Source organism: Triturus cristatus, chromosome 1_2 (assembly GCF_964204655.1).
Source record: "Triturus cristatus chromosome 1_2, aTriCri1.1, whole genome shotgun sequence".
Taxonomy (NCBI): Eukaryota; Metazoa; Chordata; class Amphibia; order Caudata; family Salamandridae; genus Triturus; species Triturus cristatus.
The window spans coordinates 975273456-975345544 of record NC_140580.1 but is presented as its reverse complement, the minus strand read 5'-3'; positions in this window follow the sequence as shown (position 1 = coordinate 975345544).

Sequence of the window (72089 nt, the reverse complement as noted above, 5' to 3'; positions counted from 1 at the left end):
GGCATTAATGCAGTTTAGAACTTTAGGGGTGGGACTGGGAGCCTAGGAGGGGCGCTCGGAGGGCGGCAGCCGCGATCGGTAGTAGGAGTAACTGCAGGGCGGTGACGTGGGGGAGGGGCAGGGTGGGGGGTAGTAAACTATGGATTATGGAGGTTTTCAGGTAACTTAACATATAAATTAATAAAACGAATTTCCTTGTGTGCACTGCATCGCATTTGGGGATGCAGTGCACGCAACGAAATTCGTTTTATTAAGTTATATGTTAACTTACCAGGCAAACCACAACGAACCCATAGACTATAATTGAGTTTCACAGCATGATATGGGGTTAAGGTGTTAAGGTGTTAAATGCCATCTTTTAATGTAATATCAATCAATCCATTTAAACTTTATTCGGTTTCAGAAATATAAAACCATAAAAGTTATCATCACATAAAAAAAAAAAAAATTCCATCACAATTAAAACACGCTCCGCGGCAAACCATAAAAGTCGGTGATTTAAAATACAAATTTCATATAACAATAAGCATAGGCCATAAATTATAAGCCTGTCAACAAGATTGCACCATCCCAGGCCTTTGACTGAGTTTAAAAGCAAACTTAAACCCTGGCGCATATTAGTATTTAATCGAGACAGGCGCTAGATTATACCACAGATTTCAGGTAACCAAGAACAAAAAAGATACACTCTTCCTTCAACAATTGTAAATACAGGAGAGCTGGACGAGCCTGTTTAAAATCCATTCTCTTCAAGATCGGCACAATAAAAAACTTCCGGCGGACCTCATAGAATCGACAAAATAATACAAAGTGTAGCAAATCCTGTGGAGACTCACCGTCGCAGCCACAGGGTGCTAAAACTTGTCCTCTACTGCTTCACCTTGGTATGGCGAGCAGGAGGTGAAAAAGATCCAGTCGAAACCTGGTCAATAAAAAGCGTTCATAAACTCCAGGAGGTAATGCTCAGTTAATAATGTTGTCTTTAACATTATAAATTTACGTACACTAAGTTTACGCATTTCCAGCTCTTCCCTCTCCAGTTTCCTGAGATTGCCAAAGGACTCCCTTATTATCCCCACATCCTGTTTAGTTGTTAGAGTACAGTTTGCCTCGGCCTAACCTATCGAATCTGCCATTTTCCACACGCATCCAAGACGACCCCCAGATATGAGAAAACGTCTGTGCGCGGTACCGTGGCCAAACCAACCCTAAATCGAAACAATTTTTTGGGGCGTGTCCCCACTTGCATGACATAAGATTTTGAGTCATTGATGGATAAGTCCCGATCCGGCATAAAGGCGGAAAAGGCATCAAGTAGGATTTGTAGCCCCCTCGCAGTCCTGGATATAAGGACTGCGTCATCCGCATAAAGTAATACAGGGAGGCCGCGTCGGCCTACGTGCGGATAGTCAACCCCTGTAGACAAAAGGGCTTCATCTAGGTCGTTAATATATAAATTTAACAAAAAGGGGGCCAAGATACACCCTTGACGAATGCCTCTTTTAATATCAAAAGGTCTTGCGAAAATCTAACGTTGGCCTTGTTTCCGCGATGGAGGTCTTCTAGAAAGTGAACTATATTACTATCTACCCCTATGTCTTTCATGGACTGCCATAGTTTGGTCCTATTCACACAATCGAACGTGGAAGATAAGTCCATGAAAGCTAAGTAGATGGTACCAGGGCGTGCAACCGTATACTTGCTAAGGATCATAGTGAGGTTGAGGCACTGGGCCACAGTGGACCGGCCTAGGCGGAACCGTATTGGACATTTGAAAGGATATCATGATCTTCTGCCCAACCGGTCAATCTGTCTAAAAGCACACGGCCCACCACCTTGCCCACCAAATCCAGCAGCGATATCGGTCTGTAACAATGTGCATCATCACAATCCCCCTTCTTGAAGACTGGCACAATGGTCGAGGTGGCCCAAGACTCAGGACAACCTGTCCTTGCCGCCGCATTAATTATGGCGGTAAGTACCGTGGCCCAGAACAAGGGCTCAGATTTAAAAAGATCCGGGGGATACTATCAGGACCCGGGGTTTTGTTACTTGTCAGCCCAGCGATTCCTCCCTCAATTTCCCCCAACTCAAAGTCAATGTGGTGGAAACTACTTCTCGACCTGACTCTCAAATCAGCTCTGGGGGGCTCTAAAATATTGCTTTAAAGTGTGAGACCCATTCATCCGCCGTAATGTGTGCGCATATGGCGCTATCTTCAGCATGCTCAAGGAAGGGGCTGTTTATTATGCTCCAAAATCTAGAGCTATTCCTCAAAGTACTAGCCTTGGTCAGCTCCCTCCAAGCCTCATCCTTCAGAGTTGATTTGCGCTTAGCCAATTTAATCTTGTAATCTTTACGGCAAGCTTTGACTTGGGTCTGATTTCTTGGGCTCCTGTTAAGAGCCTCCCGCAATGTTCTTGCCGCCTTCTTGCAAGAAGAATCAAACCACCTGGGGGTGAGGGAGACTGTTTTACGGGCCGGGGCACTTAAACGGTCACTTACTCTAGCAGAGATGGTATTGAAGGCACTGATGATCACCTCTGAAGATGTATGCTGCGAGGTACATTTAGACAGTTCACTAGCGCATTGTTCTGTGACTGATTTATAAAAGGCGTCTGGAGAAATCTGTGTCCATTTAATCCTTATTTTACCATCAGTTGGTCTTGTTGACCCCTTTTCCACAGCTCCCCTTTTACATGTCATTAATGATCCTCGCAGTTAAACACACGGGGTTATGATCACTGTAAGCGCTTTCTTGTATTAAAAAAAACACGGAATGAAGAATGTAAGAGTGATGGGATTAGCATAAAATCAATAATTGTACCATACCCTCTTCCTTTAAAGGAAGGAACGGCTGCCTTACTGCGAGGGTCACCTAATGACAGAAGGGGTATTAAATCAAATTCATGTAGGAGGTTATTCAGAGCATCCTCCTTGGTAGAATGCTCAAAATGCAACCCCTTCACACAAGGGCAACCTAGATCACCCAACTTCGTAGCCATGGGGTCTCCACAGAGATGTATATTAAAGTCCCCTGTAATCATGAGGTTTTGGAGTTCAGTTATACATTGGTGCCTTATAAAAGAACCCAGTAGGCTGATGTTACACCCACCATTCATACTTGATGCAGAGTTAAATAAAAGTTGATACGGCACATTTTTCTGGAACCCTTTCTTAAAACCAGATGTTGTATACAAGGGCTTGATGAAAGAGAAACCTGTATCTGACAATCCACAGCGACAGAGATCAAAATAACTAGACCACTCTTTGATCTGCCAGCCGTTGAGGGGGAGGCCGGGACAAAAAAAAGACTTGTAACCCTCCAAAAATAAAGTGCAATCTACCAGCCATGTTTCCTGTAAACAAATCACTTTAAATTGTTTCACAAATGCTATCCACAGTGAGTCGGAGAACTTGTTGGCCAGGCCTGCGACATTCCAAGATATAACACTGGTGTCATGTCCACACAAACTCTCCTGGTTTTGCCCTAAAAAGTCCCAAAGTCCCGCCGAACTATAGGGTTCACCTTGTCCGTTAATAGGGAGCCTTAAAGTCAATCACATGTATCCAATTTAGACAGGGGAGTGAATCTATTTGACAGCTCCAAAGACGATGGACCAAATCCCTGCCGGCATGAAGGCATCTCGACGGGGTGTGCTATTGTTGCAAACAGATTCGGGTGAACATTCCTAGAGGGTAAAGTTCTCTGCGGCAGGACATCAAATGGGGCCGTGTCAACAAGATTCATATGTATACTCCCTGCATGGACCGGTTTATAAAAAAACCTGAGTGGCAGGGCTACGATGGCCGACTCGGAGCATGAGGGGTCAGGATATAACCTTGAAAATAGAATCCTTTCTGCTAGATGTGGCCTCTTGAAATTTATGGTAACACAGTCTCCCGATAGTGATTTGTGAGAGCTAACAATCCACCTCACTCTTCGCACCATGATAATGTTTTTTTTCCACCCTTGTTCCCAGATGTGTATTATAAGATAGCCAATGTAAGACTTTATTCTTGAGCTGGGAGAAGTCTTCTTTCCTACCCCCTGCGAGAGTTGGCATGTTCCCCAGTACCACAATATATGGGGTGGATTCCGCTGACAGGTGTATTACTGGTAGATCTTGGGATTGTCCTTCCACTCCCCTCTGTGGCCGTGCCCCTGTTGGGTGAATCTCTACCTGGGACTGGAACTGTGACTGCAGAGACAGACTACTACTGGGGTGATGGAATCCACTCTGCGTCAGCAATGGGTAACTTTAATTATCTTGTCTGCCCTGTCGCTGTGACTGACCCCTGTTGATTTTTTGCTGGAAGTCCAGATTAGGGGGGTCTGGTAGAGAGCTTTGTACAGGTTGGACAACTGTGCCTCCAGTCGGTACTGATGGGGCAGGGAATTTAAGGTCCAATAAACTCTTTTCAATTGCTGCCAAAAGTTGGAATATCGGAACCAGCTTAGAGTCCAACATGGTCTGCATCGTGACCTGGAGGGATTCCAGTGCACCCATCAGGTCTACAGGGATGTGGAATTCCTATAGCCCGACGCCCAGGACATATTGTTTGGGGTCAAGGGCAATAGATTTTCATGTGTGTTTTGTCCTTGAGACAAGTAGGCCAAACTCCCTGCAGCACAAACCCTTTGGCTGCCAATTTTCAGTACCACATCATGGATCAGGGAAGGACACTATCTGTAGTCAAGGTAATATTTGTGTCTATATGTTAATGCTGTTCAAACTTGTATTTATGGTTCAATAATGCAAAGCCTTTATTATTAGGGTGAGCGATCTAAGTAAATGTTGTAAGCTCGGACTGTACTACTGACAGTGGTTCCAGGATAAAATGTGTACACACGTTTTCAGAGTTTAGCAATATGAGGCTATGTATAATGCTCCCAGAATGCTCTGTGATTAGATGCAAATATTTGCAAAGGCTTGAAAGCAAGATTGACGAGTCTTTGCTTTCAAAATGAAATGTTCACAAAAAAAAAGCAAGTAGGGAAAAAAAACATTTGGCTAAACTACTATAACATTTTTTAAGTACCATTTCTTTGCAACATCATTTAGTAAAAAGTGTTGATGTATGCTAGTATTTCCCAAAAGTATTCATAACGGAAAATCAGTGTAACCAGTTTTAATAAGATTTTGGGAAACATAAAAATAAACATGCATTGGCAAAGCCAGCAGGGCTGAAATCGATGGTCAGCGATTTGGTTTTGTCAATGTCTGACTTGGTTTGGCATGGTTTTGTAAAGCCAAATTGGTGTGGCAGCTACCGGGCCCTCACCATTGGCCTCAAAGCCCACATTAGTTCCTGGCACTAAACAAAACTACTTTGTGTGCCGGTATGCTCCTTGTGAAAGAGCAGAATGCTGTCACTCGCAGTGAAGCCAGCTGATAGACAGAGAGAGAGAGAGAGACAGAATTTTATTAAACGCAAAAGGCCATGGTTAACACCAGGCCTAATTAGTGGCCAAATAATAAAGAAAGTCTCTAAAGTGCACCCATGGTATATGTCCTTGTATTAAGTGCAGATATAAAACTGTGAAGTAATGAGCCAGAAACAGGAAAGGGAATAGTCCCCAACCATGACAGACACACTGATCGCAGATATGCTCTTAAACCAGCTCTGGCCAGTAGAGGTAAAGATGTCATATAACTCTATAGCCTTCAGTGAAGATAACCTCTTCAAATATCAGTGGGAGTAACAGCCCCTTAAACAGGAAATGAGGTGCAAGTGGCAATTTGGTGGCTTATGGACAAATTTGGTACAGTGTCAGTGGGGAGAGGACATTTACTGAGGAATTGTTGGTTCTAGTGACATTTTAAGGTTTAAATGGACAACAGCCCGGGTTACAAAATACCAGCCCCTTCATGATAACCCCTTTCTTCTATGTTTTGCATGTCAACATACAATATAGGAGGAGCAGAAACAGTAAAAAAAGGGAGAGAAAGGTAAAAGGGACAAATATAAATGGAGCATCCATCGTAATTGTAAATGGTGTAGTTATCATGCACTTATAAATGGTTTTCAAAGTACTTCTTTGTTTATTTTTATTAATTTCATTGAAATTATCTTCATTTCAATTCATTTCAAAAAGCTTTTCGTCTGTAACATCATTCATGACAGCTCCTATGCATTTCGGGCTACTCACCCTTCTTCAGGAAGCATCTCTGCAAAAAACATAGCACAGATATCGTTCAAGATATTCTATCAATTAGTCTATATTCCTATTTCATATTCCATCTAATAATTAACCAAAAGGTACCTCATTATACAACATGCACTCTTATTATAGTTCTAAACTCATTCCCGGATGAATACGTAATACAGCAGCTAGGAAATAGTTTATCCTATGAATCATTCTTCTGGTCACCATAAAGAAAAGTCCTGCCCTAACAGTCACCTGTGGGGCATGATGGGATACAGGAGGTCCTGGAAGTCTTAAAGGCACAGTGCCAGTTTTTTCTCTGTTATGCTTTCCCAAAGCAGCCTATGGGCTAACAATGCCTTTCATTTCCTTGCCTTCTCCCTTTCAGATAAAGGCTTTGTTTACACTTGGAGGTGTGCATGTTCTCTGTGTTAGACATGTTAAAGGTAAGTGGTTTATTTGTTAGCCTATATTTATGTAGGCTGCATGTATATATGTATATATATATAGATATCGCCAGTAGATAGTTATAGTTAGGAAACCTGCAACATTCTATTTGGAATAACTTTGGCGCCGATTGACGAATCATGTAATATCTGACGTCATCAGCAGAGGATTGCGGTCGCGTGAGTTATAGTTGCCTGCACTAACTATAACGGGGGAATTTCAATGGTTTTTCACGAGTGAAATGTCCAGCTAACTAGAACATGTGTGAAACCTATGGTTTTTTAAGTGAATTTGCAAGGTTTTTTAAATGCTAATTCCTAACTATACCGTGTGTGAAACCTATGGTTTTTTCAGTGAATATATATATATATATATATATATATATATATAAATCGCAAAAGATCCTTTGTCTGCTCGCACCATTGTTAGCGCTCGCTTCCGCCACAAAGGAACCACCAACCACCAAACTGCAGGCATATCAGCTTTTTATTGTTGTTTCCTCCTGATTACGCGTTTCGGGCACCACTTGCCCTTGTTCACACAAACAGAGCGAAAACGCAATTTTTTTAAATGCTTCAACCACGTGATAGAACACCACCAATAAACATAGAAAAAATACACGTCTGTCAGGACACCCAGTCTTTCTTTTTTTCCCTCTCTCTTTTTTCTTTTTTTTCCTTCTCTTCTTCTTTCTTTATCAATGTTGTGTCCATAAGATATATATAATATAATCCTCGTTTTTTCTTTGTCCATAAAAAGGTGATAGGTCCCAATGATTTCTTTGGCCGTTTCAATACACCCTTTCAATAAATATTTCCATTTTCATCTATAATGTCGGAGAATATAAATATAATATAAATATATTAAAATATATTGACCAATTCATTACATCATAGTTTGTGCAAAATATCACCACTACATCACATAATATACCCAGAACTATGTGTATATACATTCTCCAAGAAATGAATATTAATTTGAACTCTCCACTTAATTAAAAGTGACTTGTATTGATCACCTAGAACTGCCTCCAATTCCTGCTTAAATGCAAGGTTAATCACAACCACTTCTAGAACCTACTCCATCCATCGTCTTGAAAATTTAAGGACACAACAGTACCTTCCATCGGACTGGACCTAAAGTGCAACCAATGTGTAAAGTGCATATTAAATGTGCAAATCAATGATGATAATAAAGTGCAAATTCCATAAGTGTTCTAACCATAAAACATACTTAAACATTCTAAAAACGTTCTCAAAATGTAGGCCACTAGTAATTGAGTGCAAACAAAGCTGAATAAAATCCAATCTTGATTGCACCCAAGTACAAAAGGCCGCTGCTCAGATTAATGCCTATTTACAAACGGATACAGGAATTACATTATGGGTACATAGGGGCCACTTCTATAACATAGTATCGGTTGATCCCAGTCAGATATCTATAAAAAGTTATACAGATCTTCCGTGTTGTTCGAGCCATATTGAAATTTGGTGTCTAGCTCTAAAATCATTTTAGACTCAAACTGTCTAAGGGCTTTTTCACGATCCCCTCCACGACGGAATTTGGGAATAGCAGCTGCCACAAAATAACTCAAACAACTAAGATCATTGTTGTGTGTTTGTTTGAAGTGGCGAACTACAGGGTAGGTGGGGTCATTGTTCACTATGGCATGTAAGTGTTGCAATATCCTGGCATGCACCTGCAACTTAGTGCTACCCAAATATCAGGTGCACGTCAGGATATATACTGCAAACTCAGTTCTACATGAAAAATTGCCCCTGATGGCTATTTTGTTTGGGCTAAAAGGTGAAGAATAGTGTGTAGTATTCTTCCCAAACTTACAAGCTCTACAAGTAGAGCATTTAGTAAAGCCATTCTTGGGTTGTAGCCAAGTTTTAGCGGCTGCCAATTCCTGGCAGGATTTCCCAATCTGTGTGCGCATAGCGATGCCCTTCCTATAGGTGACAATGGGTTGGGATGGTAATCTAGCAGACAACACGCCATCTGTCAAGACAATCGGCCAATGGCGTTTGACAATTGCACGTCCTTTTCTCTCTTGTTTGCTAAAGGCAGTGATCAACCTTGGGACAGAATCGTCCTTAACTGTTGCCTCTACAGTGTTCGTGAGCAAGGATTCCCTAGATCGGTCCTTGGTTTTATTGTTGGCCGCCCTAAGAATCCTCTCACTGTAGCCCCTTTGCTTGTAGTTGTTGCTGACACATCAGTGTCTGTATCGCTGATCCGGTCGTGATCTTGTACAGTTGTTGGAACTTCCTCAGTGATGATTTTATCTGCACGAACTCCATCCTGACTATATAGATGGTCGTATTTGGGGCTGTATGTCAAAATACGGCCGCTCTCGTAGTCACCACAGTCTCTGTGAAGTTTCCTTTGTTTACGGAACTTTATATCATCCTCATATTTCTTCAGTTTGTCTTTCAATTAGTCTTTGAATTTGTTGATGTTCTCTTGTTCAGTGCTGTTGTTAAATTCTTCATCCAGCTGTTGAAGTTCCTTCATGATGGCTTCCCGGTCTTCCCATGCATACTTCACCAGTATGCCTAGCATATTTTTCGAACCAGTTCAGTTCAGTATGTATCTCAAATGTACCTATTGTAACTCTAAATGTAACTAATAAAGCTAAAACACCCCATAGTAGCATTATTAATCCAGTACAGCAGCAGCACATTCTACACCATCTTTTCAAAAAGGCACATCTACTTTGATTATTTTCTATGTTAGCCATTTTACTACTTTGACCGTGTCTTTTGACTTAGCCTCTACTACTCCACTACTGCAATTCTTTATTTCTGGATTACTTCAGACAGCTAAATTTCAGACTTTCTCCTTTTCACTTTTCACCAAGTGATTTCTTCAGTTCACTCAATTTGGATATTCATCACTCTTCACTCCTTCTTCAGCAATATCAAATTGTATCAGATCATCAACAACATCCTGTGCATCCGACTCTTCTCCAATGTCAGTCAGGATAACTTTTAAGATTCCAACAGACTTTTCCTTTTCCTCAACCACTTTTCTCAAGATCCCCTCCGGATTGTCTCGATTCACTGTTTCTTCTTCTTCTCCTCCTTCAGACAGTGCCACATAAGACCATTCCAGTGATCTGTACTTTTGGTTGGGTCTTCTAATTCTCTTTATCTCCTCGGGTTCCTTTGATTTCTTTTGCTCCTTTTTCTTCACTTCATTTTGACTCGACACCTCATTCACTTGTTCAGCTTTCGATGTATTTGCTCTTATCAGTCTGTATCTCAGCTTCTTTACTCTGTTGTTAGGCCAAAGATCTCCTCTTACAACCTTTTTTGGTCTTGTTTCTTTATTATTTCTTTCTCCAATCCAAGTTCTCTTTCTCAGAACTCGACCCTCTGATTTTCCATTCTCACTTTTATCCGATTCTGTTTCAAATGCCTCTTGTTCTTCAGCAGTTTTCTTTTGCTCCACACTCTTTATCACCACTGTTTGAGACTTCCCTATTTCTTTCCCTCCTCGGGTCTCCGACACGCAATCTTCTTGCTGTCTACTTGTCCCTTCACCTAGCTTATCAGGAATGTTCCCTACACCTCCTCGGGGGTCTTCCGCAATCTGTCCCTCTCTATCTTCTTCTGACCCTACTTCTTCAAGTGTAATCTCAAGTGGAATTTCAACCTCCTCATCTGATTCAGGAGTAGTTTCTGTGGAACTGCTCTTTTCTCTTCTTTCTTTTCCACTGCTTGTTGGAACTTCAGGCTCTCTTACAGAATCTGATCTCCCTTTTGAAACTCTCAATGTTTCTCTTGAAGCTTCTCCTGGAAAGAAAGAATCACCTAACTCTCTTTCTCCTTCAGCTCTTCCAGAATTTTGATTTCTCCTTACTGGTTCTGTTTCTTCATCATCACTGGAATCTGACTCTTCAAAATACTCTTTACCAGTCCCATCCTTTGGATTTGGAACTCTCAGAGTATGACTTGCATGAACCCAGTTCTTCACACCAGCACACTTTACTGCAGTAGTCGTAGTTAGAATAACTTGTCTTGGCCTTCCCCACCTTGGAACCAAGCAATTTCTTCTTCTGTGCACTTTTATCCTCACCCAGTCTCCTGGACTCAGATCATGAGCTTGCTTCTTTTCAAGTGTAGTAGCGTCTTCTCCAACCTGGTGAAATACAGAATGAACTGCGTCAGCCAGGCCTTTACAGTAATCCAAAATCATGTCATCAGTTATTGTCATCAACTTGTTGACAGGCACAAAAGCATGTATCATCGCATGTCCCATCAATATTTCATGTGGACTCAACCCTGTTGTTCTATCTGGAGTAGACCTAATAGTCATTAGCACTAGAGGCAAGACATCAGGCCATTTCATTCCAGTGGCTAAACACATCTTACCAATTCTGTTTTTGATTGTGCCGTTCATCTGTTCAGCAACACCAGAAGCCTCTGGTCTGTATGCACAATGTAGCTTCTGCTGTATGCTCAATGCTTCACAAATTAAACCCATGAGCTCATTGTAGAAGTGTCCACCTCTGTCTGACTCAATTGTCACTGGGAACCCGTACCTAGGAATCAACTCTCTTAACAGTAACTTTGCCACTGTTATTCCATCATTTCTCCTAGTCGGATAGGCCTCCACCCATCTTGAGAACAAACAGACCACCACTAGAACATACCTCAATCTGTTCACTTGGGGCATTTCAATGAAATCTATTTGCATTCTAGTAAAATGACCTCCTTCTCTACCTATTGTTCCTAGACTCACCACTGTCTTCTTTCCAGTATTGAACTGCTGACAAATCAAACATCTTTGACAGATGCTCTCTGCAATCAGCCTGAACTTTGCATTGTACCAGGTTTGTTTAAAGGACCTAATCATTGCGTCCCTCTCCAGATGTCCCTGGCCATGATACATTCTTGCCATTGTTGATAGCATCGAATTAGGCATGACTGGTCTTCCATCTCTATAGATCCAAACATGATCTGTCTCTCTAGGGGCACAACCCGCCTTAATCCAATCTCTCATTTCCTCATCTCCTGCTTCATCCTGTAACTGTTTCACTTCATCCCACGTTTCTAGGACATTAGTAAACATCACAAAACAAAAAGACATCTCCCTTTCTCGTCCCCGGTTAATCGAATGATTGTTCTTTGCACAATACTGTGCTATGTCATTTGCAAAACGATTACCAAGAGTAACAAAATCATCTCCTTGTCCATGAGCAGCACATTTTACAACCGCTAGTTCTTTAGGCAGCTGTATCGCCTCAAGCAACTTCCCAATCACTTCAGCATTCTTTATTGGAGTTCCACTCGACGTCAAGAAACCTCTCTGTAGCCAAAGCTGGCCAAAATCATGAACCACTCCAAATCCATACTGACTATCAGTCATCACAGTCACTCTCAAATCCTTCCCAATCTTGCAAGCTTTCGTCAATGCCACCAATTCAGCCACTTGAGCAGATCTCACTCCTTTCAAAGATGAAGCTTCCATAACTTCTGAAACCTTGCACACTGCATATGCTGCACTCAGCACACCATCATCAGTTCTCAGACATGATCCATCCACAAACAGCACATGATCACTCTCAGGTAATGGCAAATCTCTTATGTCTGGTCTGGGTTTTGTGCAGTAGTCAAGCACATCCAAACAATCATGATCAACATCATCTCCCACATTCACATTTTCAGCATCTGTCGACTATGTGACATATATTGAGTCCTACTTCTTGTCAAAAGAATTGCCACATCATGAGGTACGAATACCCTTACAGGATATCCCATTATTATACCCTCACTCTGTTCCAAGCTTCTGCATGTAGCAGCTACTGCTTTCAGACAACCTGGCAAACCCACAGCTACGGGATCAAGTGTTGATGAGAAGTACGCAATTGGCCTCCTCAGTTGTCCATGTTTCTGAATTAACACTGAAAGTGCACAACCATTTCTCTCACTGCAGTACAACTCAAACTCCTTCTCATAGTCTGGCATTCCCAAAGCAGGGGCTTCACACATTCTGCTCTTCAACTCTTCAAATGCTGCCATTTGTTCTGCATTCAGTTCCAATGGGTCTCTCACCTCACTTTTAGTCAATTTAATCAGTGGCTTTGCTATCAGGGAGAAATTACTTATCCACTGACGACAATAACCCACCATCCCCTTAAACATCCTCACTTCTCTCTGGGTCATAGGGGCTCTCATTCCTCTGATAATTTTTATCCTGTCATCGGTCACCCTTCTCAGACCTTTTTCAATATTGTGTCCAAGATAATGCACCTCTTTCTTGCAAAATTGCAATTTGGCTGGAGATACCTTTAACCCTCCATCTGCCAGATGATTCAGTAAAGCTATGGTATCTACTTCACAAGCTTCACGTGTCTTCGATGCCACAAGTAGATCATCGATATACTGCACTAGTACTGAGCTTTCAGGCATGATCAAACTCTCCAATGATTTCTTCAATAACTGATTGAATATCGAAGGACTCTCTGTATACCCCTGTGGGATACGACACCATGCCAAAATACGCTGTCCAAACCGAAATGCAAAAATCGGCTGGCTGTCATGATGCAATGGAATTGAAAAGAAAGCATGACACAAATCAATTACTGTGTACCACTCAGCATCATGAGGAATCTGATACAAAATCACTGACGGATTTGGCACAATGGGACAACATGCCACCACAATTTTGTTAACCTTTCTCAAATCTTGTACAATCCTGAACTTTCCATTAGGTTTCTTTAGCCCCATTATCGGTGAATTACACGGGCTACTCAGTAACTCTCTCAAAACACCCTGTTGAATCATCTTGTCAATTATAGGGGTTATTCCCTCAATTATCTCTGGTGTCAATCTGTACTGTGGGATATTAGGATAAACGATTCCCTCTTTCACTGAAATCTTCACTGGATCTACATTATTCATCAATCCCACATCTTCTCCAGTAAAATCCCAAACCGCTGTTTTTACTGTGTGTCTCAACTCTTGAGGCAAATCATCTGGATTAAACACAGCATATGTACCAACAATCTCACTCTCTCTATTATCTAGAGTCATCCTGTACAGAACATCCTCATCTGGTGTCTCAAAAGCTATTCCATCCGGTGTACAGAAAATCGTGCAATTCATCTTACACAATAAGTCCCTACCTAACAAGTTCACTGGACTAGTGTCACAGACTACAAATCTGTGCATGTCTGAAAATTTCCCTATTCTTACCCTTACTGGTTCGGTAAGACGAGTCTTAATCTGTGTATTTGCTACACCAACCACTTGGATTGCTTCGTCCGAGAGAGGAAGATTTCTTATATCTGCTGACCTGACAGTTGATCTCGTCGCTCCTGTGTCTACCAAAAAAGTAACACTCTCCCCATTTATTTTCCCATCTACAAATGGTCCTGCCTGGTCTATTTCTAGAGTTGCACCAAGTATGCACTCTTCCTCCTCTCTTCGGCACCGTCAATAGTCCCCTTCAGACTCACTCCCCTCATTCTTTAACCAGTACTGCTGTACCGGGTTTGAACGTCTCGGTTTGTTTACCTGCTCATCATTGTAGAATCCCGAGTCCTGGTTATACTTTTGGGACCCTCTATTCTGCGGCAAGGGCGGTTTTGGCTCTTGACTCTGCTGTCTGACAACCTTCTGCTGTTGCTGCTGATGATTACACCCCTCGTTCTGCACCTGTTGATTCAATGATTTATTCTCATTACTCACTAATGGTGGATTGGTACACTCGGATCTCCAATGCCCCAATTGTCCACAGTTGTGACATGGGAACTTTTTCTTTGCCTCTTCTAGATTCCCCTTTCCTTTTCCTGCATATCTGGGCCTATTTCCCGGATTATTTGCCTGTTCCACCAACTGTGCTTCTTGTCTTTCTGCAACTTTCACCTGTGCCCACATTGCTTTTTCTTTCAGCTTTCTCTGTTTTGCCTCAATCTCATCACTGAAGTACTTTGCATGTCTCAAGATTTCATCAATCTTTTTACTCTGCCAATCAACTGTGTGTTCATGTATTCTTTCACTGATTTCAGGTCTCAAGCCATATACAAACCTGTATACAAAATGACTCAAATCCTTATCACCCAGGTGTTCATCTCCACTGAACTGTTTAAAAGCCAGTATCAGCCTTTCATAAAAAGCATGAACTGATTCTTTCGCTTCCTGATGTGTTCGATCTATCTTAACCCAGTCTGTCTCTTTCGGGGGTACTTTATTTTTCAGGAACACAATAACCTGGTCATATTTCCTCATAACCTCCGGGTCTGGAGCTCCTGTTTTCGGGTCTCTTGGATACTCCTTAGCAGGCCAATCTACAACTATTTTACACTCTGCCCACAAGTCTGCTGGAACAATTATATCAAACAGACTATTCAGGTCAATCCACAGCACTTTTGACAATTTCACAAACCTGTCTACCTGCCTATACCACTCGACGGGCTTTTCTCTTAGTCGAGGGAAATCATTCGTAAATGACAAAATATCCTGTCTAGTCCATGGGACATGTACATATCCTCCTCCAGGAATCTCTCTCATAGGATAAGCATCCACTGTTTTTTCTTTTTCTCTCATAGGAAAAGCTGAGTAAGTCCTGTCCACTGAATCTTCCCTTTTCTTGTACCACCTATCCTTCCACTTTTCCACATCACCCCATTTTCGCAATAAGGCAATCATTTCCTTAACCTGCCCTGTTCTGCCAGCACCATTTAGATTCTCAATGTCCTTGTCGGTGAAATCCACCCTGTAAGGCTTCTGCAAAGCTTTTACCTTATCCATGTCAACTCCTAGTTCACTCGCTATTGCTTTTAACCTGTCATGTGTACTCTTAGCCCTCCAGGTGATACTCTTGCACATGAATAACAACTCTCCATCATGATGATTTTTCAATATTTCTGTAGGAATTGTTCCCGCAATAAGCTCCTCCAATTCTATGCGCAACCTGGCTACATCAATTGCCTGTGAATCTTTATCTTTCTTTTGAAGAACTTTCAACCAATCATTCAAATCCTCAGCTGTTATTTCAGTAGATTTTTTCACTGCACCCACTTGTTCTGCCATCCTCTGTGGTTCCAAAATCGTTCCTCCCAAACAACCAGTATTCAATCCTGAATTAGGCTGTACATCTGATCCTCCACTACATGTGTCATGTCTCGACTGTCTCAAATTATTTCCTCCCGTTCTCATTCCTGATTCCTCCAAAGAACAAGCACCAACCAAACCATTTCCAACATAAGGAACTGTCAAACCATTCTCACCCATTCTTTGCTTATCAAAAATAGGCACAACCGGACCTATGGTTACAGGCACTGTAACAGCTTCTAGATTTTTTGTCAGCTCTCTAATTTTCTCAGTCAGCTCAGATGTGGTTCTTGCTAATTCTCTTGTTTTCTCATCACCAATTCGATTCTCTCTCTCCCGCTCTCTCTCTCTTTCCCTTTCCGTGAAAGAGCTACCACTTTTCAGATCAGGTTTTACAACCTCAGTTTTAACAATCCGCAAAGTATCCCTTATGGGAGTAGCAACTGGCGTGCTCTCTTCTGGTTCTGGTCTATATGGAGGTGGTCTTTTGTAAATCATGTCATCCAAGACCTCATCCTCATAATCATTAGCCCCATACCTTCTTACTTCTGCATCAGGCACCCTTTCTGTACCCTTCCTCTCTTCCTTCTCGTCAACTGTCCTCATAGGATATAATCCCTCTGACATACTAGCATCTCGCCATCTCCTCATTCGATCATGATGAGTTTCACGATCATATTTTCTCCCGAAAATATACCTATAATTGCCTCCACTCCTCTGCTTTTCTCGCTCATGCACCTCATCTTCCCATTCCACCAACGCCTCAAACTGTGTCGGCCTTGGTCTAGGCTCTAGATACATCATCTTTTCCCGTAAATTTCTCAACACGGCCAGATTAAATGAACCATGTTCCGGGAATGCTAAAACACCATCCTCCTTAGTGTATTTAGCCCAGTTATCTAACCATATACAGGTATGATACCCATATTTCGCAACCATGAAAGATGCAGGAGTTCTTGTCGGAGGTAGCAATTCACCTTCTCTAGTTATTATGTTTTTATCCTTGTCGAACCACCTTTTAATTTTACCGAACAAGGATTTCTTCTTCTTTTCCTCCGTTTGGTAATACATTTTAGCGTTTACCAATATTCTCTAGTCCCTTCCGCAACAGTACGATCTTTTGTCCAATAACAGCTCGACTCACACCAACGCACCAATCCTGGAGCGTCTACGTCATCCTGTACTCCTTCCAATTCCTGCGCGGCTCACACCAACGCACCAATCACAGCGCGAGCACTGTTCTGATCCACTATCCAATCACAGCGCGGTCTGTCTCTGACTCTCTGACGTCAGTAGCCGCTGCAGACGCTTCTGCTCCTGTCTCCTGTCACTCGTCTACCCCTCCTTTACAAAACCTTCTCAGTAGACTTCCTTTCAGATTCTACAAAATCTATTAGTTACAACATATAAACATCTCCATTGTCTGCTTCGCTAACCACAGAATAGTAAAGAAAAGTCTTTCTCACAAAAATCCCGCTTCTCTCTAGAACAGCGCTTACCTCTGCTCTACTACGGAATTATTACTTTCGTTGACACAGTAGCACATCCCTCTACTCTGCCCTTCTAACATGCATCCATTAACTGTTTCCTCCAGGAATGCTCCAAAAGAGTCTCACAATCAACTAAATGCTCATACATTCACACACTTTCACACCAGAAAATGTAGCACATCCACACAGAATCCTGCCTTTCCCGAGAACAGCGAACAGTCTGTCCCACTACAGAATTATAACACACGTTAACCAAGCAGCGCTTACCTCTGCCCAATCCTTCAAACAAGCTCAGAGAATACCTATTACTTCTCCAGCAGTAAGCTTTAACGGCAAACCTTACGGATCCCTGGGACTTAAGACCAGAGTTTCACAGATAACCTTCGCTACCATACGCACTCCTTTTATACTGGAAATATGTCTCTAATAGTAACACACGACGATGTCACCGATTCCGAACCCAGACAATGTGACGCGCAACTTCAACTGTCACACGTTTTTCCCTGCATACGTACAGGGCCAACAATCCCGTCTTTCCCGAGAGCAGCACTTACTTCCCTCTGCCCTACTACGGAACCGTCACCAGCTCCCCACGTTCCAGAAGCCGTACACACTACATATAACTCAATACGACGACTTCAACATATAGTATTAGTAAATATACCAACATCAATCAATAAATCAATGAATCAAAAGCCTATGTACAAGCAATCTATCAGATCAAGACAATAATCTAAAACCATCATACTGCTACCAGGAAACTGCTGCAGATCGGAGCATATAAATTCTCCCTACTTCCACGGACAGAGTAATTCCACAGTCATACGCACATACACTCATCATACGCTAGGACCCATCACACTAACATTCATTCTATTACTCTATCCACACTGAAGATACAAGAGAAATCCTAGGTCAATCCGCATCTAAGGTGAGGTCAATGCAACCTTAAAGATATGTCTTGAGTCATGATTTTAAACACAGGAAATACATTTCAGAACTCAATGAATAACAAAGAAATAACCACCCGACACTGTGATTCAAACAAAGGTTATCTTTTATCTAAATTAGTTCAAATGGAAAGTCAATCGATAGCAAAATCATTATTCTCATAGTTACCTATTCTAGCTAAATGGGTCAGGACAGGTCTCTCAGTAAAGTCTCCCGAGTCGCCGTCCTCTCAATCAGCATCGATCCTCTCGAGCATAGGTTCGGGAAGAAGTGGCCTTAGACCCTCTCTAGTCTAACATTATTTATAGTGAAACTAACAGAATAAAAGTAACAAACAAACTCTAAACGTCCGTTGAGCCGCTGAGCAGAGCGAGCAGGAAAGGATGTTGACTTGCAACATTTAAAAAATCTCCGCTCCCAAAAATCACAAAAATAAAAACACGGAAGAAGGAAGCTCAAGCTAGAAAATGTTACATCCATGAATGCTCTTCCTCGGAACCATAGTGAAGCCACCGCAAGTTTATCAGAGTTCATTGTGGCTTTATTCTTCTCCAAGGGCAATTAGCAGCGAGCCTGGAGCTGCTGTCCTCACGGAAACTTTTAATACAGCCAGAGGCCATGGTCAGGTGGTTTTCAACCATATTCAGCGAGGCCTCTCGTCACATTTCAATCACTCGAGTGCAGGCTGTAAATATCGTCCATCTTGGATTAGGCCAAAACGGACCATCTTAATTAAAAGAAACACAAACAACGTTACCACATCCTTATGTGTATGTAATTACCTAGCCATCTGCGACACAAGGAAGCATTAAAGCACGTTATTTTAAAAGCGCAAACACGAAACAAATAGCACTTTAGCCACACATATTTAATTAATTTGCATACCAACCTAGTTCACGTATTAATTAGGCAACATAAATGCATTCCCACGTGTAATTCTCTCATTAGTAATGTTGATTAATCAAGGACTTTAACAAAATTAGTAATTAATGATTAATTATCAGTAATTTTAATCATGACATATAAACAAAACTGGAGTTTAAATCTCAATAAATTTCCAATAGAAAACTCTGCTCCAGCAACTGTTGAGAGGCAGAGGCCAGGGGCATGGACTCTGAAAATTGAAGGCAGGTAGGAGAGTGCAAAGGCAACAATTTAACCACACTGAGCAGGCAGGAAGGGCCGTGGCAGCACAACAGACTATGGAGGGCAGTGGAAAGGGGGGCAGGGGCAACAAACCAACAATACAGGACTTGCAAGAGAGGCTGTGGCAATGTAATAGACCATTGTGGGCAGAAGGAAGAGGCAATGGTAGTACAACCATACATGCCAACAGACCCGATTCAGCCAGGAAATGTCCAATGTTTTTAAGCTCAAATGGGCTTTATTTGATCTGTCTCCTGTCTACAATCTCCTCTTTTTCAATGTAACTCAAAGGGGAAAATCAATACCCCAGTTTTTTTCAAAATCTCCCTCTTACCAAGTTCAAAATGTTCGCAAGTATGGTACATTGGATCATGGAAGGAAATGGGGTAGGGACATGGACTTGGATAACAGAGGACAGGAGGGACATGGAGAGGTGCACCAAACTGACCCTGCAGAGCAGGCATCAGGGTTTGCAGCAGCACAATACACCACACAGGGCATGCGGGACGGGAGTGCAGCACAACAATCCATAGAAAGCAAGAGGGAGGGGACAGGACCATGCACATGGACAACAGAGAACAGAGGGGCAAGAAGCAATGGTAGCTAGCTGACCATAATGGACAGACAGGAGAGAAAGCTGCAGCATAACAGACCATAAAGGGCAGGAGGGACGGATCAGGGGCATTACAATGGAACAGACAAGCCAGGAGGGAGGGAGTAGGGGTCTGCACATATAAACAGAGGGCTGGGGGCAAGGGGGCAGGGCAGGAGCAGCAAGATAGCCATGGAGGTCAGGCAGGATGGGCACTAGAAGCAAGACACACCATGAAGAGCAACAGTGCGACTGTGATGGAATACACACAGACCACGGAGGGAAGGTGGGAGGGGGTCAGGGGCAGCTAACTGACCACACAGGGAAGGTGGGAGGGGCCATGGCAGCACAGAAGACCATGCATGGCAAGTGGGAGGGTTAGTGGCAGCACAATGGCTATGATGGGCAAGAAGGAGGGTGCAGGGGCATGCACAAAGGAAGATGGAGGATAGAAGGGAGGGTCAGGACCTGTGCACAGACAAGAACGTTCAGGGGAAGGGGCCTCACAACAGACCGCACGGGGCAGGCAGGAGGAGCAGTTGCAGCACAACAGACCAGGGAGGGCAGAAGGGTGTGGCAGTACAATGGACCATTTAGGACAGGAGGAAGAGGATAGGGGCATGGCATGTGGACAGGCAGGTTGGAGGTGGCAGGGATAGGTTACAGTCATCTGACAATGCTAGGCAGGTGGGAGGGGAGTGGCAGCTCAACAGAACACTCAGAGTAGATAGGAGTGGCAGGTCCATGGAACATGGTGGGCAAAAAGGATGGAGCAGGGGCATGCACAAAGACATCGGAGGGCAGGGGGAAGGAGAATAGGGGGCAGCAAGCTAAGCACAGAGTTTAAGCAGGAGGTCAATGATGGGGCATATAATTGGGCAATGGAGGGCAGGAGGAGTGGACTGGTACATCATACTAAATTGAGGGCAGTGGCAGCACATCAGACCATGCATGGCAGGAGGGAGGAGGCTAGTCCATGGATTCACACAACAGAGGATAGGGAGGAGGGGGATGGGGCAGCAAGCTAACTATTCAGAGAAGGCGGGTATTAGGAACTTTAATGTATTTAAAACGTGTGTCTGTGCGAACTACTTAAAATATGAACAAGTATGCAGCATAATCTCACTTTTATTCAGGAAGAAGAGGACGTTTGTGACTGTGACTCCGGGCTCACTTGGCAAAAACACCCCCTGACCCTCCACCCCCTATCGCAAAATGTAATGCCCGTGAAAAGGGTAGGTGAACACAGTGTTATATAGAACATAGTCCTGAGAGCACGATTGAAAATGAAAACTAGATATAGTGTATGGTATAAACTATGCACCAAAAAGTGTGATATAAGATGAACCGGGCGTGAAATATAATATGCAATACATTGTGCGCAATGACAGATTCATTGGAGAGTGCGAGATAGCACAGGCACTAGCGCGTCCTATGCGATATGCGCCTTGGAGTGTAATATGCACAGGGCAGTGTTGTGTAACCTAACTAGTCTCTAAAGTTGTAATATAAAATATGTGCTGAGGAGTGTAACGTTGCATATGCACTGTGACAAAGATATGGATCCCAGATTGTAATATGTATGGCATAGCACTGTGCGTTATAACATAGGCATCGAGGAAGGCACGTTAGATGGGGCAATGTAACCCGTGCGAAGACATATTCACGGGGTGGTGTTACAGTGCACATGGGCTAGAGAGTGTCATAGCATATGCACTAGCTGGTGGAATACAACACAGAGGTGTGTGGCACTCAGCAGGCAATGGTGGGTGTAACACAGCATTGGGCTCTGCCAGGAGCGCGCTGTGACTCTCAAGGGATGTTCGTCCCCTTTCCAGAGAGTAAAATAAAAAGTATTACACATCCGGCAGTGGATGTGTGTTTTATTAACTGTGAGGGGGGTTTCTTGCATAGTTTTGGTCGAATTTTTGTCGAATCCCCTTTGAATGGCTTGGTGTGCATGTGTATTAAATGTGCCCGTCAATAGCTACCCATGTTTGTATAAATAAACGACAAGGGTGTCTACCGGGATTAGGCACGGTAGGGCATCAGACATGTCAGAGCTTCACTAGTGGTGTAAATACATTCCACGTGGATTCATTGTATGCATAGTCGCCTTTTAATGAATATCACACAAATCGTCATGGTGATAGGTACGTACGGTTTGTCCAGCATGTCCTAGGTGTGTCTATAAATATATATTTTTTTAAAATAATAAAAAACAGTGGCCGGCCCTGGGGATTGGGGTCAAAAAAATATAATTAGGAGATGGGCCCTGGGGGATGGGGTCATCAGGGCCAATAAATTAGAATAAGAAGGGGAACCACACAGCCCCCCTTCTTAAAAAATTAAAATAAATAAAAGACTGGCATCGTGTCGGAGGCCACGCCCCCTCCTTGCAGCACTCTGCAAACGCGCCCCCTGGCGAGTTGTAAATTGGGGAATTAATTCCTCTTCAATACTGAGGGTCCCTGAGGGCCAACTAGCCCAACAGGCATCTCCAGTATGCGCCAGGGAGCTGCGCTGCAGACAGGTGTTCTGAGGCCAAGCCCCTTTTTACATCTCTCTGCAACGCAGCTCTGTGGCGCTTACTGGAGGTACCTAGTGGTCTAGTTTGACCCTAGGGACCCTTAGGATTCAAGGGGACTTAATCTCTCAATTTAGAACAGCCACAGGGCGCGTTTACGCAGTGGTGAAGGGAGGGGACGGGGCCTGAGGTGACGTGTGCAAACACGCACTATGGCACGTTTTAAATTGGGGATATAATTTCCCTTCAATACTGAGGGCCCCTGGGGGCTAACTAGCCCACCAAGTGCTTCCAGTAAGCGCCACTGAGCTGCATTGCAGAGAGGTGGTCCAGGCCATGCCACTTTTTGCACCTCTCTGCAACGCAGCTCTGTGGCACTTACTGGAGGTACCTAGTGGGCTAGTTGGACCCTAGGGACCCTCAGGATTCAAATTAACTTAATCTCCCAACTAAAAACGGACACAGGGCGTATTTACACAGTGGTGAAGGGAGGGGACGGGGCCTGAGTTAACGTGTGCAAAAACGTCCTGTGGTCTGTTTTAAGAGGTAGTTTTAATCCCCCTGCCCTATTATATACTAGGGGCTTACAGAGGAGGTCATGCTAATCACAGGGGAACCCAACGCATAATGTTCCCTAGTGTATGTAGGTGTTTTCACTGTATTCTAAGTGTCTTTTAACATTGCACTGGCTCTAGGACTGGTTAGTCAGACTCAGTTACCACCAGTATCCGTCTGAAAAAGTTGAGGGTACAGGATGATTTTGCAACAAGGCTTCTTTCTGCTCTTCTTTTTGTTCTTTCTGCACGTTATCCTTCTTCCTGCACTTTTCTTCGTCTGTTCTTTCTGCACTTCTTTTTCTTCTGTGCATTTTTTCTTCTTTCTTCACATGTCCTATCTCTGTAGGCATAGTTAGAAATTAGCATTTAAAAAACCTTTGAAATTCACAGAAAAAAACATAGGTTTCAGGCACGTTATAGTTAGGAATTAGCATTTAAAAAACCTCAGAAATTCACTGAAAAAACCATAGGTTTCAGGGGTGTTATAGTTAGCTGGACTTTTCACTTGTACAAAACCATTGAAATTCCCCCGTTATAGTTAGTTCAGCTAACTATAACTCGCGCGCCCGCAATGCACTGCTGATGACGTCACATATTACATCACTCATGACATGGTCAGTGACATCACTCATGACATCACTGATGACATCTCAAATGACATCACTGATGACATCATCCTTGTGATAGAGTGGCAGACCTCCTCTCACCCTAATATAACCTTTGATACACACATTCAAAAATAGAGACTAAAATTTTCAAAACAATGGACATACCAATACCAGTTACAACAACCTCTTCAGTAATTCTAAGATCCACATACACATCCACTCATTCACCAACAGTCCTATACAGCCACTCATACATGTACTCACTCATCATATGTACTCATACACCTATACATCCTGTTACACAATGCCACTCATCCATAGAGTTACTCACACACATAGTCACTCATGCTAATAAAGAATCAAACATACATTTACTTGCATATACAGTTATACACACACCACCACACTTATTTCTACGGAAACTTACACATACTTAGTCTTTTAAACAATCACATACTTATTCATACAGGAACTCTTTCAATCTCCCACTCTCACATATACTCACTTATATACACCAATAGTCACATATACTAGTTTAAAACATATGTAGTTACTCATAAAGACACTATTGAGACAGTCATTCACTCACTAACACACCCATACACACACTCATCCACCCATACAGTCCTGCACACATGCTGTCTTCAACACATACAAACAGTGAGTCACTCATTCATGCACCTATGCACTACGTAATACCCCCCACCGAACCATGCAGACACTCAGACTGATACACAAAAAACCAACTAATAACCTATATAGACACCCATGTAGCTACTCACCAACCCATGCAGCCACTTATACACAAAGTGAGAGACTGATACAGATATTTACATATTTAAACATTACTCACTAAGCCATGTATTCACAATGATACACTTAATCAGTCAGTTACACAATCAATTTTTCAAAAACAAATCATCCATTTAGACACTTATATACCCATTTATTCTTCCATCGACCTTGAGATATACATATATAAAACATATTTAATTTTCAGAAAAACACACTTTCACTGGATGATGTCATCAGTGATGTCATCAGTGATGTTATTTGAGATGTCATCAGTGATGTCATCAGTGATGTCACTGACCATGTCATGAGTGATGTAATATGTGACGTCATCAGCAGTGCATTGCGGGCGCGCGAGTTATAGTTAGCTGAACTAACTATAACGGGGGAATTTCAATGGTTTTGTACAAGTGAAAAGTCCAGCTAACTATAACACCCCTGAAACCTATGTTTTTTTCAGTGAATATATATATATATATATCTCCCAACATGGTACATGATAACATTGACATTTACAATGATCTGGTGATTACCCAACTTAAAAAATTACACATTTCGACCATGCAGGCCCAACAAAAGTGTTGCAGACAAAATAATTGCTATGGCAGCCTGATGAAAAAACTACAAAGTAACAACTATGTGGTAATTCGCCAATCGGACAAGGGGGGCAACATTGTCCTCTGGCCGAGATCTATGTACATGGAAGAGGCACTCTATCATTTGAATCACCGCCATTGCTATAGACGGGGTGATTGGCAAACAGTGAATCGGGCCTGGAATTAATTCAACGCCAAATTGTTATCATGGAAACGCGTGGGTCTACTTAGTAGTGATGAATTCAAGTTCCTGAAAACCCATCACCCAGTCATCCCTGTCTTTTATCTGATTCCAAAGGTGCGCAAAGACTCAAATAAACCTCCTGGGAGACCTATTATCTCCGTGAAGAACAGCATTATGGAAAATACCTCACGGTACATTGATTTTTTCCTCCAGGAACATGTGAGGAACTTACCATCTTACCTACAGGATACGTGGGATTTTCTGAGGAAAATTGAAACTGTAATCTGGCAGGATGATTATCTATTGATAACGCTTTATGTCACCGCTCTATATACCAGTATCCATTATCTGGATGGAATTAGGGCAGTGGAACATTATTTACAGACTAAACCGGTTCATATGCTGAAGCACAACAAAATGCTGGCTGATATGATCCAGATATGTTTGAACAATAATTATTTTTTGTTACAAAGTCAGGTATTCCAACAAATGAGAGGCGTGGCGATGGGGGCTTGCTTCTCCCCCAGTTACGCCTGTTTACACATGGGACTGTGGGAGGAGCAAGTTCTCAGGGCCCGTTTTGGACATATCTTGGACAATCACATAGTAGCCTGGCATCGTTATATTGATGACTTATTCCTTATTTGGAAAGGGTCTGAATCAGCAGCTAATGTGTTTATTGAGGAAATTATTGTGAATAATCTCAATCTTGAATTCACAGGACATGTGAGCAAGGTATCCGTAAATGTTCTAGATGTAGAAGTATATATCAGAGATAACCATTTGGAGACCAGATTACATCGTAAGGCTACGGCAGGTAACACAGTTCTGCATGCCACCAGTCACCATCCTGATCATCTGATACGCAGTATCCCCTATGGGGAAATGCTGCCTATCAGACGCATTGCAGTGTGGACACTGACTGTGCGGAGGCCCAATTAAAAAGTAGGCAACGTTTTTTAGCCAGAGGGTACACTTCCAAGATGCTTGATATAGCGATTAAGAAAGCAAATTCCATTTTCCGCTTAACAGCATTAGGGTATAGAACTGATTCCACCATTCTGCCCAACACTTCCAGTTCCAATATCGAGCCACCTAGGTTAATAACCACTTACAGCCAGCAACATAACAAATTGCACATGATTTTCAATAGAAATTGGCCGGTGGTCCGTAATGATTCAGCAATTGGTGACACTTTGCCTAAATCCCCTGCCATCACGTTTCGTAAGGCTCGCTCCATGAATGATATGCTGGTGAAGAGCAGCCCAGAAACCAGTACTAGTAATTCCTGGATACAAAGTTCCAAGGGTTTTATCAAATGTGCTAATTGCAAAGCCTGCAAATTGGGCAGGAATAAAACCACATACAAGACCCCTTTCAGTGATGTTCCTGTAACCATATCGAAAAAATTGACTTGTAAAACTGAGTATGCCGTGTATGTGCTGGAGTGTGCGTGTGGCCTGCAATATGTTGGTAGTACCAAATTGCAGGTCCACAAACGTATACTCCAGCACATGCGGGCTATCAGCAACAATGATGCAGCTTACCCAGTTGCTAGACATTTTAAAGAGACCCATGGCAGCTGTCTAGACTCCTTGAGTTACTTTGTGGTGGACGCGGTCCCATGGCTGCGCCGGGGTGGGGGGGGGGGTGACCGCGAGTCCCTGCTCAGACAATTGGAGACCAGGTACATTCTTGAATTAGATACTAAAACTCCGAATGGCCTTAACTCAAGTGAGGATCTCTTCACTTGCCTTTAATTCCACCCAGTACTCTGTCAGTTAGCCCACTGCGTCAGCACGTCATCTCAGATAGATGGTCAATCTCCGTATTCACATTCTTTTCATACGTGAGTTGACCATGTCTGCTGCATTTCTTTTACCATTTTTTTACTATTTTTTTATCACTTTCCCGTTTATTTTCACTTCACTCCTCTTTTTTATTGTACATCATTGGTACGTGACCTTTCAGGGCAGATTAGATGCAAAGTTAACAGGGCTCTATGCATATACACCATTACAGTTCTTGGGTCATGTTTTAGATATTTATGAAATAATAGATATTTATCAATGTTCTTTTAGGGATTTGGGTTCTTTTGGCTTTCTTTATGAAATTTGAATGAATATTATAATCAATATTGTTGATTTTAATTCTTTTTCAGAAATGCAATTCATTTTTGGGTTGAAGGGAGGTCCCGAGATATGCCACCGTTCAGTGAATGCTCTAACTTTTATAATCCTTTTGGCTGTGATGGTCTCAGGCCATGTTTTCTGATGTATTATTTAGCAGTTTCTGGGGGTACTTGAACGAAGTCCACCAGGCTGGTATTGGGGTCCCTGGGCATTAGTTCTTCCCTTTTCTTATAGATACGGCCATTGATTTTGTTATTATTGTTTTTCTTGTTGATGACCAGCAGACAACTTGTTAAGGGCAGTATTTCTGGGCGTAATGACCGGTATATGCCATACATTGTTTAGAGGCAATATTTTTTGTTCTCTGTTCTACTGGGTGTGGGATTGTACCCCTACCTTGTACTAGGCAAGGATGTTATTGTACTTTGATGTGCTGAACCATGTGCAGTTGTTACCTCACTAAGGGGACTATTGTAACTCGCCCAAATTTGCACTTGCACAATTTGCACTATTGCTTATTTTGCACAGTTGTTTAGAACTGATGTCTCAACATTTAGTATTCATATTTTTATCAATTGGCCAGGTTGTATTTTAAGCTTCACCACCACAAGAGACCGCTAATGCCGGATATGTTTGCACATTTTCGAATTTATTGCGTTCATTTGCACAGTTGCTGCTAAAACTGCTAAATTATTGAATTATTTTATGCCCTAATAATCAAGAACTATGTTCCCAGTTGATGACCGAGCTCGGTTTGACACAATACGATAGTTATTTCTATGTCTATTGGCCCTATGGTCACGTGATGTGAATACTTGCACTTTAAATTCTATGGTTTCCACTACAGGCGTCATGTGATCAAGGCCTCCGTGTTGGGGCCGAAACGCGTCATGGCGGTGTGTGGTACACTTATGCACTAAATAAAATACCTTGCACTTAGAAGATTTGGGACCGTTTCGTCTTTCCAGCAGTTTTGGAGATTGGTGACGGAGTTCTTCGTATATATATATTTATATATATATATATATATATTTGCATATTTATGTGAACAAGGCAGGTGTACCGAAACGCGTCAAGCGAAAGGGCAAAATAAACCTTGAAGCTGGATGGCAAAGCTCACTCTTGTGTCGGTGTCCGATTTGTAAATAAGTTGGGAATGGTTGGAATATATGTATATATATATATATACACACACACACAAAAAATTAGCTTAAAGTGCAGCAACACATGAAAGTCTGAGTTTATTTATGCAACTTAAATCTAGATATACTACCTTACACATATACATACCTTCAATGTACTTATGTATCTTTATATTTATTACTTTACTCCTAATTCAGTATCTCCAATGCACTACCCTATATCTCACTCCATACCTCTCTCAATAAATCCTCTACCACAACTCTCTGATTCATCTCAAACCCAATCTACTACTCTCTCCAATGCACTACCCCATTTCTCACTCTATACCCTCTACCTCCATTCTCTGACCCATCCAAAACCCCATTCTACTACTATGATCCCCAAAATAACTTTCTAGACTCTTCCCTATTCTTCCTTTACTATGATCCCTAAAATAACCTTTTCTAGACTCTTCCCTCCTCTACCCCTCCCATGCATCATCTCAAACCTCTTTTAACTATTCAGTTCTCCCAAGCAAGCCTTTCGAAACCCTTCCCTCTGACTCTTCCCCTCTCTACTAATCCCAAACCTGCTCCTGCTGCTATGATCTCCAAATGAACACTTTCTATACCGTTCCCTCTTCTATACCGCCACTATCCTTTTCAATCAACTAACAGATTCACATGTCCACCACTCAAATTAATTTCATATTTCCCTATACTAATTCACTAATAATCCTATTTTGGTTCTGGACTACCGTGTTATTCCTCGAAAAACGCTTTTGATGCCTAATCATGGGTGCCAAGAGCTATATAAATGCAAACTCCTCCCTCGTCAATACCTCCACTATCCTTTTCAACCCAAATAACAGACACACATGTCCACCACTCAAATTAATTTCATATTTCCATGTACAAATTCACCACTCATCCTTTTTGGGTCCTGCGGTTGCATGCTACTCGCTGAAAAGCGATTTGACACCTCGTCAGGGGTAGTAAGCACTATATAAATGCAATTACAATTAGTGATTTGTGCCAATAGAGGTGGTTTAGCAGCCCCATATTTTTCAAATGTAGAGTTCCGCACACAGCAGAAAGATACAATAAAAAGGCCTGTGCGGCTCCTGCTGCAATCTCTTTGCAAAAATGGGCCCAAACTTTCAACTTTAACACCTCCACGCATTTGTGCGTTATTATTGTTAGGATGTTTTGACAAGTAAGGTATGCTTGTAAATCCCCCATCCCATGTTGCAGTGAACTCCAGCTGCAACACCAGGCTAAAACCCTGCCATTACATAGCAACCTGTGATTGTTTTCTTTAGAGATTACAAAATGAGGTTGCTGTAAGAAAGCTTGTTTCTCTAAAGGCATCCAGAGGTAGGTCGCACAATGTACAAGCGCATCCTCAGCAGGCATTCGTATTAAACCCCATAATCACAGGTGCGAATACTGTCAGGTTAGCTTTGCTTTTCATCCTTCTACAGTCACAGTGCTTTCCAAACTTTTCATGTTGGTGACACACTTTTTTAGACATGCATCATTTTGCGACACAGTGATTGAGTTTTACTAGCAAAATATATAATTTGTAAAATAATAACATGCATACATTTCCAAGACTGCTGACATTTAGGAGTAATAATATGTAAATATGTGCAAGAATTAAAACAATTTGAATATAACCAGCAACACTTACTATTTTAATGAGATGTATGAGGTTGATAGTGAGCATGTGGAGCTGCAGGCGCCATATCACAGGCGCTGCTGCTGTTGCCGCCCCCCTGTGCAAGTTGAATAGGTCTGCGGAAGGCGTCGGCACCGAGCACTGCAGGAGCCGCGAGCATGTGGAGCTGCGTCACTGGCGAAGCTGCCGTCAACCCCCCCAGCATGATGATGTCCTCCAATCTTAGTCACAATTTGTGACCTGCCCCGACCACTTTGAGACCATTATTTTACTACCAGTATTTCATACGTTAGACCCATACTCGTCAAGTATCACGGCATACTCAGTTGTGTTCTCTGCCACTCCAATGGGACATGAAATATCCAGAGATAATTTGCATTGGTGCTTCAACAGTGAAAACTGGTGTTAAATAGTTCACTTGAGTCTTGTACCTGAACACAAACTGCTTGCAATTTCTGACTTATCCCCCCACAGCCTTGTCCACATGCGTCCACCAAATATTCTAGTTCTTATTTTATTGCCCACACCCCAAAATGGCCCTCGTGGGTGGGACACAGCACCTTTGGTCTTAATCCTTGCAGCACAACTACCAAACGTATGCACCAATAGACAAACCATTCTCGTAGGATATCTCAAACAATATCTGCCCAAAAGGTGATATATCACTACCCAGACTTCATATGGGAGGCCAGCCTTTTAACACATAGTCCATAATTTCGGACAAAATCACACCCAGTTCTATACCCTTTCTCCACTCAGCTTCTTCAAGTGCACTTTCCAAAATATTGCAAACCTGGTTCACCACACAAACCAATTTTTTATCACCTTCACACTCTTCGTCACTAGGGCAACAAGTTAACAACATCCTGAACATACAGTAAGCAGCGGAATAATATTTTTGCCCTGCACTTACAACAAACTATAATTAAACTCTTGTAGACTGAACAGCAGTTGGCATTCCTAAGCATAGCTCTTAACCCTCCAAACGTACTAAATAGCCCCACAAGGGATTTGAGGTCAGTACGCAAATTGGAACTGTATCCCCAAACATGTTTTGAAATACAGCACACCCCACCAGAGTACTGAAGACTCCTTTTCAATTGTGGAATATGTAGACTTTGCACCTCACAACTCTCTAAAGTCAAATGTATTTATCTCTTCGCTACCATCACTCATCCTCTGTAAATGGCGGCCGCAGCCCATGCAGGTAACAGCGGTGGTGCTGGGTTGGGTGGGGGGGAGGGCTTTTGACAGACGACCAGCAGGGAAAATGAAATAAATTATTAATTTTCTCTTGTCATCGTTTGTCGAAATCAATCATACACAGCTCTTACCTGCACGGGCCGCGGCTGATAAATGGACTGCACGTCAGCCATGGCTGTTAACATCAGTCATTATAAATCTGGTGCTCCTGGTATCAGAAGGTTTTAGAGGACAGTTGATTTGCCTTGACCAAAAGCGAATGACACTCATTGTTCTCCTGGAAAATGTAGCACAAATTTAAACGAATACTCCGCTAGCTAAGAATGACCTTAGTTGCTCTATATCACCTGGGCCAGGAGCATCTTCAGTGGCTTTCAATATCTTTATTTAGGCCTCCACACCTTTCCTTGAAACATGGTGCCCCAGGTAGTCAACACCTTGGGAAAACCTGCCTTTGTCTTTACATGAAGTTAAATTATGCTCTCTCAAAATCATGAATACTGCATTCAACCTTTCGTCATGTTCCTTTACCTCCTTGCTACACCTGAGGGTATTGACTTGAAAATATGCAACACCACTCGTGCCCAAACAATAAGTGTATGGCTTTCTGAAACACAGACAATGTGGATTCTATCCCAAAGGGCGTGCATTTATCCTGATAAGCACCTTCCACTGTCCATTGTTTTTTTTGATTTTCATATATTTAAATCTGATGCTATCTACCAGATATAGCATACTTCAAGGTGCACATAACTTCCATTATGATAGATAGGAGTCCCAGGAAATACCAAGATTTTGTGGTTAAAGGTAACAAAAATCAATAAACAACCTTACAACAGAGCCACACTCTGTGAACTCTTTTTGGCTTAATGGTCCACATCTTAGAAAACGAATTCAACTCTCCTCACAACTCTTTCTTCAAATATAATGGCATCCCATGCACCTTTTGTACAAAAGGCACAGTTCCCTTTTTTAAGATGATCTCTTTTTGGGAACCCTCCAGCTTGCCTAGATTCTCAATAAATAATTCCTAAAATATTTCACCCCCATCCTGTAGCTGTGAGATTAACTTCATGAACAATTTCCAACAGCTTAGTTATGGAACCACCTGTTTGGGGTCCAAATCGATATTCAACTCAGCTTGATGTTCAAATTCCAAGTTAGCCCCTTCCTTTGCTCTATAAATTACACCTTTGGTAACATTGGAATCGAGCACAAGTATGGCATTATGCTCTCTTTTCACTTCAATGTTCTTACCTCTACAGGCAAAAATTCTGATCTTAGACTCCTTTATAACAGCTGATGTACATTATCAAGAATAATGTTGAAAACACTCAGAATGCCAACAAGCTACACAATCCCCAAAACTGGCCGAATGATGGAGGTGCACACTTCATGTATGTTCCATTCTAAATCTGATACTACAAGCACTTAGATATTTCCTATCTTGAAAGCTCTTCTATGTTTTTCTTAAACTTTTTGGATAAAAGTCGTACCACATTAGAGGTTGCAGAGGGATCCTGCAGCCTGAGGAAACGTGCTGACTTCATGTAAGAATGCCACAGTGCGAGGTTATCACTGAAGCATCTCCAAGGCCGCATGTTATTCCGGTCAACATTTGCCTGGAGTTAAAATGGTACTGAAAGCACAGTCCATCAGATGCAGGCATAAGTGCACAGGCACACTGCACTGGCTAGACTGACGTCAGTATCGACAGGGTAGGCAGTGCCTGAATTCAGCCATCTCCCATTCAGGTGTAAACACAAGTTACTTGCATGAGGCAGCGACAGCAGTTGGCTGCAGAAGCATCCGATCGGCGTCCTGAAGGAGTATCGCGGGGAACAGGAGGAAGAGCAGCCCGAGGAACCAGCGTCAGCGAGAGGCCTGAGGACGCCCGGAGAGGAGAGGAGGTATCCTGTCTGCTGGTCACCTCCAGCTCCTAGTCACGTGCCCGGAAGGACGTGGCGTCACCAGGTGTGTGAGAGGCTCGTGAGCAGAGCCTATACATGGGAAGGGGAGAAAGACCCCAGTTGGGAAGAACAGGGGGTGAAAAGAGGTGAAGTGAACCTGGGTTAAAGAGAGAAAAAGGGGGGGACACAGAGTGCATTGTAACAACTCTACTTAGAGTAAAGCCAGGGCACTTATTGTGACTCAAGAGTTTATTTTTCTTTTCTTTCTTTTAAAATCACCATAACTCATGGACTATTTACCACCACCCTATCAACCTCACAAAAAGAAAGAGGGGGAAAACCAAGAGAGAGAGAGGGAGGGAGAGCACTAGATTAACCCACTCATCACTAGAGATAAAACAAGAATAAACAGTGACTTATCTGGTTTCTCCTTTCTATCGAGGGTACTAGCAGACAAGAGTTCCAAGGGCCCTGAAGAAGAAAAGAAGACGCTCGGTTAAAAGCAGACTTCCATTCCTTTGTTTGCATTGTATATTCTTCTGGACAGTACACAATAAAAGGACATGTATATTAATTTCATAGACTACAAAATAAAAGGATAGCGAGTTAAGCCTAAAAAACTGACTCGTTCCATGATAACCGCTCTAGACCAGTTTACAAGTGGTGGAGAATGCGGGAACATCCCTTCCATTCATATATAATGGATGCTTTAATTCAACACCTAGTGCCAGGACAACGCAATCTAGAATGGGCTCTGGAACAGTAAATGTTTTCAGCTAGGGCTGATCGGGAAATATTTTGTGATGCGTTGAAGACTCAAACAGAGCAACTTAATAAGTTGGCACTGAAACAACTGCAAGTGACTTCCGGATTAATCAGCAATAGAGGACCAGTAGTTAGCGCCTCTATGATAACTTTACAAAAACTCCTGCCAGGAGATGATATAGATGCCTTTTGATCAATTTTGAATGGACTGCAAGAGCAAGTGCTTGGCCCATACAGAGATGGCCCTTTTATCTAGCTCCATTATTAACAGGTGAAGTTCAAGCTGCATATAAAACAGCTAATCCCCAAGTGGAGGCTACATATGAAGAAGTGAAGTGAATAATATTGGACCGAGCTGGTTTAGATGAAGAAGCCTACCACTTGAGTTTCAGACAAGAAAGGCGAAACCAGGTGATACCCTGCAAGTACTCTATTTTAAGCTAAGAGCAGCCGCTGAGAAGTGGCTAAAACCTCACTACCATACTAAGGAGGAAATAATGGACAAAATATGTTTAGAGCAGTTTATAGAGGCTTTACCCCCTCAAACACAAAGATGGCTACGACAACATTCCGGGCTTAACAGTGAACAAACCGTCGAGATGGCTACCACTTTATCACAAGTTCAAATTCGCCCCTTTTCCCTAGAGTCTGACGGGAATGTAAAGAACCCCTCTAAGCTATTATCTTCTCATAGAGACAGAAAACATCAGAAGACCACTAGTGAAACAAAGAGAACATATCAGATGAAACTAGAGCTTCAGGTTTCTTCTGAACCCCAGTGTTTTGAGTGTGGTGAATGGGGCCACATAGCCCGTTTTTTGTAAGAACAAAAAGTCCACAGAAGAACCAATGGAAGTCAATTACGCCCGAGCTCTATTTATTTCACGTTTTTGTAAGTTCAAATTAATCAAAGATGGACGACCACTTTGCTGGACTCTGGTTTTAAGCAATCGATCGTACAAGCTGAATTAGTCTTCCCGTCACAATTTATACCTGGGAAATTTGTACAGATCAGGTGTGTGCATGAGGACGTTGAAACCCATCCTGTGGCAACGTTGTTGGTTTCTACAAATGACAGAAAGGAAGAGGTGAAAGAAGGTTTCCTTCCTAATTTACCTGAAGATGTTATTTTAGGGACTGATAATCCACATGTTTTAAGACTTGTTCTATGAGTCTGGGCTTAACCGGGTGAAGGGACCCAAAGATCAAGTCAAGGTCCCAACACCAAAAAACACCTTATTAACTCCAGAACCTTGGATGATAGACTACAATTTCTGCTTCACACGGATGAACGATGTCCTTCTCCACCCTATTTGGGAAAAGCCCAAAAGGATAAAACCCATACTTTTCCCCATTTCCAAATAAGAAATGGACTCCTATACCAGATACCAGGGCCCACCGACCCACCTCCGTTGTTAGTACCAAAAGACTTTCCGTATCAATTATGTTTTACGAACACTCCCATTTACTAGCAGGCCGTTCAGGACCAAAGAAAACAACTAAGAAAATTGTTTGAAACTTTTACTGGCTGGGTATTTTTGCGCATATAAAGAAATATTGCCAAGAGTGTGAGATTTGCCAAAAAAAGAATCTGTACCTTCCCCCAAAGGCGCCTCTCCAACCTCTACCCATGGTAGGCACCCCATTTGAGAGAATTGGGTTGGATTAGATAGGCCCCTTACCAAAGTCCACAAAGGGGTACCAATATGCTCTTGTTTTATGGTTTAAATCTTTTTATTAAGTATGCTGCATTCATAAACAGTACGCCCACCTACAACCACCGGCCAGCGGGGAACGTATTTATGCAGAAATAAACTTTATTCAAGTGTAAGATAAGGAAGCAAAGAAGGTGAAAGAAAGTAAAGAAAAGACTGATGAAGCTAGAGAAGATAAAGGACAGATATCCACCCACGGCTTATGGTATGACGTGGAGGGCTCTAGGGCTGTGTGACCTCTGAGGGTGGCGGCGGGTCCGCTATGTGGGTTGTAGGGAATCGCAGGACAAGGATAAGTAGGCCACCGTGGACCCCCAGGTCTTATCAAATTTAGGTAGTGTGTGGTTGATTCCTGTTGTAATCCGCTCCATCCCCACAACCTCCCACATTTTGTGTAGCCAATCTAACCTGGTCGGGATGTCGGTCGTGCCCCACTTTGTCAGGAGGACCTGCTTGGCTGCCCCTAGTGCTAAAGTGATCGCCCTACCCCTACAGGACTGAAGAGGGTATGTGAGAGGGTTAGGTAGCCCCAGCAGGATGTAACTAGGGAAGCGGGGGAGTTCCGTCTGATATATCTGATCGACTAAAGGCAAAATAGTTTCCCAAAATGCCCGTATCTTAGCGCAATGCCATAGGATGTGGGACAGTGTACCCTCCTCTCCGCAGTTGCGCCAACAGAGATTGCTGCTACGGGGCTTCCGTTGGGCGACCCTCACAGGGTTATAATACCAATAGTGTGCAGTTTTTAGGAGCATCTCCTTCCCTGAAGTGCTGCATGAGGATGCCCGGGCCCTGTGAACGATAGCCGCCCACTCCTTAGGGGAGAACTCCTGGCTCAATTCCGCCTCCCACCTACGCTGCACTGGAAATTTGGCCTGAGTTCCCGCCCTGTTGAGGAAGCCTTAAATATCTGACAGAAGGCGTTTATTGGAGGTGCGGGTGATGTACCAAATCTCACATTTTGTGAGGAGCCGACCAGCATGCGGACGGACCTGGGGCTGTGTGACCCAATGGTGCAGCGCCAGGTACTTGAATAGTAATGACAAAAACTCCTAGGCAATGTCAATAAAGTAAACAAATTACACAATATCTATGACAATAAGAAGACCAAGGAAGACGGAAAAAATATGTTCAAAGTTGTTACTATTTTAATAATGTCTTCTCATATTATTTAAACAAATTATATTTATACAAAACATTTTAAAAAATGAAACACAATATTTAACACATTACATTTAATCTTTATCTTTAACTTGAGTTAATAAAGATATTGCCACTTTTTAACCTTTTATTTATACATATTGATTAAATGTAATGTGTTAAATATTGTGTTTCCTTTTTTAAAATGTTTTCTACAAATATCATTTGTTTAAATAATATGAGAAGAAATTATTAAAATAAAGGTGTTGAACAACTTCGCCAGCAGAGGAGCGAGGTCTGGTGCAAAGATTTTAAAGAAGTCGACAGGGAAGCTGTCCTCTCCCGGAACCTTGCCGGCCGAAAGGCCCTGGATAGCTCGTAAAACTTCATCGGGGCTAATATCCGCATCTAAACTGGCAGCGACTGGGGCCACCAGCGGGGTCACCGGTGCCTCTTGCGCATAGTCCCTGGCCACAGTAGGATCCAGGCTATCGGCTGAATAGAGAGCCTTAAAGAAGGCCTCAAATTGGGACGCTATGTCCCCATCTGCACGCAAGATCCACCCCCGTTCGGTCATGATTTCCTTGACCCGATGTGTCGCTGTCTCAGCCCGCAAAGCGTGTGCAAGGAGTCGCCTCGCCTTGTTCCCCCCTTCATAATAGCGCTATTTGGTACTGAGTAGGGCGTATTCAGTGCAGTCAAGGTCCAATGCCCGCAGTTGCTTCCCCGTCTGTGTGAGCAGGCGCCGAGTTTGGATCGCCCCCGTGCGGTGATGTACCCCCTCAAGCTCCCAGATTTGGTCCTACAATTCCCCCCTCTTGGCCTTGCAATCCTTGTTCAAGCCAGCCATGATAGCGATACAGCAGCCGCGGATGACTGCCTTCAGAGCATCCCAAAGCATAGTGATCCCTACTGAGCCCACGTTGTTCACCTCCAGGTACGTCTTGATGGTGCCACGTAGTTCAGCGATATTAGCGTCGTACGTGAGTAGTTTGCAGTTTAGCCGCAACGAACTCTACCGTGGGGCGCCGCCGGGGAGAAGCAGCGTCAAGACGACCAGGGAGTGATCCGAGAGCGCAGCGACCCCAATAGATACATCCTCGGTGGCTGCCGTGACCCTGAGAGAAGTCCAAAAAAGGTCAATAAGAGCGTACATTTGATGGGCTGCGGAGAAAAATGTGTACTCCCGTGCTGTCGGGAAGCAATGGCGCCAGGCATCTGTGAGACCCACCTCCCTCAATCTCTGAAGCATCATGTCAGAGATCGAGCCCGTGTGCCCCATCCGTAGTGTCGACCTATCCTGCTCCGCGTTAGGGACTAGGTTAAAATCCCCTCCGATGACGAGATCCTCATCAGGTGACTCCAGAATCGAGCTTATAACGTCTCGTAAGAAGGCTTCTTGGTGTTCGTTGGGACTCTAGACAGAGGCTATCATATGTACCCTCTCACCAAGTAGTACCCTCAAAGCCAGGAGGCGACCTGTAACCTCCGTGGGAGTTTCCATCACTTTCCCCTGAAATTGCGAGGACACACAATTTGCCACACTAGCCCTCTTTCCTGCCCCTGCCGAGAAGTATTGTCTATCGAACCAAGGGGATTGAAGCTGCTTCCAGTCTGCCCGTATGAGGTTGGTCTCCTGTAGGAGGCAAATATCACACTTGGCATCCCTCAACAAGGCTAGGAGCGCACGCCTTTTCGCTGGTGAGTTTAGGCCCCGCACATTGAAGCTCATAATGACTAGTTTAAGACGTGTCATGGAAAAGGGAAAAGGGGTTCCATCGCGCATTGGGCGCACCTGTCTCGGAGGGAACCAGCAACCTCCAGGCACCCACTCTTCCCCCACTCGTCCTGCCCCAAGGTCCCAGCGCCAGCCATCCCCCCACCTGCAACAACTCTACAGGGTGGACTTCTAGTGTAACAGGACAGCCCCATCATGTGCAAAGGTAGGTCGGGTAGGGCCTCGAAGCAGGCAACCAGCGCAGCCCAGCAAAGGAGAAACAAATAGAGCACACCGACCACCTCCCCCCATGTATACAACAGGACCGCCCTCCGACTCAAAAGAGCACCATCCTCCTGAACGCCACCCGCCGCCCCCAGCTGCAAAAGGCAAAGTCTCACCCTACCTGCCCGTGGAATGGCGTAATTTCTCACAAACTGCATAAGGCCCGCAACTCTTTCGTGGGCGGAGAAGAGGGAAAGAAGAAAAGTGAGAACAAGAGAGAAGGAAGTAAAGGGAAAGTGAACAAAAAAGAGACATCAAAGTCTTCTTCCAACAATAACGTAGCGCACCAATGTGCAGGCGTCCATGAGTCTGACGATCGGTCATCACCACTCCGAAGGTGGGCCCCCCCCCCCCTTAACCCCCTCCCCAAGACTGATATCACAGGATACTAGGCTTGGACCATTCTTCCCAACTCTTGAACTCAGGACACCAACTGATCGGATCAGTCACTGGCTTGTGCAGCAGAGTTCTCCCGGTCCATCATTTGTCATAGGAGGGCTTCCCTCTCCGTTCGGCGTTCCTCTTCGGTGGGCTTTGCCTGGGCCCCCCTCCTGGGGCCCCATCTCCTGCTCAGTCACCGCAGCCTCCCCGATGCTGGATCTCCCTCCGCTGTGTCCAAATCCTCAGCTGATGGCAGGGCAGATCCAAGGACAGCCTTCGCCTCATGCAAATTACGCACCCCATTTGTTTCTTTGTTCCAGACAAAGAAAAGTCTGAACTGGTGTCCCCATCTGTATCGTATTCCCAGCTCACGGAGGAAGGTTGTGGCCGGTCGCAGCTCCTTAAGCCTCTGGAGGGTGAGGGGCGAGAGGTCCTGGTACACCCCCACCTGGAGACCCTCGAACTCCACTGTTGGGCGGTCACGCGTGGCAGCCATAATGACCTCCTTCTGCCTGTAGGAGTGGAGGCAGGTCAGGATATCCTGCAGCTGGCCGGGACCCGAGGCAGGGCACCCAGCGCGGTGTGTGCGGTCCAGCGTGATCTCTTGGTCCTTCAGGGCCGGGGCCATATGCTTAACGAGATGGAGAACCCAGTCTTCGAGTTTGTCACCGTCCGCCTGGAGTGGTACACCTTTAATGCGGATGGTGGAGCGCCTCGAACGGTTCTCCAAGTCTTCCATATTAAGGTAGAGCTCCTCCTGCTTCTCCCGGAGGGCGATGAGTTCTCGGGTTTGTTCAGCAAGCTCTTCTTTCCACCTATCCCCATTACACTTCAGTGTGTCCACTCTATCCCCTACTTCTCTGAGATCTGCTCTGAGCTGCTTAATATCGGTGGCCAGGTCTTGTCGCAGCGCAGTGAAGTCGTCACACAGTGCGCCAAAGAGATTCTCCATGAATTCCTTCGTAACAGGCTGGACAGCATGCTCAGCGGCCGGGTCCATCATGACGATGCCGGGTTGTGACCCGTGAGAGTCAGTGCTGAACCCCCCAGTCTTCTTCCCTCACGGCTTCTGAAGGAGGTCCTTAATAGAAGATTCCTTACTTGGGAGGTCCTTTTTGCCTCGTTGGGTGGCCATGTCCGGCAGTGCGCTGTCGGGGGACCAGCACTCCCCCAACAGCTGTCAAGTCCTGTCCCAGAGGGTGTCGCTGAGCTTCCGGGCATACTCCTTCGAGACAACCAAAACAGGAGGCAGTCAGGCCTGCCATCACAGCCAGATCTTGAGCATGTCACCCGATAGTCTGGGTGGGCGTGGGACCACGGGGGGCCTGCCTGAGGATGCAGTGGCCTGGTCCCCCCTATTCACTCTTCACTGCCGGCGCAAAGGCGCCACACGGTCAAGGCTTCAGTGAGTGCCACATCCCGGCGAGGCGATCCACTGCTGCACCCCTCAGCGACACCGGGGCTCCACAATACAGGCCGCGTGGTGCTGCGGTCCCACCCGGTGCGTCGGCTCCCCCTCACCAGGTGTTACCTCCACGCTGGGCCTCACCTCCATGCCCGGGGGCCCTCTCTTCACTGAGGTCTACGTAGGGGGAGGCAACGGGAGGATGAATTTGCCTCAATGGCTAAGGCCTCCCAGTGCAGCGCTCCGTGTCTCCCAGCGCTGCGCCCATGCGGTATGGCCGTCACCCGGCTCGCGGCCCACTGGATTCAGCTGCCACCGGAATGTCCGTGCCGATCAGCCCACTGCTGCTGCCCAGGAATCAGATGAAACACCCACGGGGCACAGGCCCACACAAAACACCCAGGCCGCGCTCACACCTCCGGGGGTATCCCGCTGCTCACACCGCTCCTCCGCTGCAGGGCCAGATGCACCACCCCCTCCCGGGCTGTTACTGCGGCCTAATGGAGCGTCCAATGCATGGGGGCCTCCTCCTCGGGCCAGCACCTCCAGGCGGTTGGGGGTCTTCACTATTCCACAGGTTCTCACCGCCGGCAAGGGCGCGGGCTCCGTGCCCCTCCTCCTCCGACGATCGCTTTGGTGCGGCCTACACATCTCGCCACCTCCAGGCCCTTTGTGCTGCGGCGGCTGCCCAGCACCACAATCCGCCCTCCACCATAGATGCACAGATGCCGTTCGTGTTGCGGATGGCCGGGGACCACGATCCTGCAAGTTGCCGGTCCCAAAGCCGCCTGTGGATGCACAATCACGGCATCGGCGAGCCCCTGAAGAACGGTGCTACTCCGCCGCCATCCTGGCCACGCCCCCCTATGCTCTTGTCTTAGTAGACTATGCCACCTGCTTCCCAGAAGCCATTTCCACCCGCAGTCCCGATACCAAGACTATTGCTCAGAATCTGATTGATTTTTTTTTTCGGGTTGGGTTCCCTAGAGAAATCCTCACACATCAGGGTACTCACTTTGGATTGCGACTTATGGCCCAAATATGCAAACAACTAAACATCAAAAATATCAAAACTTTGGTGTATCACCCTCCAACTGATAGATTGGTCGAGAGATACAAAGGATTCCTCAAACTCATTCTAAAGAAAATTCTTGCAGGAGAAGGAAGAAACTGCGACCAATTACTATCCATAGCTAACTTTGTACTAAGAAGTCTGGTGCAGAGCAGCTTAGGCTCTTCTTCCTTCGAATTACTTTATGGGCGGAAACCTACAACACTCTTAGATAACCCGGGAGACGTGGGAGAAAGATATGAAACCTGAAGCAGATAACCTTCTACAATAAACGCAACAATTAAAAGCCCGTATAGGGAAACTCCGAGAACTGACGTATAGAAATCAACTAATTGACTAGAGGAACAAAGGGAAGGGTTGGAAAAGACGTTGCAGCCCTTCTCTTTGGTCTTCTCAGATATACCAGGAAAAACCAGTCTAACCAAACACTCTATTACTACTCCAGAGGGAAAGGTTGTAAGATTGAAACCTTATCAAATCCCCACAGCAAGGCACCTAGCCGTTTACAATGAGATAGAACAGATGCTAAATATGAAGTTTATAGAACCTTCACAAAGTAGCTGGTCCACTCCCATGTTATTAGTTCCAAAACACGATGGGAGTATACGATTTTGTATAGAATTCTGAGCAGTTAACCCACTCATCACTAGAGATAAAACAAGAATAAACAGTAACTTATCTGGTTTCTCCTTTCTATCGAGAGTACTGACAGGCAGGAGTTCCAAGGGCCCTGAAGAAGATAAGAAGGCGTTTGGTTAAAAGCGGACTTCCATTCCTTGTTTGCATTGTATATCGTTTCTTTGAAACTACACAATAAAATGACATGTATATTAATTTCGGAGACAACAAAATAAAAGGATAGCGTGTTAAGCCTAAAAAAACTACTCGTTCTATGTTAACCGCTCTAGACCAGTTTACAGCTACCCATGTAGGCAAACACTTCAGTGCCCCACATAGGTGTAGTAAGCTCTGTATAAATATTGCAATGCAAACGGAAGATTCAATTTCAGCCATGCTGGATTAACCGAACAAGTTCTCTTATTGTAGTACTGCATTAATGATACTATGCTCTATCAGCCTCTGTGAGCTTCGTGGGGGGGGGTGGAGTGGCAGATTTTCAGGGTTGCACATCGTGCCGCTCTGAGTGGACCCTATCCACCAGTATAATGCCAGGGATAAAGAGATGCAGCTGTGCAAGAGGGCATGCTAATCCTGACGGATTTAAACGACATAACAAACCTGGTGTGTTTAGATAACTCCTAATCCTACATCACAGCAACCGGACACAAATTTGCTTTTTTGTTACCCAAAATAAGAATGGAGTTCTGTTTACTGCTGCCCTCTTCCAAAGGCTGGTGAAGTTTTGTGGCACTACAGGCTACCCCTGTGATAAACTCTCTTGACTGGTTTGTGTCCTTTGACAGACCAATCATTCCTCTGGACTCCTATTCTAGAAGAGGGCGAATCACTTAAAGCTCAAGTCAGATGCCCGGCTCTAGCTCAGCTTGAGGTTCTCTTGGAACCTCGAGCCCAAAACAAGCCAAGCTTTCATGTGGTGTCTGCCTGTCTCCTTCTCTCTACCCTCAAGCACAAAGTTAAAAACAAAGTAATAATATTTGAGGTAAAAAGGAGCGATAAACACATACCAATTTAGTGGCTGATTTGTACAAACCGAAATCAGAAAACCTGGGATTAATCCCGATTTACGCACCACTTAAATAAACTGTGTGATTTTATCCAAATATGCTGCTTCACCAGTCCCCCTTTTTCAGCATTACCTCACAATGAACCTATAATGTGACTTATTAATGTCAAAGTTGTCGCTTGTTGAAGAAATTGTTTTTTAATTTTGAAGAGACTTTATCATATTTTACGTGCTGTTTATATGAAGTTCCAGGGCTCCTCTCATGCAAGGGCCATTACAGCCGAGCAAGATCCTCGTCTCTCCCTGTTAATTTTTTGGCACAGCACATCCATTTTTATCCTTTACAAAGTCAAATCGGGGTCTGGTTCGGGTGAGACAAAAGCTTTCAGAGACTTTGCCCTATAACACCTGCCAAGAGGCTTGCTTACTGCCACTAGCAAAAGACAAAAGGCCATGGGGCTGGTTGCCAGCCACGCACTCAGCCCCTCAAGGACACCACGATGTTACAAACGTCAGGAGGCAGCTGGCATTCTGTAACACTAGAGGGTAATATTTGTTTACAGGTCCACTAAAGGGACCAGATTGTGTGTGCAATACATTGTTGCGTCTTTACTTTCTCCTAGGTCCAGGATGTTCATATTTTAATAGCAATAGAATTGTAGAATCTCTGTAGTTTCTGGACGCCCTCAATTTGAGAGCAGGATTTGGGGGTTGCAGCAGTACCTGGCCAAATTCTGCATTGATGGAATTTCGCCGAACAGGCACGAGTAGGAACTACAACCTATAACCTTCTCCCCTCCCTGGGTCAAAGGGACATCTGTGGGCTGCAATAGCAGTGTCTGGCTGATTTTTGCATAAGACAAGCATTTGCAATGCAAATAGTCTCGCATTTGGGAGAGTTTAAGCTATTGGCAATGTAAATAACAATGCCTTTCATTTTTCTGTTTTGATAAATAACACATAAATAAAAGGCATTGTCATGTACAATGCCAATAGCTCAAACTCTTGTAAATGCAAGACCTATTGCTTGGAAAGTGAAAGAGTGCATGGCGGCTGAATGTTGCAGGAAAGCATGTGGTGCCTGCAGTGGGAGAAACTCATTGAAGAAAATAGTGTTTACAGACTAAATAAGACTTACTGTGTAACAACCGAAGTAAAAGGGCCAGTCCTCAGGGAGGCTACAAATAGAGACAAGGCAGTACTAAGAAGGTACTAACAAGCCTATTAATGAATTAGAACCCAGCATTTACGAAGGACAATCACACAAGCCAATGACAAATATGGCCTGAGAGTGGGCGGGGCTTCAAGTCCATACTCTAATACAGCATGCCTCGCCGAGCAGCGCATGCGCCTCCCAGGCTTGACCTAAAAAAGTCTAGGGGTGGGTGCAAGCCGCGTGATTTACTGTGGTGTAATCATGGGATATTACAGGAAAATCAAGCAAGATTACGTCAGGTCCTGAATTTAGCACTATTTGCTGGGGCAAAATGCAACCTTGCATCCAAAAAGGGCACAAGGATGCTTTTTGCAGTAATAAAATAGTTCTAAATGCTACAGAACATGACAGTTGCCACCAGCGCACTCTTCCTTTGCTCTTCTGGTAGGTGTTTTTCCCCAAATTACTCTAAATTACGCAAGCGAGTATAATAGCGCAATTTTCAGCAAAAACACCAGCATTTTGGATGCCTGTGAAAGCGAGGTGCAGCTATGAAATGCTCTGCGCTTATGAAAGACGTAATGCAGTGATGGACAGCCTATTGAGCCAGTGCCCAAAGGTGCTCTCCCAAATTATCCAGTGACTGAACAGGGCGGACCCACAGCCCCATCCTGCATTTTATGTGTGTTGTGTGTTGATATGAGGTCTTTCCAGACAGCTAAAAATATCTGAAGTCAGATCTAAAACAGGGTTCAGTGGGAGTTTATTTTGTGCTGTGGTCTTGCCAGGACCCTGGCCAACAATTTGACCACAGGGCACAACTCAAGCGTAATCCAAAATTGTCTCCTGCTTTCACCCACTCTTGCACAACTCCCCGCTTTGTATAGCATTACACTGCCAACACAGCTTATTTAATTCCTCGCCTTTGCAGTTTTCAGCTGACAGTTTGTCTGGAGTTATGATTTACCTCTTAATTTGCTTCTCGCGAGTGTTGGTTATTCCAAGCAGCAGCGGCGGCAGTCCCCAGGTGGGCCTATCTCACCACCAAGGATGGCGCAGTCTGAAGGTTTACTGCGAAACAGCAGCTGCTACCTCTTGTGGGAGTTGTCGTTTCAGCCAATCAGCAAAGAGAATTCGCTCTAAAGGGTAACCTGTGGGGGAACAGAGAATTCTGCTGAGACTCAGCATGGCTTGGGGACAAAGCTATATTTGCTGAGACGCCTAAGGCCAGATTTCAAATTCGAGGCTAATTATTTTCGTGTACAGTCGATAGCACAAGGGATCAATTCCCTCCCAAAAATCAATTGCTCTGGTGTCAATTTTTTTTAAAACAATACTGTGTCAATTTGAGTGAAATTACTTCGCACGTCTGTATTCTTATTTTAACCCATCGCATTTTCTCCTAACGTAGTCAAGGTGCTAAGAATATTTTTGAGCTATGACGATGCAGAGCAATAGTTTCTGCCAAATCTCTTTCAATAATCTTTTTGCTCTTGTGCGTCTGGCTGACAGGCTTAAGCCGCAAAGCAGCCCACTCAACTCGGTTGGGACCAGCACAGCCTCTGCGTTTCACCATTCATCTTCAAATACTGAACTTCCAATTTTAGCCAAGAATTGCTGTTAGATCTTAAGCCCGGCACATGGGACTTGCTGAGACGAGCAAACTAGAAACTGATCAATCAGCTATTGCTGCCCTCCATAATGGCAATTGACTGATGGTGGAATCAGGTGGACTGATTAACTGCATGATTAGATTATTTAAACTAAGGAAGTGCTGGCTATGGAATGTTGTGATGGCTACAGAATGTTGGTACTACAGCATGGTGGGCAGAAAGGGCAAGTTCCTTCCTTCCAGTTCAGGATAGGGAGGTTGCCTGCCTGCAGCGGCTTAGGGCCACTGCCCTGTTTGGCTGATCAAGAATCTATCATCTTAGGAGGCATGTCAGACTGACCTTTTAGGCCACTCAAGGCTGAGATGGTAACCACTAGTTTGCCACAGGAAGTGGAAATGTGCTCCGGTGTGTGCCAGAGGAGGAGGAAGGTTTGAGTGGAGGGAATGGTTTGAGGATAAAATTGGATTGTTGCCTTAATGGTATATAATGTTAGATCATGGTTACTCGCAAACATTGGCCCACGTTCTGTAGTGTGACCGAGGGCCGCACTGATACCAGCAGAGCAGGGCCGGTCAGGGATTGTGTAAAGAGGTCTAAAAACATGTTAAATAAACGGGCAAGCATTTATTTGCAGGTTAATAAATGCTTGCCCGTTTATTTAACATTTTTTCCTAAATATTAGTGCTCAGCAACTGAACAGCAGCTGGTGTTGCTATTCATCGGGGCCGCATGTACAGGTCAAGAGGGCTGCAAGTGGCCCCCGGGCCGTAGGTGCGTATCACTGTGTTAGATGAATGCTGTTGTGACGCCAATGGATATTGTATTACTTTGCGATGGTGTATTCAGCTCCCAATAAAATAAAAATACCTCGGCATTGTACTTATAGACATTGTGCATTGAGACGTATAGTGGGCCCTATTTCAGGGTGTTTTATTCTCCTATGTTTAATTTATGTGAGCACAGTTACCTATTTACACATATAAATTCCCAATCCAGAATCACAAAATCCGGATGGATGGGCCCCTTGCAGAGTGCGCATCTGCAAATGTCTGAGAGAGGCTGTGGAGATGGTCATGTCCCTCAAGCAGTATGCATAGTGGGCACAACTGTTGGCTCCTGGCTACTCTCGTCAATCAGCAGTCTCTTGGTGGCCTTGATACTTGTGACCTCACAGACCATACCTACGGTTGAGCTGTGTGAGAATGTGCTGCAAGGGGGCCCCGTATAACACTCTGATGAAGTAACTGGAAACCATCTGAGATATTGAATACATTTACTTAGTTTCCAAAATCATTGGCACTGCAATGGGCAAACCCCCCACAACACTATATCAGTTTTAAATGAGAGGAAAGGTGGCACGCAGCAAAATATTTCTCCCCAACTCAGATGTAATTACACAAACCAGTAAAGGTACACAACCGTCAAATACTTCCCAAGCCTCTCTCCCCCAGGTTTTCTGAGTGCTCCAATAGGGTTGGTACAACCTTCAGGTGGTCAATGTTTGAACTTAAGCCAACCGCTAGGCAGACGGACAGGCAGCTCGCCCATTCAGACTGTTTGGCCAGACGTGGAAGACAGTGAAAGAAGCTCAATGCAGAAAAAGAAAAGAGAAGGTACACTAAATTCCAGAGAGTAGCACAGTACTGCATTGCCCTTCCACACGTCCAGGCAAAGAGTCCCCAAAGGTACCTCCCAAGAAGCTCCTGAAAGAAAGGCCAGAGATATCCCCTTATCCCTTAAAATGCACAACTCTTAGAATGGAAGTTCTGAGGCCTGTCCTCCATGGTCACACAGCACTTCCCTCACCAACGCTGTCATATGAAGACCTGGCAGTAAGGGTAAAAGCCTGGGAAAATGGAGATTACCAGACTGCCGGAAGAGTTTCAAATGGGAAAGAAGTCAGAACATTCATGTTGTGCCCCAGTTCAGCAAAGGGGGCAAGTTGAGACAAAAACACTTGTCTCAGACAATCCCCACCCAGTCCTTGACAGACAAAAGATCAAATAACTCTGAGAGAGGTATGGACTCTACTTTGTCAATGTCCACTTTTTATGCTATCTCGACAAACATAGCTGGAACTTGTTCTTTCTCACAAGATAAAATAAGACACTAAGCAAAATCTTGCACCAGGCAGACCCTCCGTTTTGTCAATGACTAGAGTTTGAGAAGGTTTGTGACGTTTCCTTCTTGATTGCCGGAGGAGTAAAGGGTGGATACCACCCGTAGCCACGGTGTCACCCTGCACTTAGATATACACATGCAAGTACTCAAGTGTTCCCTTAAGAGTCTCAGGTAGGTGCAAAGAACCACAAGGATGAAAAGCCTGCTTTAACAATCTTATGGTTCTTTTTCAAAGATGCAGAACTAAATAAGCTTGATGTCTGACATCATGGAAAAGAAAAAAGCCCGTAAGAAACCCACTAGAAAAATTCGAAAATGAAATCCAGCTGCAAAGCAACAGGAATTAAGGACAAAAATAGAAGCAAATTGGTGGAGAATAAGGAAACGTGTGTGTTGCAACGCATCCTTCACTTGTGAATAGCTCCTTCATAGATATTATACAAACTGAACTAACATCATTAGACTCAGCTCCATCTTGGATTGGGAGACTCAGACTGAAGTCTCTAATTAGACCACTATCTTGGAAAAGGAAACTTATAAGGCGTTCCCATGCCCCTTTCAACTAACTCCTGGAGTGGGCTTAGAAGGCGAATAAAGTTTGAAATCCTTTGCCAAATATAGAACTCCAGTGTCTGACCACTGCCGCCCATGATCTGCGTTCCCTGTCAGTCCCAGAGCCCCCTCTGGGTGATGTCATCAATGGGAGCAGCAGCGTGGTGCAGGCCATAAGACCGCCCAGCCCCTGGCTCTGCGCTGCACCCTTCTACAGGTCTCCTTACTGCGCATTAAGAGCAATGTCTAACTCTGTGCCCTCACAGACTCTTGTAAAGTCTTGGCATGGATGCGAGAAGACTAAGGGCGTTCTAGCTAAAACAAATGTATTGAATATGATAGCTTCTGCCTTTATCACAAAGGAAACCAGAGGCAACACAGAGAAATATAAAAGGCTTATACCCAAAGTGAGAGGTTTGAACTCGAGTATTGCAGACAGAGGAAAGAAGATAGTCTGCCTTGGGGTAGAAGGAATACAGAAAACAATATGGGGCATATTTACAAGCACCTATCGGCACAAGATCGGCACATTTTGTAACATTCCTGGAGCGGTAGGGGCTTCACCCTATTTACAAGATGGCGTTAAGTCACAAAACGTGGCTTAACACCTCTGTAAATAAGGGCTCCTTTCATGGGTGGGCAATGGGTGGTGTTGCGGTGGGCATTCTGCCGCAACACCCATTGATTTTGACTGCCCCCTGTTTACAAGGGTGGCGTAAAGAGGAGGCAGCGCCAAAATTAAGACCAGGGAAAACCTGATCTTAACATGATGAAACAGGAGAAATCCTTTATTTCTCCTTGTTTTTGCTGCATTGTGCTGCACACATAAAAACAGCCAATTGACATTAATGATTGTTTATGTGAAGGAAGGTGTCTCTTCCTGCACATGAACAATCATTAAAAAATTATTCAAAACATGACGATTTGCAACTTCTATGTGTGCTGCACAATGCAGCACACATAGGAGTTGCAAATCGCCATTCTGCATTGTTTATGTGCAGGAAGGGGACCTTTCTGCACATAAACAATCATTTCCTCAACGCAGACACCATTTCACTACTGTGCAAGGGTGCATGTGTTGGCGCTAGGCAGCTAAATTTAGCACCAGCGCAGGGAGAAACGCAAGGAAGTGCCGTATTATTGTAAATACCGCACATCCCTGCGTTTCTTAAGTTACGTAGCGTGGTGTTAGCAATTTTGGCGCTAACTTTCTGATAAATATGCCCCTATGAATCCCAAAGTATCGGCCATTGAGGGTGACGAGGTCCTCATTCAAACTAAATCTTGTATGCTGACTGTAAGAGATTACATTGAGAAACAGATAATTTAGTGGAAAGAAACATTTGCGATCAGAAATCTGCAACCATGCTCATGAAGTGAACCCAGAAGTGCTCGAAAGAACAAAATGATGGCATGGTTACACAATAACATCAGTCAGGGCATTATTGGGCCCCAAACCAACTTAAACATACTGAGGGCTTAAACTGACGCAATGCCAATCTACAGCACTATATGCCAATTCATTCTACTCCACGCCACTCTGTGACACTCTACTCTGAGTAACTCTATGCCACTACAATTTACTCCACCCCACTGCTGCTCCACTCTACTTTATGCCACTACACCCAATGTCACTATATGGCACTCTACTCTACACCACTCCTCTCTATTCTACCCCACTCTACACCACTCTACTCCACACCACTCTATGCCACCCCAAATGAAGACACTCTACTCTACGCCACTCTAATCTCTGCGTCACTCCATACTATGCTACTTCACCTCACTCTATGCCACTCTTCTCTGCACCACTCTGTTCCATGCCACTACACACTATGCCTCTCTGCTCTACTCCACTCTATTCTATGCCACCTTACTCTACGCCACTCCACTCTTCATTACTCTACTCTAGGTCATTCCGGTCCTCCACACTCAATGCCACTCTACTCCACTCTACTCTACGCCACTCCAGTCCACTCTACTCTACTCAATGCCACTCTACTCTACGGCACTTCACTCTGCACCACTAAACTCTACACCACACCACTCCACTGTACACCACTCTACTCTACACCACTCTACTCTACACCACTCCACTCTACATCTCACCACTCTTCTCTACAACATTCTACTACACTATATGCTGTCTCCTCTATGCCACAGTACGCTATTCTTCTCTATGCCACTCCACTCTATACCAATCCAATATATGCCGCTCTATTCCACCGACTTTATCCCACTCCATGACACTCACTCCACACAATGCCACTCTCAGGGGTGTAACATAGCCCCCCGCAGCCCCCGCGGTGTGGGGGGTCCCGAGCTGCAGGGGGCCCCCACAGCACTGTACTCAGTCTCAGGCCTGAGAGTTCTGGATTAGATCCGGAGCGGGGCCCCTCTGTGTGTGTACCTTGCAGGGGGGCGGCGGGGCCCTTCAACTTTCCTTACGCCTGTGGATGAAATAGCTAATAAAGTACGGTCTCCAGATGCGATATTAACTATACAATTCTGCTGGATTAAGAATCTGCTCCACCAATCAATCGAAAATAAGCGTGCTAATTGATTTGTTTTGTTCTTGTATTTTGTACATACATTTTTATTGCTCTTTATAAATTCATTTTTTTTTTACTGATGTCCTTGTCATGCGCAACAACCCTAAAGGGAATTGGATGCTAGGAGCAGCGAAAATGACATCACTAGGTGTCACCATGTCACACCTTTAGCACCTCAACAGTTTATTCTTTGCTGCACGTGTATTAGGCAAATGGCAAGCAGTGGAAACTACAGGTGGCGAACAGGGCTCTCAGGGCAGAGTTCACTTTCTTTTACCCAGTTACCCTCATGGCCCATCAGACAAGAGGTAACAAGGGAAGTGCAAAGGGTACAATAGGCAAGCATGGGGTAGCTATTCCTGGTCACCACGCACTGGCATCCATGTTCGAATTTTAGTTTTTAGGTCTCGTGAGCCAAAGGCTCGAAGAGACATTTTATATGTGGGATTTTCAAAGTGCTACCCACACTTTTGGCTGGCCTAAACCTTGAGTGCACGAGATCACATGCACGTGCACAGCTGCTCCTCTGCTAATTGCATTCCCCCCTCCCTTCTCACCCAGTCCTTTGATGCTCTGCTGGATTACTTTCACTTTCGCTGCTTTGACCCTTGCATTCCCCCCTCCCTTCTCACCCAGCCCTTTGATGCTTCGCTCGCATCTCCCTCCTCCCTGGGCGTGAAGGGAGACAGAGACATCCTCCTTAATTGCTGTTTCCCCTCTGAGCGGAGAACACATTGGGTCCTGTGGACACGTTATTGATCAGCTCCAAACTCCATTGCTCTCAAGTGACCATCTGTCAGAGGAAACAAGCAGCAGGCACTTAAATGACCTCTATACATAATTATGCTTTATTATATGCCACATAATTTTACACCACTCAATGCAACACAATTCCACGCCATGCTACACAATTCTATGTCACATAATTCTACTCCACATCACATAATGCCACTCCACATCATGCCACATAATTTGACAGAACACCACATAATTCAACAAAGTGTAACATAATTCCACTCCTCCCTAAATGACTCCACTCCACACAATGGCATTCCACATCACACAATTGCAATCCAAGTTACACATCTGCCCTTCATGCCACACAATTGCTCTCCATGCTGCACAATTCCATGTCTCACAATTCGACTCCACACCACAGAATCCCACGCAACCAAGTTCCACGCGACGTAATTCAACTCCACACCACATATTTCATGCCATATATTACCCCTCCAAGTCACATAATTCCACTCCACCTATTTTCAATCCACTCCATACCACATCATTTCACCCCATGCCACATAATTCCACACCACTCAAGGCTTCGCAGTTCCATGCAACACAATTCCACATCTCATAATTCCACTCATGCCACAAATTTCCACTCACGCAATTCCATGCCACATAATTCTACTCCATACCACATAATTCCACTTCAGTGCACAACATATAATTCCACATCATGCCACATACTATGCCACATAATTTCACTCCCTACAACATAATTCCACTCTGTGTCACATAATGTCTCTTCCCTTTCGTGCCACATAATTCAGATCAACATATTTCCACTCAACTCAATTCCTTGCCATGCGACACAATTGCACATCACATAAATCCATGCCATATAATTCTACTATATGCCACACACTTTCACTCCACACCACATAATTCCACACCACGTCACATAATTCCACTCCACATCACTTAATCCCACTCCACACAATTGCACTCTATGTCACACAGTGGCACTCCTCACAATTCCATGTCTCACAATTTCACTCCATGGCACACAATTGCACGCCATACAATTTCACACCACACAATTCCATGCCAAAAAATTCTGCGCCACTTAAAGCCAATCCATGGCATGTAATGCCATGCCACACAATTCAAATCAACATAATTCGGCTCCATGCCACATAATTCCACGGCACGTAATTCCACTCAACACCACACAATTCATTACCATGTCACATAATTCCACTCCATGCTATATGATTTCCACTCCACTCAGTGACACTCCATGTCACCCAATTGCACTCCACATCACACAATTGCATTTCACGCCACACAATTCCACGTTGCACAATTCCACTCCAGTCAACACAATTACACTCCATGCAACACAATTCTGAACCACACAATTCAACTCCATGCCACCTAAGTACACTCCACCCTCATATTTCCGATCCAAGCCACATAATTCCACTCCATGTCGCATAATTCCAATCCTCTCAATGCCGCACAATACCATGCCAAACAATTCCATGCAACACAATTCTTCTCCACATAATTTCACGCCACCTAATTCTACTCTACACCACATAATTCCACTAGTCAACACCCCACAATTCCATGCCACACAATTCAACTCCATCCCACATAATTTCACTCCATGCAACATCACGACACCACATCATGCTACATAATTCCAATCCATGAGACATAATTCCACTCCATACCACATAATTCCACATTGTACCACACTGTACCACCTAAATTTAATCTCCCCAAACCAACATAATTTCACACCACACAATTCCACACCAGACAATTCCATGCCAGACCATTCCATGTCACATCTCATAATTCTACTCCACGGAGCATAATTCCACTCCTTGCCACCTAATTCTATGCCACACCACTTGATTTCACACCATGTCACATAATTCCACTTCACGGCACTGAATTCCTCTCCACACAATTGCACACCACGTCACATAATTGTAGTTCACGCCACACAGTAACATGTCTATCTCAGTGAATGCAAAATAATTCCACTCCACATAATTCCATGCCACATAAAGTGCTCTCCACTTCTCATAAATCCACACCACATAATTCCATTCCATGGCACACAATTGCATGCCACATAATTCCATACCACACCCCATAATTCCACACCACATCACATAATTCCACTCCACCCCCATACTTCCTCTCCGCAGAATTGCACTCCATGTCACACAATTGCATACCACGCCACACAATTCCATGTCTCACAATTTCCCTCAACACCCCACAATTCTAGGTCACACAGTACAAATCCACACCAATTAATTCCATGCCATACCACATAATTACACTCCATGGAACGTAATTCCATGCCACATAATTCCACTCCACTATTAATGAATCCACTCAATAACATAATTCCACTTAGCGGCACATAATTCAAGTCCACCACATAATTTCATTCCATGCCACATATTTCCACTCCATGACATATACTTCTATTCCTCTCAACACAATTCCATGCCACACAATTCCATGCCACACAATTCCACTCCACACAATTCCACACCACACCATATAATCCTACTCCACGCCATGCCAACTAATTCCACACCACATCCCTTAATTCCACACCATGCCACATAATTTAACTCCAGGTAACAGAATTCATTTCCATACAATTGCAGTCTATGCCACACCACGCCAAAGAATTCCACATCTCACAATTCAGCTCCATGCCACACAGTTCCAAGCCACTCAACATACTTTCATGCCACATAATTTCACCCCACACATCATAATTTCACTCTGCATATTTCCACTCTACTTGACAACACGTAATTCTACTCCCCTCTACGTTTGCAGAACAAGCATTTGCAATGCAATAGGTCTCGCATTTACGCAAGTTTGAGCTACTCACATTACAAATAACAATGCCTTTTATTTTGTTTTCTTTTTTAAAACTTAAATAAAAGGCAGTGTCATTTACAATGCCAATAGCTTAAACTCGCGTGAATGCGAGACCTATTGCATTGCAAATGCTTGTTCTGAATGCCATGACGCTTCTCCTACGTACAGCTTCACCTCTTAAAGCCCTGTAAGGCCGGGTACAGTACAAGCATTGCCCTACATGTCCCAGTATGATCTTTAGTAATTATATTGAAATCTCTCACAAAAGGCGCTAACTGCACAAAGGGAATATTTATAGAGGACTGAGACCGTCATACTGAAACGAAGAGAAATAACTGGATGAACCGGTCACCCCTGACATGTCCAGCTTATTTGCTTCTTCGAGAGTCTGTTTCTTTGAAACTGTGAAACATATTTCAGCCACACCATATTTGGATATGTTTATGACAATAAAATCCGTGGCGTAGCCTGGGTGCCTGGGGCTCTAATGCAAGAAAGGAACAAGCATTGACAAAGCAAATAGGTCTCGCGTTTTGGGCGTTGCCAATGGTTTTTAGCGATACTGTACAGAAACCCTGATCCTGTGCAGCATGGCTAAAGAGGACCCGACGCTGCGCAACACATATAAAGAGGAATATGCATAAAGAGGACCCAATGCTGTGCAGCATAGGTAAAGAGGAATCTATAATTTAAAAAATCCTATGACATAACCTGTAGCATCATTTTGTAGGCGCACACATGTCCTTTTTTAGTTCTCGCAGACACAGTGCATCCAGTGTACTGCAAGACGTTTTGTTACCAATTCAGTGGGCGTATGAACTGCCCACAGCATACCACTAGTTGTTTTTGTTTTCACTCTTATTTGCAATCTTTCAATTACTTAGCTCCTGTAGGTGTCCCTTCCTTTCTTGTGTCAGCTCCTGCCCGGAGGATGGACCAAGTACATGTGTTCTTCCTTGTCTTTGTTCTCCCTCGACTTTTTGCAAAACACTATTGTTTATATATGTGTTTCAATATTACTCCTGGACATACAATGTGCTTTCCTACCTTTACCACTGGCTTATGGCTTCTTATTTATGTTGCTTTCACCCTAAATGTCATCTCTATTGATGCTTTAGTTACTTACACACACAACTGTACTACTCTAAGCCATTCTACTCTATGCTACCCCACTCTACGCCACTCCACTTTACTCTACACCACTCTACTCTATACCACTATGGTCTACTCTGCGCCACTCCTCTCTGCGCCACTGTATGTCATTTTACTTTACAACACTCTAGGCAACTCTCCTCTACTCTACTCTATCCCACTCCACTCTACTGTGTGCCACTGTACGCCACTCCACTCTATTCTATGCCATTCCACTCTACGCCACTCCATGCTACTCTACAACACTCTGCACCACTCCTCTCCACACAATGCCCCTCTATGCCACTCTACTCTACTCTATACCACTCCACTTTACTGTATGCTACTCCACTCAATGCCACTCTATTCCCCCCCACTTTACTCAACGCCACTCTATTCCACTCCACCCCTCTCTCTATGCCCCTCTACTCTATGACAATCTACTCTACGTTACTCCATCTTACTATACTCTATGCCACTCTACTGTATGCCTCTCCACAACACACAATGGCAATCTACAGCACTCTGCCAATTCATTCTACTCCACGCCACTCTGTGAAACTCTACTCTGAGCAACTCTATGCCACTACAATTTACTCCATCCCACTGCTGCTCCACTCTACTTTCTGCCACTACACTCAATGCCACTCTACGGCACTCTACTCTACACCACTCCTCTCTATTTTACCCCACTCCACACCACTCTACTCCACACCACTCTATGCCACCCCACTCTATGCCACCCCAAATGAAGACACTCTACTCTACGCCACTCTAATCTCTGCGTCACTCCATACCATGCTACTTCACCTAACTCTATGCCACTCTTCTCTGCACCACTCTATTCCATGCCACTACACACTATGCCTCTCTGCTCTACTCCACTCTATTCTATGCCACCTTACTCTACGCCACTCCACTCTTCATTACTCTACTCTAGGTCATTCCGGTCCTCCCCACTCATTAAACCACTCTACTCTACACCACTCCACTCTACATCTCACCACTCTTCTCTACAACATTCTACTACACTATATGCTGTCTCCTCTATGCCACAGTACGCTATTCTGCTCTATGTCACTCCACGCTATACCAATCTAATATATGCCGCTCTATTCCATCCCAGTCTATGCCACTTTACCCCACTCCATGCCACTCACTCCAAACAATGCCACGCTACACCACTACACTACACTACACACCACTACACTCTATGCCACTCTACTCTGTCACTCCACACTATGCCACTAGACCTTATGCCGCTCTCCGCTATGCCACACTACGCTACTCCACTGTACGCCACTCCATGCCACTCTACTGTACTCCACACAATGCCACTCTACAGCACTCTACACCACTCCACTCTATGCCACACCACTCCACTCTATGCCACTCCACTCTATGCCACTCTACGCTACTCCACTCTACGCTACTCCAGCATCCACTGGATCACCTTCAGGTACACTGACGAAAGAAGGTTGGAAGTACATCTCATTGTGCATGCTCTGAGTGGCTGAGAAACATCAGTGTGGAGCATTGCGCATGCTCCTATTTATAAGAGCACAGCACGCCACGGGGCCTTGGCTTCCTGCTGCCAACAAACAAGCCTAGCACCTGATGTGTGGCTTCTGCTGTCTGTCAGAAGACAGTGATGACTGAGTACTGCCTCAGGTGCAAATAGGCAGAGGGCAGACTTTAATGGTCAGTAAACAAACGTGAAGTTACGAGTTTTAACATCTTTTTCCAAAACAATTGATTTCTTGTTTCCTCCTCAAAGTTCTTGGCAATGAACATTACCGCATTGATGCATGCATAATTTGTTTGTACAGAGAGTTGTATTTGTTCGTTTGTGTGTGAACATGGCTGTAGGTGTGTGAGTGCATGTGTGCCCCTTTCTATGGGAAGAGGTGTGGTGCTGCGGTCAGGGCGACTGACTACGGATTCTGGGGATCACCGTTCGATCTCCGGCGCCGGCGGCAGCTTAGCCCAGCACCATGTGACTCTGGGCAATAGCTTGCTTAATCTTCTCGACGGCCCCCAGCGCCTAGAGACCCTTACGGGTGATTGTTTGCGCTTTACAAATGTGGATTATTATTAGCACTGAGTGCTAGAAATTTTTAAAAAAGAATTCGATTTGGAGGGGTTTTGGAACATTTTATGATAAAAATGTGGTATTAAAGGTAACGTGTACACACGTGCTAGCAAATGTCGTCATTATTGGTTATTGCAGCAGAAGAAGAGCCAATCATTCTTCTGAATCTCCACGAAACAGGCCAAGATTTTGGAGGACAAGAGGGTGCTCTTCAGATGAAGATGCATATAGCGAGGAAAACCGACTACCTGTTATATAAACCCAACAACTTTATGAGTCATCAAGAGCAAGTTTTGGAGACTGATTCCGTTGAAATAAATGGAGGATGGGGAATGACTTCATGGTGGTTGGCCATAGTCAAGCATTTTTGAGAATGAAGACAGATTTAAAGCAGATGATATCTTCTAAATTAGAGTGAATTCAGAAGTGTGTTAGAGGAAAGAAAATTGTAGTTCAATAGGCAAAGGAATGGTGAATATAATTAATAAGTGCTGACTGGAGTCCCTATGTAAAAAATGAGATGCTGGTATGGCTTAGTGGCATAAAAATGGCCACGCGGAGTGGGGGCCCCCCTTCAGCACTGTGCACGGGCCCCTGGCCAGAGAGCTCCTGACTGGGTCTGGAGAATAGGGGCCCACCTCCATATACTTTGCAGGGGGGCCCCGCAAGTTTTGTTATGCCACTGACTGACGGCTGATGTTCCAGACCCCCTTTAGAATGCAGTATTGTAGGTTAAAATTATTTTAGATGCCCTTTAGCGGGTTTCAAGGCTGGTTCGCTGCTAATTAGTTCAAGGCCTGCATGCGTAGTTCTTAACAAGAGAAATGAGGAGTCCTTTTGAAATCTGAACATCAGCTGTAGTACTTCTTTGTGCCCCATTAAGCAAGTCTATATATTGATTTCTCTCCAGGATGGGAAGCGTCCGAAGAACGGTGTAGGTGGGCATGCCAGTGTTTGGATTAAAACTGTAAAAATTCATGCAATAAAGTTAGCAGGTTTCCAGAAACACCCCTGCTTCCCAAATCCAACACTGTAGCACCATGGCTTTTCTTATGCAGCTGCAACCTGCACTCTTTTAAGAAACCAGAGCTTGTACATGACGACCCCAAAGGATCTGAAATGTGAAATCAATGAAACCTACTAAAGAAATATTTGGATAACAATATGGACTTGACATGGTTGGCTTCCTCTGCTTAGGTTTTATTCATATTGTTTTTCTCTTTAGTCTTCAGCAATGTTTGCATTCAACAGCCATAGTTTGCAGAATACTAATACAATCTTGACCTCACTAATTGATCTGCTGCTTGCATTTTGGCATAGGTGCACATAGTATGGGCTCACATATATCCGAGCTTCTATGATTTGGAGCAGAGTGTGCATCGATTGTCTGTTTATGGTGTTACACAGCTCGTTTTACTGCTCCGTGTCACCTATTAACTGTGTCCCTTTTGGAGTTCCAGCTCTACTTGTGGCTTGTCTCCAGGCCTACTGCTACCAGTTACATAGTTCAAAGCCTGTGGACCGAGTTCTCCTGGGCTATTCCTATTGATCCCACAGCTATCGGTCCTGCATTGCCAATGTCCTTACTCACTCCTGGTCCTTCCCACTGAATGCCATGGTTCCAGGAGTAATCCCTATGGCTCCTTCCTGTCTCCTATCTATCGCTTAATCCTAGCTCTTTGCACTTGATCCTTGCTCGATTTCAGATACTTCCACACATAACATGGTGATGCATGCCTTTACCCAGTGGCAGTAAACCCTAGATGTCCACATTTGTATCTAGATGGTTTACTCAATGACTGGCAGCAAGTACAGGATTTTCCTGCTGTAACCTACATCTGGGTATCATTTCTGATTTGAATGGAAGTTTTAGGCAGCAATCATCTTGTAGCTTAACCACCATGGCCAAGCTTTTCTTTGAGTTTGCATTACCTTTTCACTCATACCCGATGCAAAACCATTTTGGGGGTTAACAAACCAACATGAATTGGTGTTTGTGTTGGTTTGTAAGGATAAGTAATGCAAACCAGTGCAAAGCTCTGCTTTGTGCTACATAGCATCATGAGGGCGTTCCATGGGTGGCACATGGGCGTTCCTATGCTATCACCCATGCTTTTGGCGCAAAACCCTGTAGTTAGGAAATGGGGTTAACTGCCGTAGTTTTTCACACAATGTAGCCCAGGAGCAAGCAATGGCTTTTGCGAAAGAGTGGGCTTTGGTGCTTGCACCGGCTCTGTACCATACTCAGGTGGGCTGGGATGAAACCTCTCCGCCTCAGGAGATACCATTGCGGTCTATGCCACAGCCACAACCCCAATATCCCCTCCAGCGGGAAGCAAAAGCTCCAGTTTCTGAAATTCTTAAACAATTAGAGTATCAAGGAGTGATTGAGACATGTGTGTCACCGATTAATAACCCTCTTTTTACAGTAACCAAACCAGATGGGTCGTACCGCTTAGTTTTGGATTACCGGCATTCAGTGACGGCCCGTGTAGGGCGTTTTACCGGGGCGGTGACGTGGCGCAGAGGAGGGGCAGGGTGGGGGGTTGCAAAATGCGGAATACGGCCGAGTTCAGGTAAGTTACGAAAAAAATTAATAAAACGAATTTCGTTGCGCGCGCTGCATCGCCAAATGCGATGCAGCGCGTGCAACGAAATTCGTTTTATTAATTCTTTTAGTAACTTACCTCAAATCGGCCGTTTGCCGCATTTTGCAACCCCCCACCCTGCCCCTCCTCTGCGAAACGTCACCGCCCCAGTAAAACGCCCTACACGGGCCGTCACTGCCGGCATTTGAACTCTCATTGTCGTAACTGTGCGGTTCAGAATACCCATAGCTCTGATCTTGTAGACAGTCTTCTGCGTAAAAAATAGAAACCTACACTTGACACTTCCAATGTTTATTTTTATCCACAATCTGTCCTCTATGAGTAGTCAATGGCCAGCGTTCACCTTGGGCGGCAAACAAAAACAATTTACAAGATTGGCCATGGGCTCCAAAAGAGTCCGGGCGTATTTGCCACACATGTTGTCTCTTAGACGACATAGAACTTGAAGCGTCCTCGTACGTTGATGATATTTATCTCACGGACGACGAAATATGGCCGCATCTTTGTCGCGTGGACCGCATCATTGTTTTGTTTGCGGACTACGGTTACAAATTTAACTTTGCAAAATCACACATTGCAGAGTACACAGTGTTTGTTCCTGGGCTATGAGCTCAATAATGAAGGTAGAGGCCTGGCCCCTCACTTCTTGGAGAAATGCGCATGTTTGCGCTCTCCTACAACCCTGAAAAAATTTCAATCTTTGCTGGGATTTTTAAACTTCGGACGAACTTACATTCCCGATTATGCCCAGTGTATCAAGCCGCTATATGCCTTGATACAACCAACCTTTACAAAAGCCTGCTGGCTTCCGGAACATTCGGCTATTCTGCAAACCTTGTAGTCTGATCTTCTTCAATCTAAATACTTGTTAACACTTGATAACCACACAAACCTGGTGATAAGAATTGTGCCAGGGGCAGTGGGTTTCACATACTTGACATTTAATGAAGGTGATACAGTACCTATTGCTTACAAGTCACATTTGTACACTTCGGCTGCACTGTGTTTTTCAACTGTTGAAACATTTTTACTTGGCAGCATGCGCTATATAGTGGCAGGTACCATAGTGAACGGTGAGTTCAAGTCCAGTGTCGTGCACACGCAGGCACTAGGGGACTGTACCGCCCAGTTAGCGGAGCTGCGTGCTCTGGTGCTAGCACTAGAGTTTGCTGATCCTAATGTGACTACCTTGATTGTAAGTGACTCTTACTACTGTGTTCAGTCTTTTAATGACAACTTATTCTTTTGGTCTCAGAATGACTATCGTGATTCTAAAGGCAGCGCAATTAAGCATAAAATGCTTTGGGTTCGAGTCGCAGAGCTTAAATAACGTCTTCCTCTCACACAAGTAATTCATACTCTCGGCCATCAGCGCGTAGATGTACAAGCAGTCGGTAAAGGTTTGGCTGATGAAGCAGCTAAAACAGCAGTAGCCACATATTCTGTTGCAGCAGTTACAAGATCCATGACTAAGATTGATGATGACATCTTGGCAGCTATAGCTGGTACAGAAAAGGGAAGTAAGTACCCACAGGGTTTCCCTTCGAAATACTCTTATCATAAAGTCCCAATAAAGTTCCCTATGTGAGAATTAATGACATTGGTGACAGGTTGATTCCCAACGAGGACCGCAGACTAGCATTGATAACAACCACGCACGAAGGCATGGCATCGGCTCATGCCGGAGTTTCGGCAACTGTCTCTCTCTTGCAGCAACGTTACTGGTGGCGTGGGTTATAAAAACAAACCTCTAATTATGTGCTTTCGTGTAACATTTGTCAGCAGATTAAACCTTCAACGGCTGCACGCCCGCCACAAACACAGCTGTACATTTCTCATAAACCATTCAGTTGTGTTTATTTAGATCACTGCGGTCCGTTTTCTTCAGATACTGCGTATAAGTTTATCTTAGTTGCAGTTGATTCGTGCACACGTTTTCTTTGGATTTGGCCACAACGCAGTGCTGACGCACGAACTGTCATCAGGGATTTGCGTGTCTTTGTGGGAATTTTTTGCATGTGGCACCTTTCATTCTGACCAGGGTCTCGCGTTTGCCTCTAAGGCATACAAGGATGCCATGAGGTCTTTGGGGGTGCAAGTCAAATTTTCGTCTCCATACAGGCCAGAGAGCAACTCAGTTGTGGAGCGAATGAACTGTGACCTAAAGCAATCCTTGACAGCTAGGGTTATAGGTACTGGCAGGAACTGGTTTGCCCATTTGTATAGCGTACAACGTGCACTAGATAATCTCCCTAGAAGATATCTGGGTGGGCGGACCCCATACGAAATGCTCTTTGGCATGAAAATGTTTGTTCCAGACCTTGACGGTCCAGACATGGCGGCAACAGCCTCATCCTTTGACATAGATAATCATTCTGATGTATTACAGAACCTACAAGAGACTCGAGACAGTCTTTGAAAGGTACATTTACCCTCTGCCGCTGAAGCAGCGCTGCAGATTCCGGTAGTCGGCTGGCTACCCAATATCGGAGACCTGGTTCGTGAGAAGGTGGAGAACAAGAAAGAGTTTGGCCCCTCTTATCGTGCACCTGTCCTAGTGCGTGGCGTTAAGAGTATTCGTACAGTCATTTTACCACCACTTCCTGGTCGCAAAGACAACAGATACATCTCAGTGGACAATGTCAAACTACAACGCCTGGCCGATTCTACATAGTATGACACCTGCTGCTTCCTGTCCAACCATATCCAGGAATGCAGTTTTGGCCAATTCCAACAACATCAGACCTGACACTGCCATAGAGATGACCGCTGTTACTGATGCTTTGCTAAACCCTCCTGCTTGCAGTCTTCATGAAGAAACTGAATATGCATATCCCACTACAGAGTCATTGCCTGGTTTACAAGACAACACCCTTAACCAGTCACTTTTTTCTTTTGACACTAACTCCACATCATCGAGTCCCCCGTCCAAATTTTCTATTTTTGTCACCTGGTTTTAAAGAAGTTATTTGGTTCCACCTTGGAAATACATTTGATTGGTGCTCATCACCATTTTTTTGTTCATCTCGATTGGATTTGTGACATTTTTCTTCCTTTTAATAAATGGTAACTACCTCACTGAACGCTCTGCAGTAAAAGTATGTGATTGAACTTTGGCACCACACTCCTCTTCTCACATCATGAAAAGGGACCAGACTTTTGTCAACATCTCTGGCCAGTTGACGATGGAATAGTTTGGGATGCAGTAAACTTCCAAATTCATGGCCCCACCGAGGTGGTTAATGTTCCAAATGTACTTCGTGTTTCTATGGGGGATATAGTGAAACATAATATACACCTGATTATTGGGACGTACAAGCCGTTCAATCTTTATTTTCTGATTTATAGTATTATGCTGCATTTGATGCTGGGGATTTGTATTTAAATACTGCAAATTATGCTGATTTATTTTGTTACCAGAATTATGGCCATCATTACCTGCATAAAGCTACTACATTTAGAAATGTTTTTAATTACACACAATGGGAACATTGCCCGGCTCCCATTGCAGGCAGTTTGAAAACTCTTTTGAAATTTTTTGTATATTTCACTGATTTTAATAAATCCTATCCGGATTCATTTTATTTTAAAATGAATACTACCTCCAATTCTAAAGTCATGCTAACCCACACTAAATTAGTGTATTCCAAATTCTTTATTGATCAACTGGCTCTGGGTGGCTATGAGCTGTGGAAGGATGCAGTAGATCTTAAGCCTGTTTGGGGTTCTAAATTCTGGCAGGTACAAGGCTCCGAAGCTTTGCATCGTGCGTGCCTTATCCCAATACAAATCCTATTCTTGAATAGTTCGATTTATCAAACAACCTGTTTAGGTTTAGCCACTGCAAAACAAATGAATGCACCTAAAAAACCTGCACTAGCTCATTATGAGAACTGGAATAATCATACTGATTTGGCCATTGATGATTTGCAATTGTTGCTTACCAATAATACTTTTAATATCTCTAGCCTGGACCCCCTGGGTTGGTTGGTTTGGCAAACAAGTTCAGATTCTTGCCAATGCCGTTTTCTAGGCAAGGCCCCAGGATACACTCAGGATAGACCTGATCCATGTTTTTCTGACTCCCATTCAGTTACTAGCTATTCAGTAGGAAAATTATGTCAAAATTGGTTGCAACACTCGACCCTTACATCAGTAAAACGCCATTTGTCATTGTTGTCAAGGGACATTGATTTGACAGACTTTATAAAAGGACCTGCTGGTCCTAGATCAAAACGATTTCTTTATGCAGCTTACAATGAAATCTGGAAGTTGTCCCAAATTGAAGCTGCTTCGTGTCTAAGGGCAATAGACCAAGCTAATTTAGAAAAAGTGCTTGCTGTTGTTGATTAACACATTTTCTTCCCGCATTTACACATTGGATAAAATTGTTTCATCTGTTGTTGACATTGTACATGAGGATGTTTCTGTTTTGTATCATGGTCAAAATCAATTGCGTTCAATTATGCAGTTTGCATGGACATTGCAAACTCTGAAGATGGGGAAAGTTCCATGAGATTACATGAACACATCATCGTTATTTTCTCCATTTAACTTGACAGATAAACAGTTTATGTCCATGAAGGATTCCACCTACACTCTGTTACATATTGAAAAATTAGAACCTTTGCCATTTTCTGTTTCTGAAACTAATTCAGCAGTGTGGCTCATCCATGGGGTAATAACTCTGCCATTTTCCTTGTTTAAATTTAGTTCATTTATGAAACATTATCCCTTGGGTCGCTATGAACCTTTAGGTAGTGCATTTCTTCACGAGGTGTAACTATTTTCTTTTAAATAATGAAGATTGCTGCAGCATGCTTGCTGGCATCCCTTACATTTTAACAGTCTCACAACGTGTGGTTTGCTGTAAAAATGTGCTTTTTCCACCCCCGCATGGGAGGCTCGACATCTCAATTTGGCCTTTCATTCTGACCTTGAAGGCAGAGCTCAATAAATTGAGCAAAATAAAAGCATTATTGTCCCAAAAAGAAGTTGCTCTCACATCTGCCCGTGAGACATTCGTCCTTCACGTGGCTAAAACCTGTACAGAAGTACATGCGCTTCTTAATACTGACCTCCCACTGCATTTTGGTGCGTTGATTCACACTATCTTCAATGCTTCTAACACTACAGGCATTGCCCATTTTTTTTTTAAAGCTGTTGGCTCTGGCCTTGTGACCTCTTTTCAAACTATATTTGGTGTGATACCAGCATTTATCCATTCTATTTTTTCAGCGTCTTCGGTGGCTTGTCACTATTACTTGCCCTAGCCGCTGGGATTCTGCTGTTAATTTGCTTGCTCCGAAATGGATGCTCTTCCTGTGGCCCCAAACAGCTGAGAGCGGCTGCTGCTGCTTCATAGTCGTATGCTTGAATGCTACAGCACTTTGCCACTGGCCACTCTGAGTGTGGTTTATGGATTATCCTTTTGTTTTGCTTATTTCACTTGCATGCAACCAGTCTTCCACTGCCTGGAATGTTCGTTTGAATGGGCATTGGATCTTTGCCTCTCCAATACGGTGTCTCCTGCCCCGGATTACGACATGCTAATGAGTCCTCTAGTGGCGCATGAGCTGGAATGTTCTTGTGTTGGGATTATGGCCTGCGCGGCTGCGCTTGGAGTTTTAGCGGAATGGGATGTCTGTGCAGCTGCACGTGATTTCCTACAACAAAGTTTTCTTGAGGAACACGCAAGTTGTCCACTGATGGTGCTAGACGCTCCCATTGTTGATGAACATGTATGTTCATTCTCTTTGTTGGAATGGATGGCTACTCTCTTTTCTGACGATATCAATGACTTCCTCTTTGAGGCTGTTGCAACTTACTGCTCATACACCTTAATGGATAAACCTGGATGACTTCCATCATCTGACGGCTATTTTTTGTTATATTTTATTTACTTTTTTTCTCAAATCGATTTTTTATTCACAAATTTGTGCAAAATTTGGCTCTTTGCCCAAATATGACTACTGCTCTTAATTCTTGCTCACTCTGATTTGAACTCTGTGTTCTGTTGAGTCCAATGTCCGTTGGCCTGGCCAAGGGGAGGGTGTAGTGAGGAAATGGGGTTAACTGCAGACATTGCTAAATTAGCATAGGTAGTGTATGCTTGGCTGCCATTCTGCCGCTTTTGCACACAACACTACATGGCTCTGTTCTCATAAAATACTTTGCTGGCGCTGCTTCACATGAGAACCGTCTACCTTTCACATATCTGACTGGGCACCGCACTCCCTGTCTGCACAGCGTGTTCAAGGTCGAATAACAATATATGCTGTTGATTCACTTTGGTCAGTCCCACGCACATAGACATAACATGAAGCACAGCGGCCCAACTGAAACTCGGGTGCTTTTTAATATGGCATTACATGTATGAGAAGACACTTAGAGAAAACCTTTCCAACATAAAAGATCTGTGCTGATCCTGGGATGTAATTCATTGCATCTGATCTCGTAGGTATGGGGTCTCGCTGACAAAGCCCAGAGGTCTTCTATAATTATTCTAAACTAGCTCATGAGCACGGGGAGGGTGGTAAAAGGCGCTATAGTCCTGTTTCCTCTGTCATTATAATATGATTTCCCCCTTTGTGCTTTATGGAATTGTAACAGTGCTGATTATATTGTTCTTATGCATTATGCTGCTCTTATTGGCTAGAGTACTGCACCTTAGAGCACGTTAGTGAAAAATAAACATTTTAAACTATACAGTGTCTCACGTTGTGGACAACTATGAGTGTGACAAAGAGTGTTCTTGTTTCCCACTGTTCATGAGAGTTTACTAAGTCGCATGTTCTATGTTGTCTAATCATTGGTAGCTTCGCTGTGGTACGGAGAACTAATGAGACACTATTGCTAGTCGGATTGGGGTCCTGGGCACTGAGGTGGCTTTTTTGGTACACAACAATACACCGAGGTCCTGGTTTCCTGTGCATAGTTTTGTGCATGAGCAGAATCCCTGCAACAACCCTATCTAATAACATTAGCAGACATGGTTTTGTGCCAAAAAAATAATGCTGCTTTAATTTCTTCTTACTTTTCTGACTTTACATGTGTGTTGCACTATACAGCACACTTAGTAGGAAAAGTTTTACGACTTGTCTAGTCATAGTATTTTGTTACTGGAAGAACTACTTCCAGTACAAAACGTATGCTAGACTCACACACACACTATGGCGCAAAGTGTGTATATGTGGCGCTAGGCAGCAAAATTCTGCATTGGCGCTAGGGAGAGGGGAGAAGAGTGCCATTTCTCTGTAGATATAGCGCTCTCCTGCTCTCTCCTTGTCATGCAACGCAGTACAGCATTTTCTAGTACTGCGCTGTGTGTAACATTTGTAAATCTTGGCCTATGAGCCAGTACAATATCCACAGATAGCAAATGTAGCCAGAGGCAGAGTGGACACAGTGAAATATAAAAGGCTTAAGCGCAAAGGGAGAGATTTGAATTCAGGAGCAATGCAGTCCCGTATTTGACATTGTGCCCCAGGGGCACAGCGCTTGTGTACGCCCACTATGAGACAGGGGCACTTTGGTATTACAGAAGGGGACGCAGACGCTTGTGCATCACCTTCTGTGATACTGATAGCGCTGGTGCACATTTTGAACCAGCGCTATCATGAGAGGGCGTTCCCATGGGGCATGGTCCCATGCAAATGAGAGAATCACTTTGCCTCTGAGTCTGTGCCATTTACAAACGTGGGCGCAGAGGCAAACATGCCTTTAGAGGCGCACTCGAAGTGCGCCTCCTAAAGGCAGCCCTCTGGGGAGATAAGGGGGTCCCATGGACCCCTCAGACATACCCCTATAGGCGGGTACAGTCAATCACTGCACCCACCTGCAAGGGGATCTCTAGTCCCTCTTAAAAATCCAGCCAGGTTTCTGCCTGCACTGTGAAACACGGAGCAGCTTTTAAACAGCTGCTACGTATTTCACTTGAATGCACTGCCTGCAGGGCAGCACGAGTTCACGGCTGCCCTGGGCACAGCGCATTCATTCTAATACAGTGCACTGTCCTTGTTTGCACAGGGCACACCTTTTGAAATGTGCGCCGTGGCACAAACAATGTAAAGCGCACCATATTCATAATAGGGCCCCTGGTCTCTAGCACATGACCCCTTGACCTAGACTGCTCATAGAGCCCGCACAGCCAATAAAATTGATACTAACAAGGCACAAAAAATTGTCCACTGTGGCCCCAAGAACAAATATACTTTTCACGGAGCAAAAGATAGAATAATCTAACTTTCTGTATTCTCATTTTGGCTCTACAAATATTCGTAAAGCAAATAAATTTAAAAATGTCAAATTTGTTGCACATTTGTTATGCAAGATTGCATATTTATTAGGCATCAAAGCAATGTAGAATACATTTGTTGCATCTCCACCTGGGATTAAAATCTATAAACCAAGGATGGTAAAGTCCAGAAATCAATGCATCAAAATTTCTTTTGCATATTTTGCAGCTTACAAAAGAATATTTTATTTTTATTTTAAATGGCGAGAATAAGCTTCAGTTCTATTTTCCACTGCAAAACGGCATTGCTCCCTTTCTGTCATGTTACAAAGCATCCATTTTAGCACAGGCCAAATTAATTTCTTATAAATTATGTACATGTGCAGTGATGGATGGTCGATCTAATTGGGTAACCTACATTTCTATTTTCTCCCTCGCTTTCAGTACTTTACTTGGCAATGGCATTATTTTTCTCCACACCTGCTTCCTTCTTATCATTGCCTTAAAAAATCCAAATTCTGTGCAAGAAAGGTCTGAATTTTTTCTCATCTTAGGCACTGTTTACTTTAAGTTTAACCACAAGCAATTGTAGCCTGGGAATATTGAGTACTGAATGTAGATGTGACAGAATATGAAAAGGTAAACATCTATACATTACACACTTTAGTGATATATATATATATATATATATATATATATATATATATATATGATCGAACCCCCTTCAGGTAAGCAAGGAGAAGAGGCCACTTCGGGGAAATCAGGGAGTCCTTTATTAAAACAGCATGTGCATAATGCATTTCGGCTAAAATGGCCTTCTTCAGATGCGGCTGTTTCTTGGATGTTGCTCCGCCCCCACCTTTGAATGTCCTGCAACTACCTCATTGGAGGAAAGTTAATGACCCCTGATCACCTGGTCACACTGCCACTGCAATCCTCGGTGGACTCCATTACCCAGAAATCACTGTTTCTGGTTCAATGTTGCGAGGGGAAATGCAACAGGAAAAAGGTGAATTATGAAAGGACGGGACATCCAGCGCCGATGTTGTCAGGCTCCCTTGGGTCCCCTTGACGTTCTAGCCTTGGGTGCAGGAATTTTGCCGGGCTCTGAGACGAGATGGAAATACGCTCGAATCCTCGTGAAATCACGAACCACCATAGGTAGAAGCCTTTGCTCAGCCGGACCCCAGGGCGGACAGGAGTTGATCCGATACCTCGGAAAAGCAGTTGAAGCTGAAACAGCTGGTGCCAGCACTACTCCCGCCACTTCTGGAACGGTGCCTCTTGAAGCGCCACTGGCAGACGCTCAGAATTCATGATTGAACCCCCTTCAGGTAAGCAAGGAGAAGAGGCCACTTCGGGGAAATCAGGGAGTCCTTTATTAAAACAGCATGTGCATAATGCATTTCGGCTAAAATGGCCTTCTTCAGATGCGGCTGTTTCTTGGATGTTGCTCCGCCCCCACCTTTGAATGTCCTGCAACTACCTCATTGGAGGAAAGTTAATGACCCCTGATCACCTGGTCACACTGCCACTGCAATCCTCGGTGGACTCCATTACCCAGAAATCACTGTTTCTGGTTCAATGTTGCGAGGGGAAATGCAACAGGAAAAAGGTGAATTATGAAAGGACGGGACATCCAGCGCCGATGTTGTCAGGCTCCCTTGGGTCCCCTTGACGTTCTAGCCTTGGGTGCAGGAATTTTGCCGGGCTCTGAGACGAGATGGAAATACGCTCGAATCCTCGTGAAATCACGAACCACCATAGGTAGAAGCCTTTGCTCAGCCGGACCCCAGGGCGGACAGGAGTTGATCCGATACCTCGGAAAAGCAGTTGAAGCTGAAACAGCTGGTGCCAGCACTACTCCCGCCACTTCTGGAACGGTGCCTCTTGAAGCGCCACTGGCAGTCGCTCAGAATTCATGATCGAACCCCCTTCAGGTAAGCAAGGAGAAGAGGCCACTTCGGGGAAATCAGGGAGTCCTTTATTAAAACAGCATGTGCATAATGCATTTCGGCTAAAATGGCCTTCTTCAGATGCGGCTGTTTCTTGGATGTTGCTCCGCCCCCACCTTTGAATGTCCTGCAACTACCTCATTGGAGGAAAGTTAATGACCCCTGATCACCTGGTCACACTGCCACTGCAATCCTCGGTGGACTCCATTACCCAGAAATCACTGTTTCTGGTTCAATGTTGCGAGGGGAAATGCAACAGGAAAAAGGTGAATTATGAAAGGACGGGACATCCAGCGCCGATGTTGTCAGGCTCCCTTGGGTCCCCTTGACGTTCTAGCCTTGGGTGCAGGAATTTTGCCGGGCTCTGAGACGAGATGGAAATACGCTCGAATCCTCGTGAAATCACGAACCACCATAGGTAGAAGCCTTTGCTCAGCCGGACCCCAGGGCGGACAGGAGTTGATCCGATACCTCGGAAAAGCAGTTGAAGCTGAAACAGCTGGTGCCAGCACTACTCCCGCCACTTCTGGAACGGTGCCTCTTGAAGCGCCACTGGCAGACGCTCAGAATTCAAGATCGAACCCCCTTCAGGTAAGCAAGGAGAAGAGGCCACTTCGGGGAAATCAGGGAGTCCTTTATTAAAACAGCATGTGCATAATGCATTTCGGCTAAAATGGCCTTCTTCAGATGCGGCTGTTTCTTGGATGTTGCTCCGCCCCCACCTTTGAATGTCCTGCAACTACCTCATTGGAGGAAAGTTAATGACCCCTGATCACCTGATCACACTGCCACTGCAATCCTCGGTGGACTCCATTACCCAGAAATCACTGTTTCTGGTTCAATGTTGCGAGGGGAAATGCAACAGGAAAAAGGTGAATTATGAAAGGACGGGACATCCAGCGCCGATGTTGTCAGGCTCCCTTGGGTCCCCTTGACGTTCTAGCCTTGGGTGCAGGAATTTTGCCGGGCTCTGAGACGAGATGGAAATACGCTCGAATCCTCGTGAAATCACGAACCACCATAGGTAGAAGCCTTTGCTCAGCCGGACCCCAGGGCGGACAGGAGTTGATCCGATACCTCGGAAAAGCAGTTGAAGCTGAAACAGCTGGTGCCAGCACTACTCCCGCCACTTCTGGAACGGTG